The sequence below is a fragment of the Eleutherodactylus coqui genome, chromosome 6, assembly GCF_035609145.1.
Source record: "Eleutherodactylus coqui strain aEleCoq1 chromosome 6, aEleCoq1.hap1, whole genome shotgun sequence".
Taxonomy (NCBI): domain Eukaryota; kingdom Metazoa; phylum Chordata; class Amphibia; order Anura; family Eleutherodactylidae; genus Eleutherodactylus; species Eleutherodactylus coqui.
Window position 1 is genome coordinate 206,937,977 of NC_089842.1, and position 72,089 is coordinate 207,010,065.

At 47.4% G+C, this 72,089-nt stretch overlaps 1 protein-coding gene across 2 annotated transcripts; it reads left to right on the forward strand.

The window, feature by feature from the left end:
- The first annotated feature begins 12,066 nt into the window (after window positions 1–12,066).
- On the forward strand, window positions 12,067–56,171 carry LOC136633154 (receptor-interacting serine/threonine-protein kinase 4-like). Of its 2 annotated transcripts, none has more exons than XM_066608670.1 (10): window positions 12,067–12,392; window positions 20,609–20,927; window positions 33,025–33,161; window positions 34,362–34,504; window positions 37,132–37,290; window positions 39,513–39,622; window positions 50,373–50,427; window positions 50,520–50,587; window positions 51,951–51,981; window positions 53,932–56,171. In XM_066608670.1, exons 1-10 carry the CDS (start codon window positions 12,262–12,264, stop codon window positions 54,153–54,155), a joined length of 1,377 nt encoding a protein of 458 aa, XP_066464767.1. In that variant the 5' UTR covers window positions 12,067–12,261; the 3' UTR covers window positions 54,156–56,171. The 2 variants fall into 2 exon arrangements, with proteins under 2 accessions (XP_066464767.1, XP_066464768.1); XM_066608671.1 differs by lacking the exon at window positions 34,362–34,504 and adding an exon at window positions 34,956–35,005 and having other exon boundaries at window positions 12,069–12,392.
- The last annotated feature ends 15,918 nt before the right edge of the window (window positions 56,172–72,089 follow it).

Genomic DNA, 72,089 nt, shown 5'->3' on the forward strand with positions numbered 1-72,089 from the left:
CCCTTCCTGACGTAAACTCTTTATAGACAAACTAAGCAAATATCAGGAAAATCCTAGTATAATGCTGCCTCCACCATCTTCACTGCGGGTATAGTGTGCTTCTGTTAATGTGCAGTGTTGGCGTTGCACCAAACATCCCTTTTGAAATTACAGCCACAAAGTTCAACATTGGTCTCAGACCATAATACGTTTTCCCACAGACTTCTGGAAGACTTGATTTAGGTTTTGACAAAGCTTGGATGTTTTCTTTGTTAGAAAAGGCTTTCATCTTGCCCCCCTACCTCATAGCCCAAACATATGATGAACATAGGCGATGGTTGTCACATGCACTACACAACCAGTACATGCCAGAAACTCCTGCAGCTCCTTTAATGTTGCTGTTGGCCGCTTGGCAGCTTCCTGGACCAAGCTTTTTCTGGTCTTTTCATCAATTTTCGAGGGACGTTCAGTTCTTGGTAAAGTCATTGTTTAGTCATATTGAATTCATAATCGCCTTCACAGTGTTCCATGGTATATGTAATGCCTTGGAAATCTTCTGGTACCTTTTTCCTGACTGATACCTTTTATCAATCAGATCCCTTTGATGTGTTGTTAATAGAGATGAGCGAACGTACTCGTCCGAGCTTGATGCTCGGGCGAATATTAGCGTGTTCGGGATGCTCGTTACTCGTAACGAGCACCACGCGGTGTTCGGGTTACTTTCAGTTTCATCTCTGAGACGTTAGCGCGCTTTTCTGGCCAATTGAAAGACAGGGAAGGCATTACAACTTCCCCCTGTGACGTTCAAGCCCTATACCACCCCCCTGCTGTGAGTGGCTGGGGCGATCAGATGTCACCCGAGTATAAAAGTCGGCCCCTCCCGCGGCTCGCCTCAGATGCCGTGTGAGTTAGCTGAGGGAAAGTGCTGTTCTATTGGAGTTGCTGTAGGGAGAGTGTTTGTAGTGAGTGTAGGCTTCAAGAACCCCAACGGTCCTTCTTAGGGCCACATCTACGTGTGTGCAGGCTGCTGTTAGCAGTGGAGAAATTTTTTTTTCTTCTCAAAATCGGCAGTGCAGAGCATTGCACCCGGCATTAGGGACAGAAGTGGTGCTTAGGCAGGGAGAGTGTTAGGAGTGAGTGTAGCCTTCAAGAACCTCAACGGTCCTTTCTAGGGCCACATTTAACTGTGTGGAGTACTGTGCAGGCTGCTGTTAGCTGTGTTGCTTTTTTTTTTTCTTCTCAAAATCGGCGGTGCAGAGCATTGCACCCTGCATTGATACTACAGGCACAGAATTGTGTAGGCAGGGCCACAACACAGTTATTAGTCATTGAATAGGCACAGTGGGCCTTTCCTTTTAAACAAAAGGGAAAAAAGTATATTTGCCCTGCCTCTGTCAGTCCTAAGGGCTCTGTGTACGTGTGTGCTGCGTGGAGAACGTAAAAAAATCAGACGCAACCAGCTACGGTTGAGTGCAGGCTTGCGCCAATTTCTTTCCTGCCTGGGAAATACCTGCTCTGCCACAGTTAATAACTCTGCAACAGTAAAGTTCTGTGACACTTTTGCAGGGCCGCAACACAGTTATATTAGTCATTGAATAGGCACAGTAGGCCTTTCCTTTTAAACAAAAGGGAAAAAAGTATATTTGCCCTGCCTCTGTCAGTCCTAAGGGCTCTGGGTACGTGTGTGCTGCGTGGAGAACGTAAAAAAATCAGACGCAACCAGCTACGGTTGAGTGCAGCCTTGCGCCAATTTCTTTCCTGCCTGGGAAATACCTGCTCTGCCACAGTTAATAACTCTGCAACAGTAAAGTTCTGTGACACTTTTGCAGGGCCGCAACACAGTTATATTAGTCATTGAATAGGCACAGTGGGCCTTTCCTTTTAAACAAAAGGGAAAAAAGTATATTTGCCCTGCCTCTGTCAGTCCTAAGGGCTCTGGGTACGTGTGTGCTGCGTGGAGAACATAAAAAAATCAGACGCAACCAGCTATGGTTGAGTGCAGCCTTGCGCCAATTTCTTTCCTGCCTGGGAAATACCTGCTCTGCCACAGTTAATAACTCTGCAACAGTAAAGTTCTGTGACACTTTTGCAGGGCTGCAACACAGTTATTAAACTTATTATTCATTCACTAGAGGCAGTGGGCCTTTCCTTTTTAAAAAAAGTTAAAAAATTATATTTGGCCAGCAGGCTTGCGCCAATTTCTTTCCTGCCTGTGAAATCAAATCACTGGTAATACAGCATGCTGAGGGGTAGGGGTAGGCCTAGAGGACGTGGACGCGGCCGAGGACGCGGAGGGCCAAGTGAGGGTGTGGGCACAGGCCGAGCTCCTGATCCAGGTGTGTCGCAGCCGACTGCTGCGCGATTAGGAGAGAGGCACGTTTCTGGCGTCCCCACATTCATCGCCCAATTAATGGGTCCACGCGGGAGACCTTTATTAGAAAATGAGCAGTGTGAGCAGGTCCTGTCCTGGATGGCAGAAAGTGCTTCGAGCAACCTATCGTCCAGCCACAGTTCTGCGCCGTCCACTGCTGCAAATCCGAATCCTCTGTCTGCTGCTCCTCCTTCCTCCCAGCCTCCTCACTCTACTACAATGACACATGCTCAGGAGCGGGAAGACTCCCAGGAACTGTTCTCGGGCCCCTGCTCAGATTGGGCAGCAGTGGTTCCTCTCCCACCAGAGGAGTTTATCGTCACTGATGCACAACCATTGGAAAGTTCCCGGGGTCCGGGGGATGAGGCTGGGGACTTCCGGCAACTGTCTCAAGAACTTTCTGTGGGTGAGGAGGACGATGACGATGAGACACAGTTGTCTTGCAGTGAGGTAGTAGTAAGGGCAGTAAGTCCGAGGGAGGAGCGCACAGAGGATTCGGAGGAAGAGCAGCAGGACGATGAGGTGACTGACCCCACCTGGTGTGCAACGCCCACACAGGACAGGTCTTCAGAGGGGGAGGCACGGGCAGCAGCAGGGCAGGTTGGAAGAGGCAGTGCGGTGGCCAGGGGTAGAGGCAGGGCCAGACCGAATAATCCACCAACTGTTTCCCAAAGCGCCCCCTCGCGCCATGCCACCCTGCAGAGGCCGAGGTGCTCTAAGGTCTGGCAGTTTTTCACCGAGACGCCTGACGACCGACGAACAGTGGTGTGCAACCTTTGTCGCGCCAAGATCAGCCGGGGAGCCACCACCAACAGCCTCACCACCACCAGCATGCGCAGACATATGATGGCCAAGCACCCCACAAGGTGGGACGAAGGCCGTTCACCGCCTCCGGTTTGCACCGCTGCCTCTCCCCCTGTGCCCCAACCTGCCACTGAGATCCAACCCCCCTCTCAGGACACAGGCACTACCGTCTCATGGCCTGCACCCACACCCTCACCTCCGCTGTCCTCGGCCCCATCCACCAATGTCTCGCACCGCACAGTCCAGCCGTCGCTAGCGCAAGTGTTGGAGCGCAAGCGCAAGTACGCCGCCACGCACCCACACGCTCAATCGTTAACCGTCCACATAGCCAAATTGATCAGCCTTGAGATGCTGCCATATAGGGTTGTGGAAACGGAGGCTTTCAAAGCTATGATGGCGGCGGCGGCCCCGCGCTACTCAGTTCCCAGTCGCCACTACTTTTCCCGTTGTGCCGTCCCAGCCCTGCACGACCACGTCTCCCGCAACATTGTACGCGCCCTCACCAATGCGGTTACTGGCAAGGTCGACTTAACTACGGACACGTGGACAAGCACAGGCGGGCAGGGCCACTACATCTCCCTGACGGCACATTGGGTGAATTTAGTGGAGGCTGGGACAGAGTCAGAGCCTGGGACCGCTCACGTCCTACCCACCCCCAGAATTGCGGGCCCCAGCTCGGTGGTGGTATGTTCGGCGGTGTATGCTTCTTCCACTAAAGCACCCTCCTCCTCCTCCTCCTCCTCAACCTCTGTCTCGCAGTCTAGATGTGTCAGCAGCAGCAGGACGTCGCCAGCAGTCGGTGTCGCGCGGCGTGGCAGCACAGCGGTGGGCAAGCGTCAGCAGGCCGTGCTGAAACTACTCAGCTTAGGAGATAGGAGGCACATGGCCCATGAACTGCTGCAGGGTCTGACAGAGCAGACCGACCGTTGGCTTGCGCCGCTGAGCCTCCAACCGGGCATGGTCGTGTGTGACAACGGCCGTAACCTGGTGGCGGCTCTGCAGCTCGGCTGCCTCACGCACGTGCCACGCCTGGCCCACGTCTTTAATTTGGTGGTTCAGCGCTTTCTGAAAAGCTACCCACGCTTGTCAGACCTGCTCGTAAAGGTGCGCCGGCTCTGCGCACATTTCCGCAAGTCCCACACGGACGCTGCCACCCTGCGCACCCTGCAGCATCGGTTTAATCTGCCAGTGCACCGACTGCTGTGCGACGTGCCCACACGGTGGAACTCTACGCTCCACATGTTGGCTAGGCTCTATGAGCAGCGTAGAGCTATAGTGGAATACCAACTCCAACATGGGCGGCGCAGTGGGAGTCAGCCTCCTCAATTCTTTTCAGAAGAGTGGGCCTGGTTGGCAGACATCTGCCAGGTCCTTCGAAACTTTGAGCAGTCTACCCAGGTGGTGAGCGGCGATGCTGCAATCATTAACGTCACCATTCCTCTGCTATGCATCTTGAGAAGTTCCCTGCAAACCATAAAGGCAGCCGCTTTGCGCTCGGAAACAGAGCCGGGGGAAGACAGTATGTCGCTGGATAGTCAGAGCACCCTCCTGTCTATATCTCAGCGCGTTCAGGAGGAGGAGGAGGAGCATGAGGAGGATGAGGAGGAGGGGGAAGAGACAGCTTGGCCCACTGCTGACGGTACCCATGCTGCTTGCCTGTCATCATTTCAGCGTGTATGGCCTGAGGAGGAGGAGGAGGAGGAGGAGGAGGATCCTGAAAGTGATCTTCCTAGTGCGGACAGCCATGTGTTGCGTACAGGTACCCTGGCACACATGGCTGACTTCATGTTAGGATGCCTTTCTCGTGACCCTCGCGTTACACGCATTCTGGCCACTACGGATTACTGGGTGTACACACTGCTCGACCCACGCTATAAGGAGAACCTTCCCACTCTCATTCCCGAAGAGGAAAGGGGTTCAAGAGTGTTGCTATACCACAGGACCCTGGCGGACAAGCTGATGGTAAAATTCCCATCCGACAGCGCTAGTGGCAGAAGGAGCAGTTCCGAGGGCCAGGTAGCAGGGGAGGTGCGTAGATCGAGCAGCATGTACAGCCCAGGCAGTGCAACAGTCTTTAAGAGCCTGGACAGCTTTATGGCTCCCCAGCAAGACTGTGTCACCGCTCCCCAGTCACGGCTGAGTCGGCGGGAGCACTGTAAAAGGATGGTGAGGGAGTACGTAGCCGATCGCACGACCGTCCTCCGTGACGCCTCTGCCACCTACAACTACTGGGTGTCGAAGCTGGACACGTGGCCTGACCTAGCGCTGTATGCCCTGGAGGTGCTTGCTTGTCCTGCGGCTAGCGTCTTGTCGGAAAGGGTGTTTAGTGCGGCTGGGGGAATCATCACAGATAAGCGTACCCGCCTGTCAACCGACAGTGCCGACAGGCTAACACTCATCAAGATGAACAAAGCCTGGATTTCCCCAGACTTCTCTTCTCCACCAGCGGACAGCAGCGATACGTAAGCAATACGTAGGCTGCACCCACGGATGGAAGCTACGTTCTCTCTCACCATCCAAAACGGGGACATTTCTGCTTCATCAATCTGTGTCTAATATTCCTCCTCCTCCTCCTGCTCCTCCTCCTGAAACCTCACGTAATCACGCTGAACGGGCAATTTTTCTTAGGGCCACAAGGCTCACTCATCTAATTTTTCTAAACAATTTTTATATGTTTCAATGCTCTTAAAAGCGTTGAAACTTTAACTTGAACCAATTTTTAGTTAAACTGGGCTGCCTCCAGGCCTAGTTACCACTTAAGCCACATTAACCAAAGCGATTAATGGGTTTCACCTGCCATCTTGGTTGGGCATGGCCAATTTTTACTGAGGTACATTAGTACTGTTGGTACACCAATGTTTTGGGGCCCTCACCTACAGTGTAATCATAGCAATTTCTATGTTCTTCGCCTGCACTCATGGTACAGAAGTGTGTGTGGGGTTGGCCTACACTTTAGCTACATAAATGTAACTTGGGCCTTGGCTATACTGCAGCTACTGAAATGGAACTAAGACTGCGCTCCCACTATACTGCTGCTTCGGTATTGTTCCTGGGGCCTGTGTAGGCTGCTACAATGACTTAAATGGAACTAAGACTATGCTCCTCCTATACTGCTGCTTCGGAATTGTTCCTGGGGCCTGTGTAGGCTGCTACAATGACTTAAATGGAACTAAGACTATGCTCCTCCTATACTGCTGCTTCGGAATTGTTCCTGGGGCCTGTGTAGGCTGCTACAATGACTTAAATGGAACTAAGACTATGCTCCTCCTATACTGCTGCTTCGGAATTGTTCCTGGGGCCTGTGTAGGCTGCTACTATTACTGAAATGGAACTAAGACTGTGCTCCCCCTATAATGCTGCTAGTGATATGTTAGTGGGGCCTGTTGCTAATGCTACGGCTGAAATGTTACTAATTCTGGGCTCTGCCTATACCGCTGCTAATGGTATGTCTCTGGGGTGTGGAAACAGAGGCTTCCCAAAGACATGATGGCGGCGAGGCCATTTCCCACCAACGCTGTTACTGTTAAGGTGCATATAACCACGGACACGTGGAGAGGACACGTAGTGCCTCCAAAACATCCCCCGCCATCCCCCGCCACTTAATCCTGGCCACATTCCGAAAACCAACAAAATAAAACCGCGCTACTAGGTCCGCAGTCACCACCACATTACCACCAACGCGGTTACTGTTAAGGTACATATTACCAGTCTGACTGGGGCATGCAGTGTTGGCCGGAGCCCACCTGCATTAAGCACGACATTACTACCTCAGCTGTGTTGGGCAATGCAATGGGATATTTTTGTGTATCGCCGGTGGGTTCCAGGGAGCCACCCATGCTGTAGGTGCACACGGAGTTTAACCTACATGTGTCCACTTGTAAAGAACCCCAGTTTGACTGGGGCATGCAGTGTGGGCCGAAGCCCACCTGCATTAAGCACGACATTACTACCTCAGCTGTGTTGGGCAATGCAATGGGATATTTCTATGTACCGCCGGTGGCTTCCTGGCACCCACCTATGCTGTGGGTCCACAGGGAATTATAAATGCATCTGTTTCCACTTGTAAAGAACCCCAGTCTGACTGGGGCATGCAGTGTGGGCCGAAGCCCACCTGCATTAAGCACGACATTACTACCTCAGCTGTGTTGGGCAATGCAATGGGATATTTTTGTGTATCGCCGGTGGGTTCCAGGGAGCCACCCATGCTGTAGGTGCACACGGAGTTTAACCTACATGTGTCCACTTGTAAGGAACCCCAGTCTGACTGGGGCATGAAGTGTGGGCCGAAGCCCACCTGCATTAAGCACGACATTACTACCTCAGCTGTGTTGGGCAATGCAATGGGATATTTTTATGTACCGCCGGTGGGTTCCAGGGAGCCACCCATGCTGTCGGTCGACAGGGACTTAACAATAGGGAGTTGTACCTGCCTGTGTCTATGAATTAAAAAGCCCGGTCTGACTGGGGCATGCAGAGACACCTTGACAGAATGAATAGTGTGTGGCACATAGGTTCCCCATTGCTATGCCCACGTGTGCAGCTCCTGATGGCGGTGGCACAGGATTCTATTTCTCATTGCTTCTGTGCAGCATTGTGGGCTATCGCCCCGCCCCTTTTAAAGAGGGTCGCTGCCTAGCCGTGCCAACCTCTGCAGTGTGTGCCTGCGGTTCCTCCTCATGGCAGACGCACTTCTAAATAGACATGAGGGTGGTGTGGCATTAGGGCAGCTGAAGGCTGCGCAGGGACACTTTGGTGTGCACTGTGGGGGGGAGGGGGGGCGGTTGGGCAGCATGTAAGCCAGGAGAAGTGGCAGTGGAGTGTCATGCAGGCAGTGATTGTGCTTTGTTGGAGGTAGTGTGGTGCTTAGCTAAGGTATGCCATGCTAATGAGGGCTTTTCAGAAGTAAAAGTTTTTGGGAGGGGGGGGGGCCACTCTTGCCGCTATTGTGGCTTAATAGTGGGACCTGGGAAATTGAGATGCAGCCCAACATGTAGCCCCTCGCCTGCCCTATCCGTTGCTGTGTCGTTCCCATCACTTTCTTGAATTGCCAAGATTTTCACACAAGGAAACCTTAGCGAGCATCGGCGAAATACAAAAATGCTCGGGTCGCCCATTGACTTCAATGGGGTTCGTTACTCGAAACGAACCCTCGAGCATCGCGAAAAGTTCGTCCCGAGTAACGAGAACCCGAGCATTTTGGTGCTCGCTCATCTCTAGTTGTTAACTCTTTACGGCTTTTAATGAAAAATGCAACAAAAAAATGGCAGTAAAATCCTACTACGAGAACAGCTGGACTTTATATAGGGTATATCAGAATCTCTGTAAATAATGGCCGCCGTGATTGTTGAATTCTGAACACAACCACATCCCCAAGTATAAGAGGGTGTAAACACTTATGCAATCACATTATTTTAGTATTCTTATTTTTATTTTTCCACCCTAAATGTTTCAGTTTGTTTTTCAGAGGAATTGAAGAGATGACAGGTTACATTGAGGGTGGGTTCACACGCTTCTGTTTGCAACAACGCATTCCCTATGGGGTGTGCACATGTTCGTACATTGCAGCTGCATGCCTGCAAAGATAGGACATGCATGCACCATAGGGAATGCACGCATTGTCTTCAATGGAGCTGAGGCTGCTGCCGGCGGCTCCATTGAAAACAATGGTCTGTCGGCACCCCTGCATTATTTTTCAGGGAAGGGCTTTACATATAAGCTCTTCCCTGAAAAAGAAAAATTTTGGTGTAAAAAAAAAATGCAGGCATTCTCTTCAATGGAGCCGCTGCCGCCGAATGAATGACAGGTGAGAGCTGCTTGTGATTGGCTGAGCACCTCAGTTAATCACATTTAACTCAGCAGGCGAGGATTTTATATCCCCGCTGCTGATAGATCAGCACCACAGTGCAGGGGACAGCAGGAGAAGATGCAGCTGTGCCCCGGAAGGTGAAGGGAGGTGAGTAACTTTTTTTTTTCTTTTTTAAACCACTTTTTCTTGATTTTCAGGGAAGGGCTTATATTTAAAGCCCTTCCCTGAAATCAATTGCCGGCAGCAGAATCCTCTACCGCAGCTGACGTGTGACAGCTGTGGTAGAGAATTGAAGAATTCTTTTACCTAGTGGGGATGAAGGAAACATCTGTCGCATGTGACAGATGTGTTCTTCATCCCCGCTGGGGACAAGCAGCAGCGGACAGGTAAGAAATTCTTTTTTTACACTACTTTTAATTTGCTTTTCAGGGAAGGGCTTATGAAGCCCTTCCTTGAAAAGCCATTGACAGCTGCTGGGGCTCAGCGGTGACTTCTGCCACTGTCCCCGGCTCTGTAGCGCTGCTGAGCTATCAGCAGCCGGGGATTTAAAATCCCCGCCTGCTAGTAGCTCTGATTGTGATTGGCTGAAGCACTTCAGCCTATCACAATTAGAGCTACCAGCAGGCGGGGATTTTAAATCCCCGGCTGCTGATAGCTGAGAGCTACAGAGTCAGGGACAGTGGCAGAAGACGATGCTGAGCCCCGGCAGGTGAGTATTTTTTTTTAAAACTATTGTAAAAGGCTTTTCAGGGAAGGGCTTATGAAGCCCTTCCCAGCAAAGCTACTGATAGCTGCCGAGGCTCAGCGGCAACTTCTGCCGCTGTCCCTGGCTCTGTAGCGCTGCTGCGCTATCAGCAGCCGGGGATTTAAAATCCCTGCCTGCTGGTATCTCTGATTGTGATTGACTGAAGCACTTCAGCCCACGACAATCAGAGCTACCAGCAGGCGGGGATTTTAAATCCCCGGCTGCTGATAACTCAGAACTACAGAGCCGGGGACAGCGCCAGAAGTTGCTGCTGAATCCCGGCAGCTGAAGGGAGGTGAGTATTGATTTTTTTATTTTTTGCACTATTTTAAATGGCTTTTCAGGGAAGGGCTTATGAAGCACTTCCCTGAAAAGCCATTGACGGGATGCCAGCAGCAGGATTCTCCAGCGCTGCGGTTGAGAATTAAAGAATTCCTCTGCTGCATCTGCCACAGATGTGGCAGATGTAGCAGCAGGGAATTCTTTTAACTAGCGGGGATGAAGGAAACACCTGCCGCATGCGGCAGATGTGTTCCTCATGCCTGCGGGGGTCACAGCAGCGGCGGAGAGGTAAGTTTTTTAAAAAATTTTTTAGTTTGGCACTAAAATGTTTCTTTTTCAGGGAACGGCTTATATGTAAAGCCCTACCCTGAAAAAGAATGCAGGGGGCCGGCAGAGCATTGTTTTCAATGGAGCCGCCGGCAGCAGCCATGGCTCCATTGACAACAAGCACGCAGCTGTGTTCATGCGTGTTTTTGCTCTCACCTAGGTGCTGACGTATGTACGCATCTAAGTACACACAAAAACACGCTCGTGTGAACACACCCTGAAGATGGAAAGAGATATGAAATGATTAAGCTGTGTTAGATTTGTTAACATGACAAAACCTGGTACTTTAACCCCTTAGTGACCACCGTATAGTGTTTTTACGTCCTGCAGCTGCAGGACGTGTATGGAGGGAGGTAGCGCCGCTATCTCCCTCCATACAGCGCGGGCGTCCACTGTTTATTACAGCTGACACCCGCGGGCAATAGCCGCGTTCGGCCATTCGGCCGATCGTGGCTATTAACCCTTTAAATGCCGCTGTCAATTCTGACAGCGGCATTTAAATCCCCCGAACGCTGTTTGGGGGTCCCGCACGGCCCCCCTGCAGTGAGATCAGGGGATCCGTGCAGGTGTCATGGCAGCTGGGGGCCTAATTAATGGCTCCAGGGCTGCCTTAGCAGACTGCCTATCAAGCCATCCACACAGGGTGGCTTGATAGACTGCCTGTAAAAAGTAGTATGACGTAATGCTATAGCATTACGTCATACTGCAGGAGCGATCAAAGCATCGCATGTTAAAGTCCCCCAGGGGGACTTCAAAGTAAAGTAAAAAAAAAGATCAATAAAGTTTTTTAAATTGTAAAAAAAAAAAAAAGTTATAAAAGTTTAAATCACCCCCCTTTTGACATATCAAGTACTAAAAAATCTAAATCATAAAATAAAAATATGTATTTGGTATCGCCGCGCCTGTAAAAGTCCGATCTATCAAAGTAGTGCATTATTTTTCCTGCACGGTGAACGTCGTCCGAAAAAAAAAATAATGCCAGAAATACACTTTTTTAGTTACCCTGTCTTCCAGAAAAAAATGCAATAAAAAGCGATCAAAAAGTTGTATGTATTCCAAATTGATACTATCGGAAACTACAGGACATCCCGCAAAAATTGAGCCGTTGCACAACTACGTCGACAGAAAAATAAAAAAGTTATCGCGCGCACAAAATGACCGCAGAAAATAATTGAAAAAAATTAAATATCTTAAAAAAAAAATACAAGTACTACAGCAAAAAAAAAAAAACTATATAAGTTTGGTATCGTAGTAATCATACTGACCCTTAGAATAAAAATATCAGGTCGTTTTTGTTGCAGTTTGTACGCCGTAGAAACAGGACGCACTGAAAGATGGTGGAATGTCGGTTTTTTTTCCATTGCTCTCCGCTAAGAATTTTTAAAAAGTTTTTCAGTACATTATATGGTATAATAAATAGTGCCATTGAAAAATACAACTCGTCCCGCAAAAAACAAGCCCTCATTCAGCGACATCGATGGATAAATAAAGGAGCTTCGATTTTTTAAAAGGGAGTAGGAAAAAACAAAAATGGAAAAAAGCAAAAAAGCCCGGTCACTAAGGGGTTAATTAGGGTGTGTAGACTTTTATATCCACTGTAAAGATAATTTGCTCCTAGAAAACCCCCTTGTGCTCAGTAGACAACCAGATATGAGTGAATGGGAGGGATCATAGATCAGATAGAGGGAGTGGGAAATTTCCTTGAATAGAGCTGGGAATTTCCGTGGTCATCATCCACTCATACAAACAGCTCAGAGTTTGGGCGGCTGCAGCTTTTTTCACTGTGTTACACAATAGTGTTACACAATAATGTTACCGGAAACCCAGATAAGTTTAGCAATACAGTTATACTAAACTTTTCGAGCTGTGCACACAGGCCAGAACTTAGTTCCTTTGTGAGTGACTCTTCTTCCCAGTGCTTTGTATCACTGTCACTGTGCACACAACATGCTTCTACGTCCCGAGGAAGTGGAAAGGCTGCAGCTGGTGGGATATGGGGGATTTGGGTCGGTATACAAAGGATGGTGCAAGAAGCTGAGTATGGACATTGCAGTGAAGATGATTGATGCATCACATGGGTAGGTAATATTATTACTGTTGTGGTTATATTATATACCCTTAAAGGTGTTCTGTCATTAAAAACAAAAAAATATATACTTACCTATTGCTCCCCAGGCAGCCTGCATACATTTTCTTCTCCTCCCAAATCTTCTCCTGAATCCTCTTGTCACTTGGGTCACGTGACCTGCAGCTGCCAGATTTAGCTGGATCCAGTGATGTAGCGTATATTGCGCTACATTCTGCTTCCTGCAGGTCAATGTACGCTATGTCAATAGTGACGTAGCGTTTATTGCCTAGGCAAGAAGCGCGGAATGCATGGCAGCCTGTAATATCCCGCAGGAGCTAGACTGTGGCTTGAGTGCGCGTGAGAAACTGCGGTGCGAGAGCGCCCGCCCGAGACAGAGAGCTATGTACTTGCACGGGTTAGCCAGGGATCTGGCGTTTGCGCACTCGTGGCCAATAGAAATGTATCCCAGACATTGTTGTCAGGCAGAATATATTTCTATTAGCCAATAAAAAAACAAGCTTGTCCTGCTATCCGTGTTTTTTGTTTTTCTTGACGTCCATCCATCCCTTTGCAAAAAAAATCTTATTGCCTCTTAAATGTATGTATATAAATATATATGTAAATGTGTCTGCGTGTGTATGTATATATAGATGTATACCTGCGCATAAATATATATACTGTATATATATCTGCATATATATATATATATATATATATATATATATATATTTCACAAGTTCTCCTGCGAAAAACAAGCCCTTATATGGCTATAAATTTCAAGTGAGAGAATTAAAGGAGATGTCTCGAGGAAGCAGTTAATTTTTTTTTTTGCCCAGTCCCCCCCATTAAACACACATTACTAAGCCCCCCTGTAAATGACATTTCTAGCTGGTTCGTACTTACCGTTCCAGCAAGTTATAAAAGTTTCCTCAAGATGGCCGCCGGCTCTTTCCCAGTCGCTCGCTGCAGCCCGACGTGCGCGCTCCCGAGACGCCGCCAGCTGTGTCTCCATGGCAACCGGACGCATCGCAGCCGCCGACCAGACGCCCCGCAGCCGCCGACCAGACAGCAGGTAACCGGCGCTAGCCCCCGGCTCCCCAGCGCTAGCTCCCCCGGCGCAGCGACAGCCCCCCCCATCGCAGCGACAGCCCCCCCGGCCTAGCGCTAGCTCCCCCGGCGCAGCGACAGCCCCCCCGGCCTAGCGCTAGCTCCCCCGGCCTAGCGACAGCCCCCCCGGCCTAGCGCTAGCTCCCCCGGCCTAGCGACAGCCCCCCCGGCCTAGCGCTAGCTCCCCCGGCGCAGCGACAGCCCCCCCGGCCTAGCGACAGCCCCCCCCATCGCAGCGACAGCCCCCCCCGGCCTAGCGCTAGCTCCCCCGGCGCAGCGACAGCCCCCCCGGCCTAGCGACAGCCCCCCCCATCGCAGCGACAGCCCCCCCGGCCTAGCGCTAGCTCCCCCGGCCTAGCGACAGCCCCCCCGGCCTAGCGACAGCCCCCCCCATCGCAGCGACAGCCCCCCCGGCCTAGCGCTAGCTCCCCCGGCGCAGCGACAGCCCCCCCGGCCTAGCGACAGCCCCCCCCATCGCAGCGACAGCCCCCCCGGCCTAGCGCTAGCTCCCCCGGCGCAGCGGCAGCCCCCCCGGCGCAGCGGCAGCCCCCCCTCCCGGCGCAGCCCGGCGCAGCCCGGCGCAGCGGCAGCCCCCCCCCGACCCATCACTTACCTGGGAGGCTTCTCGGGGCTGCTGGGCTGGGCTGGTCTTCTCCGCTGGGCAGCTCCAGTTTCTGCACCTTCCTCTAACAGAGGATGGTGCAGAATGGCCGCTTCAGCGCGCTCCCGAGCAGTGACAGCTCGTCTGCGCATGCGCAGAAGAGCTGTAGCGGGGAGCACACTGAAGCGGCTCGTGCTGAATGGAGAAGACCGGACTGCGCAAGCGCGTCTAAAAAAGCAAGCTGCCAGCGAATTTAGACGGAACCATGGAGACGAGGACGCTAGCAACGGAGCAGGTAAGTGGAATAACTTCTGTATGGCTCATATTTAATGCACAATGTACATTACAAAGTGCATTAATATGGCCATACGGAAGTGTATAACCCCACTTGGTTTCGCGAGACCACCCCTTTAAATTACGTACGTAAAATTTGGACACTAATTCTTTTGCGCTTAGAATTGAATAATCGAGTTGGGACTAGAGATGAGCGAGTATACTCGGTAAAGGCAATTGCTCGAGCGAGCTTTGCCTTTATCGAGTACCTGCCCGCTCGAGATGAAATGTTCGGGTGCCGGTGGCAAGCAGGGAGCTGCGGGGGAGAGCGGAGTGGAACGGAGGGGAGATCTCTCCCTTCCTCTCTTCCCCCCGCTCCCTCCTGCTGACAGCCGCTACTCACCGCTGCCCCGCGCCGGCACCTGAACGTTTCATCTCGAGTGGGCAGGTACTCGATAAAGGCAATGCTCGCTCGAGCAATTGCCTTTACCGAGTATACTCGCTCATCTCTAGTTGGGACCCATTAACTTTTCCTATTTATGACATAATCAATGCTTTCGTCTTTATATATATAGAGTTGTGTCAGCTAGCAAACTCACCTCTGAATATACTTTGCATAACTTGGTTAAACAAACAGAGGTGAGGCTGTAGCAGGACAAGAATTCAGGAATGACTGCAGTATCAGGAACTTCCCAGGCTGTAATTCTCTTGTACATGTAAAGACGGAGCCTGGCCTGATAGGCGTATTGTAGAAGAAGAGGAAGTAGAAAAAATCATGTGAACATTGTGGAAAATAGCAAATAATGTACTCTTTATCATGAGAAACATTGGCCTCATGCCACTGGCCGTGGCAGACACCACTAGCGGAATATCGCAGCGGAGTCCGCCACGGCGCCCCCCAAAACCCCCCATACTCACTTCCCAGATCTGCAGCGATATTCCCGTCCCTCAAGCCGGCTCGGATGCGTAGTAAAGCGCATGATGTGCCAGCAGTGTGGGATGACATAGAGGTGCTACAGCAGAAGTCTAGCATGACGGCCGGCTTCCGTTGACTACAATGGAAGCCGGCTACACATATTCCCGTGACAATTAGAGTGTGCTGCAGTTTTTCATGCTGCGGAATTCTGTGGTGGAAGTCCACAGCGTGAACATTGAGCTATTAGGTTCCAAAGAACCTAATAGCTGCGGCATAACGGCTCAGATTTCCGCCGCCGTGGGCATTAGACAATAAAAAAAAAATTACCCCTTGATGAGCCACCTATTCTATGCTCTAATGACCTGAGTTTATTTTTGTCATTGTCGCATTCCAAGAGCCATGACTTTTTTTAAAAACCTCCATCGACAAAGCAGTATGGTGGCTTATTTTTAAATAGCATTGTTTTGGGGTACATGTAATGTTTGGTATAACTCTTAATTTGAGGGGAGATAAAAGGAAAAAAAAAACTAAAATTCCATCGTTGCTTTTTACCGCCGTTTATCGTGTGGTATAAACAAACATGAAAGCATTATTTTCTGGGTTAACTCAATTATAGTGTCTATCTATATATATAAAGACGAAAGCCCTCACTGACTCACTCACTCACTGACTCACTCACTGACTCACTGACTCGCCAAAAGTTCTCCAACTTCCCGATGTCATAGAAACATGAATTTTGGTGCAAGCATAGATTATCTCCAAAATGGGAAAAGTAATTGGGTCCCAACTCGATTATTCAATTCTAGCGCAAAAGATTTAGTGTCGAAATTTAACGTACATAATCTAAATCTCTCACTTCCCAATGTCATAGAAACTTAAAATTTGGCACAGGCATTGAATATGTCATAAATAGGAAAAGTAAATAGGTCCCAACTCGATTATTCAATTCTATGCGCAAAAGAATTAGCGTCGAAATTTTACGTACGGAATCTAATTCTCTTACTTCCCGGTGTCATAGAAACTCGAAATTTGGCAGGAGCATCGGTTATGTCATAAATAGGAAAAACCAATGGGTCCCAACTCGATTATTCAATTCTATGCGCAAAAGAATTAGCGTCCAAATTTTACGTACGGAATGCAATTTTCTCACTTTCCGGTGTCATAGAAACGTGAAACTTGGCACAAGCATTGATTAGGTCATAAATAGGAAAAGCTAATGGGTCCCAACTCGATTATTCAATTCTATGTGCAAAAGAATTAGCGTCCAAATTTTACGTACGGAATGTAATTTTCTCACTTTCCGGTGTGATAGAAACGTGAAATTTGACACGAGCATTGATTATGTCATAAATAGGAAAAGCTAATGGGTCCCACCTCGATTGTTCATTTCTATGCGCAAAGAATTAGCGTCCAAACTTTACGTTTGGAATGTGCGGCAGCAGCGCCGACCCCATTGAGAACATATACTAGACAAATCATTCTCCTCTGCCACAGCTGTAACAGCTGTGGCAGAGAAGAAGAATGTTTGCCCATTGAATTCAATGGAGCCGGCAATACAGCTGGCTCCATTGAAAGCAATGGGCTGCGGGCGATCTCAGGATGAATTTTCGGGAAGGGCTTAAAAATATAAGCCCTTCCCTGAACATCATCCAAAACTGTAAAAAGTTAAAAAATATATACTCACCTTGTCCCGGCAGACGGAGTTCAGCCGCGGCCGGCAGTTCTCCTGAACTGCTGTGAGTAGTATTCAGCAGCCGGGGATTTAAAATCCCTGCCTGCTGAATGAGCTGCCTCTGATTGGTCCGTGCGCTGAGCCAATCAGAGGCAGCACTCACTCACCCATTCATGAATTCATGAATTTTAAATCCCCGGCTGCTGAATCCTAATCACAGCAGTTCAGGAGAACTGCCGGCCGGCCGCGGTGAGTATATATTTTTTTTTACTTTTTACACAGTTTTGGATGATTTTCAGGGAAGAGCTTATATTTTTAAGCCCTTCCCGAAAATTCATCCTGAGATCGCCTGCAGCCCATTGCTTTCAATGGAGCCAGCTGTATTGCTGGCTCCATTGAATTCAATAGGCTGGACAGCGCTGCACTGCTCTGGCCCGTTTCTAATGAAACGCGGCTAGGAGCAGATTTTTCGGGCGATTTTACGGCCCCGGTCATGCGATTTGCGGACGCGCATCCGTCATGCGATCCGCAAATCGCGGGAAAAAACGCCCGTGTGACCGAGGCCTTACGGTTCATTTACATGGCTGTATTGTGACCGCGTATTACGCACACGTATTTCCAGTGTGTAACACGCGGTGAATAGGGGCAATAAAAGTCTCTGGACTTTCATTCTTCCATTCACACCTGCGTTTAAACTGCAAGTGGACAGTGCATATAAGACACAGGAGAAATAAATTGCAGCATGATTTATTTCTCAGCATATCATACGCAGCCCCGCTCTGCGCAGAGTGAGGAATTTTTTTTTAAAAAGCCACACAATCCTGAGCATGCACACTGCCAATCAAAACCCTACGCGATCTTTGCCTGCTTTATGCCTGTGTGAATGAGCCCTAAGGGTGTCTTCACACAAGGTTATGCACAAAAATACTCACTGCAGCACAGCCTATTTACACATGAATGAGGTTTGAAGAGATACATATCTATGTGTTGTGCATGTGTCTGCGCATAGTACTGTACTTTTTGCACACGCGAGGCCAGTTTACACACGTATGTGACACACGCTTTCCGAGGATATTTTTAATGGCTATTTAAATTCCAATTAGTTCCAGATGTGTCCTTTTCCCCTTGCAGATTTTTGATCCTCCCGTAGACTTCTATCGGACTTTTACTGTGTAAGGGTGCATTCAGATGATCGTATATCGGCTGGGTTTTCATGCCAAGCCGATATACGATGTCCTCGTCTGCGGGGGGGGGGGGGGGGGGGGATGGAAGAGCCAGGAGCAGGAACAGAGCTCCCGCCCCCTCTCTGCCTCCTCTCCATCCCCTCTGCACTATTTGCAATGAAAGGAGGCGGGACAGGGTGGGGCTAAGTTCTGAGAACTGGCCCCGCCCCGTCCCGCCTCTCCTCATTGAAAATAGTGCAGGTGGGTGGAGAGGGTGTGGTAGGTCAGAGCCCTGCTCCCGACACTTCCAGCCTCCTCCCCCTGCAGAGAGAGACACCGTATATCAGCTGGCGTGAATACCCGGCCGATATACGGTCGTCTGAATGCACCCTAAGGCTCAGAGCACTGCTCCCGGCTCTTCCAGCCTCCTCCCCCTGCAGAGAGACATGCCGTATATCGGCCGGTGTGAATACCCGGCCGATATACGGTCGTCTGAATGCACCCTTATGGCTGCCTTCAAAGGCTGATTGGAATTGTATAGTAAGGGCTTGCTTACATGAGCATATTTGCGTGCATAATACGCAGTGAATAGAACCCGTTGATTTCAATGGGTTCATTCACATGAGCGTATTTTTTTCACACGATGTGCAATCATGTGAAAAAATACACAACATGGCCTATTTTGGTGAGTATTACACACAGCAATAGGCCATTGAAGTGAATGGGTGTGCGCAATTACGCAGTGAGTACATAGGAAACCTGCGTATTTGCGCAGCATTTCAATGAGGCTGTCTGCATCCTTTTTTGTGTGCGGAAATACGCTGTGTATTTGCGCACATAAAAACATGGGCATAATTTTTGGCCGTTTAAATACGCAGTGTATTTGCACAACTGAAATGCACTTATGCCTGTATGAACTATCCACAATAGTGACCCCCACCCCACCCCTCATACTTGCTGCAGTAGTAATAATGACCACCATATTGACCCCAGTGATAATAGTGACCTCCATAGTGGCTGCAGTAGTAATAGTAATCCCCATAGTGGCCCCAGTAGTAATACAGACCCCTGTAGCGGCCAAGTAGTAACAGTTTCTCCTATAGCAGGGCCAGTAGTAACAGTGATCCCCATAGTGGCCCCAGTGGTAACAGTGCCCCCTATATTGGCCCCAGTAGTAATAGTGATCCCTATAGTATTCCCTTGGGGGTTTCTTGATTAGCATAATAGCATGCTTTTTATATTGGCCTCTGACTAGGCAGTATCCTTACAGCATTTACACCACACCTGCAGCTCTGGTCTAGCGGCAGTAGCTGATAGGTCTGTGACCGTTGACCTCTCACTTCGATGCAGATGTCAGCACTCAAAAGAGGTCAGCGGTCACAAACACTGCACTGTGCTGCTGAACCAGAGCTGCAGGTGGGATGAGTAGATAACCCCTTTAAGGTTTAATGCACGGCCGGCGGGTGACATAAAATTAGGTGGTGGGACAGATTTGGCCCACGGCCCTTGTGTTTGACACGTATAGTCTAAGGTTTTGCATACATACTCTTCTATTTATTGTAATTTGTAGGATAGATATTTCAGATAGAACCTGTTTGATGTTCCTTGATGTTAGATGTTGCTGACCACTTTCCAATGGCACTTGTCAGGTCTCACATGGAATAATGCGCACAGTTCTGGTCACCGGTGCTCAGGAAAGATGTTACAGTGCTGGAGGGGGTTCAAAGAAGGGCAACTAAGCTAATACATGGAATGACAGGACTGGAATACCCAGAGAGGCTATCCAAATTGGGATTATTTGCCCTTGAAAAAAGACGGCTAAGGGGTGATCAAATAACTATGTATAAATACATGAGGGGACAATACAAGGATCTGTCCCATGATCTGTTTATTCCCAGGACTGCGACAGTAACGAGAGGGCATCCGCTACGTCTAGAGGAAAGCAGGTTTCATCACCAACACCGAAAAGGGTTCTTTACTGTAAGAGCAGTTAGACTGTGGAATTCTCTGCCTGAGGATGTGGTGATGGCAAAATCCATAGAGGAGTTTAAAAGGGGACTTGATGTCTTTCTGGAGCAGAAGGATATTACAGGATATAAATCCTAGGTTAATTGTTAACCCGGGTATACAGGCAGGTAGGAACTATTAGGGGTTGATCCAGGGATTAGTCTGATTGCCATTAGGGAGTCGGGAAGGAATTTTTCCCCCAAAAGGGCTAATTGGCTCCTGCTCTCGGGGTTTTTTGCCTTCCTCTGGATCAACAACACAGGAGGATAACAGGCTGGACTAGATGGACATTGCCTTCATTCGGCCTTACATACTATGTTACTATGTAATGTAGTCTTCTACGTAAACACATATAACATGTTTCAATGCAGACCTTGTATCTTTGTCTTCATCTTGATAATGCTAGTCCACAAAAATAAACATGTTTACGGGCATATACTTTTTATTAATTTCCAAAATCTGCTATATATTTTTTTCTTAATTTTAGATCCGATATGAAAAGCCTTATGAGGGAAAAAGAGATGATGTCCAGAGCAAGTTACACCTACGTTCTTCGTCTACTTGGATTATACGAGACAGAAGATAGAGCAGTATATAAATATGGCCTGGTTATGGAGTACATGCCTTACGGTTCGGTTTGCACCCTTTTTCACTGTATTAAACACGTACCATGGGCATTAAGGTTCCAGATCCTTCACCAAGTGGCATTGGGTATGAATTATCTCCACCATATTCTTGAGCCACCTATTATTCACCGTGATCTGAAGCGCCAGAATATTTTAATAAGCAAATCCTTAGATGTTCAGGTTAGTAGAAGATTATACTTTTGTATGACGTATGCCTTTTAATCTGCATGAACGTGGGGTCATCTTCTGCATTTTTAGAGTACAACTTCATATTAGTCATTGATGTGACTCGAAATTTACTTCTAGTAAATTACTTTTACGAGTTTTTATACTAGTCTATGACAAAAGGAATCAAGATGCCATCTAAATGGCAAAATGGAAATTTGTCCTTCACAGGTTTAAGACTGCATAGATGCCTTGGCCTGATGACCACTAGGAACATACACCAATCAACCATAACACTAAAACCTCTGACAGGTGAAATAAATAACATTGATTGTGAAAATAGTACCTCTCAAGGGGTGGAATAATGTATATTTGGAAGCAAGGGAACAGTTATTTCTTAAAGGAAAAATGGGCAAGTGTAAAAATTGGAGTTACTCTGACGAGGGCCAAGTTGACAGATGAGTCAAAGCATTTCCAAAACAGGTTGTATGGTGTTTTTTTGGTATGTAGTGGTTAGTTTCTACCAAAAGTGATTAAAAAAAGGACAACTTGTACCAGCAATAGGGTCATGGGTACCCAAGTTTTTTTGATGCATGCAAGGGAGTGAAGGCTAGCCTGTGTGGTCCTATCCAAAAATAGAACTACTGCAGCAAAAAATGTGGAAGAACGGGTCAGAACTATTTTGGTGGAAAGAAGATAACCTACACAAGATTAGACAAGTAGTCTTGATGTTATGGCTCATCAGTGTATATCAGTCAGATTGGTCATATAGTTTATAATTTTGTGATTGGGTATTCCTCTCATGATATTGAATTTAAAACTAAATGATCATAGTATTGCACCAAGAATATCTTTAAAAAGCAACACATATTTTATAACATATTTTATAACTATCTTCAAAATGAGAGGATAATTCATGAGCATGTTGCTGAATGCAATGGGAAAAAAATACCACCAACCAGGTTGGGTATGTGGTTACTTTTTAACCTCAGGAACAAACTGAAGTGCAGCCTGTAAAACGAAAGAACTGGATGTGCTCTGAGATGGCTTTAACCCCTTAAGGACATGGCCTATTTTGGCATTGAGGACCAAGCGATTTTTGGTATTTTTCCATCTCCAATTTTCAAAAGCCATAACTTTTTTATTTTTCCGTCGACGCGGCCATATAAGGGCTTGTTTTTTGCATGGCGAGCTGTAGTTTTTATCGGTGCCACTTTTGGGTACATAGACTATATTGTAAAACTTTTATTTTTTTTATAACGGGGAGAGAAAACGCAACAATTCTGCCATAGATTTATTTTTTTATTTTTACAGTGTTAATCATGCAGCATAACTGATGAACTACATTTTTTCTGCGGGTCGGTACGGTTACAATGATACCAAAATTCTTATATTTTTTTACGTTTTTACACTTTTTTGCAATAAAATCCCTTTTTTTGGGAAATCTTTTTTTTTTCTCTATAGCTGCATTCAAAGTCCTGTAACGTTTTTATTTTTCTATGTACAGAGCTCTATAAGGGCTTATTTTTTGTGATACGAGCTGTAGTTTTTGTTGGTACCCTTTTGGAGAATGTACGGCTTTTTTGATCACTTTTATTGCATTTTTTGGGAGGCAAAATGCTAAAAATTAGCATTTTACCTCTGTTTTTTAGCTTTTTTTTTACGCTCTTTGCCGTACAAAATAAAAAGCATGTTCAGCTTTTTGTACACGTCGTTATTGACGCGTCAATACCCAATATGTGGGGTTTTAATTTTTTTAAACCTTTTTTTATGCTAATATTAGAAAAGGCATAAAAAAGGGGTTTTTTTTACACTTTTTTTTTACATTTTTCTTTTCTTTTTTTTTCACTATTTGAGTCCCTCTGAGGGACTTGCAGCACTATGCCTATGATCGCTGTCATAAGGCATGGCAGAGCTACTGCTCTGCCATGCCTTATCGCTTATACAGTGATCATAGGCATAGGCAATACAGGACGCCAGTGTCTGGCATCCTGTTGCCATGGTGACAGGCCGGGCTATCGCGATGACATCGCGAGAGCTGGCCGGAGACACAGAGGGAGCGCGCTCCCTCTGTGAACTCTTTCCCTGCCGCGATCTAAGTAGATCGCGGCAGGGAAGGGGTTAACAGCGGGGGGCGCATCTCCGATGCCCCCTTGCTGTTGCAGCGGAATGCCGGCTGTGACTGACAGCTGGCTCCTGCTGCGGGATAGGGCGAGGTCAGTCATGATCTCCCGCTATCCCGATGACGTACCGGTACGTCATTTTGCGCAAAGTACCAGCCTGTCATTACGTACCGGTACGTCATGGAGCAGGAAGGGGTTAAAGAGAGATGTGAGGGAATATATAACTGCAGTAACTTGAATGAATTCAAGTCTCAAGGTCCAGATGAATTACATCCTAGGATACTAAAGGAAGCAGCGGAGATAACTGCTGAACCACTCGCCATAATTTCTGAAGAACGGGAGAGATGTCCCAGAAGATTGGAAAAGGGCAAATGCTGTCCCTATTTTCAAAAAAGGGAAGAAGGTGAATCCAGGAAACTACAGGCCTGTGAGCCTGACTTCTATACCTGGAAAAATCCTTGAACAGATTATTAAACAGCATGTATGCAAGTACTTGGATAAAAATGGAGTAATTAAGCAGAACCAGCATGGGATTGTAACAAACAAGTCATGCAAGACCAATATCATTTCCTTCTATGATGGTATCATCGACTGGGTTGATCAGGAAAATGTGGTGGATATAGTATATCTTGACTTCAGTAAAGCATTTGACAAAGTATCTCATACCATACTTATTGAAAAAATGACCAAATATGGGATTGGCAAGGCAACTGCTTAGATGGATTCACAACTGGCTGAGTGATCGTACTCAAAGAGTGATCATACATGGCTGCAAATCCAAGTATAAGAATGTATCAAGTGGGGTATCACAAGGCTCTTTCCTAGGCCCAGTGTTGTTAAACTTTTTTATAAAAGATCTGGAGGAGGGAATTGATGGAAAACTGATCAAATTTGCAGAAGACACAAAGCTAGGAGGGATAGCTAATAGAGATGAGCGAGCACCAAAATGCTCGGGTGCTCGTTGCTCGAGTCGAACTTTCCGCAATGCTGGAGAGCTCGTTCGAGTAACGAGCCCCATTGAAGTTAATGGGCGACTCGAGCATTTTTGCATGGGACTGATGCTCCGCATAGGTCATGACTTGTGAAAATCTGGAAAACCTCAGAAAGTCATGGAAACACCACAGAAACGGATAGGGAAGGGCAGGGGCAGCATGCATGGTTGCATCTCAGGCTCCCAGGTCCCACTATTAAGCCAAAATGGGGACAAGAGTCTGGCGTCACCCCCCTAACAATTTTTACTTCGGACAAACCCTCATTAGCAAGGCACACCTTAGCTAAGCACCACACTGCCTGCCACGAAGGACAATCACTGCCTGCGGGTGACACCGCTGCCTCTTCTCCTGGGTTACATGCTGGCATTGCTGTCCAACCCCCCCGCACGATCCTGCGTCCACAGCGCACACAAAAGTGTCCCTGTGCAGCTTTTAGCTGCCCTCATGCCACACGCTCGCTTCATAGCCACACCACCCTCATGTCTATTTATAAGCGCGTACTGGATGAGGAGGAACCAGAGGCACACACTGCAGAGGGTTGGCAGGGCCAGGAAGCGACCCTCTTTGAAAGTGTGGGCGATAGCCCACAATGCTGTTGAGAATTGATGATAAATTGACGTTCGATCATCATTTCAATCCTGTACCACCTCCGTTGCAAAATTGTCAGGAGCTGCAAACGTGGGCATAAAGGGGACTCAGGTGCCAGCACTTCTACACATCTCCACAATGCAGCAATACTCTGTGTGGGAAGCACGTGAGCGGCCCCAGGGTCAGGCTCGGTCCCAGCCTCCATCTTGTGTGACCCAACGTGCCGCGAGTTGCATAGCAATGGGAAATCCATGTGTCCCCACACAATTCATTCTGTATAGGTGTTAGATAGCTCAACACCGCAATGGAAAGTCTTTGAGTTCCTTGGGCTTGTTTATGCTGTCGGTGCACAAAGATGGTATTACGCATAAAGAAATCACAGCGCCCAAAAATGGCAAAGTTTCACCCCGACAAGGACCTCGGCCCACATTTCTACCCTAGTCAGTCAGCGTATTTGTGTGAGACAGGTAAAACACCGCTATGGGATGTCTTTGTGCACTCACAGCATAGGCGAGCCCCAGGAACTTAAAGATGGTATTATGCATAAAGAAATCACGGCGCCCAACCATGGCAAAGTTTCACCACACCAAGGACCTCGGCCCACATTTCTACCCTAGTCAGTCAGTGTATTTGTGTCAGACAGGTAAAACACCGCTATTGGAAGTCTTTGTGCCCTCACAGCAAAGGCGAGCCAAAGGAACCCAAGGAAAGTATTAAGCCTGAAGCAATTACGGTGCCCAAACATGGCAGACTTTTACCCTGCTAAGGGCCTCGACCTACTTTTCTGCCCTAGTCAGTCAGTGTGTTTGTGTCAGACAGGTAAAACACCGCAATGGGAAGTCTTTGTGCACCCACAGCATAGGCGAGCCCCAGGAACTTAAAGATGGTATTATGCATAAAGAATTCACAGCGCCCAACCATGGCAAAGTTTCACCCCGCCAAGGACCTCGGCCCACATTTCTACCCTAGTCAGTCAGTGTATTTGTGTCAGACAGGTAAAACACAGCTATTGGAAGTCTTTGTGCCCTCACAGCAAAGGCGAGCCAAAGGAACCCAAGGAAAGTATTAATCATGAAGAAATTACAGTGCCAAAACATGGGCAACTTTCACCCTGCTAAGGGCCTCGGCCCACATTTCTGCCATAGTCAGTCACTGTATTATTTGTGCCAGATAGGTAAAACACAGCGATGGGAAGACTTAGTGCACCCATAGTATAGACAGACCTCTGTGACATTCCTGTAGCAAAGGTATAAACAGAACCCAGTAACATTTCTGTAGCAGAAGTATAGGCAGACCCCTGTAACATTTCTGTAGCAGAAGTATAGGCAGACCCCAGTAACATTTTAGTAGCACAAGTATAGGCAGACCCCTGTAACATTTTTGTAGTAAAAGTATAGGCAGACCCCAGTAAAATTTCTGTAGTAAAAGTATAGGCAGACCCCAGTAACATTTCTGTAGCACAAGTATAGGCAGACCCCTGTAACATTTCTGTAGTAAAAGTGAAGGCAGACCCCAGTAACATTTCTGTAGTATAAGTATAAGCAGACCCCTGTAAACTTCCTGTAGCAGAAGTATAGGCAGACCCTGTGAAATTCCTGTAGCAGAAGTATAGGCAGACCCCAGTAACATTTCTGTAGTAAAAGTATAGGCAGAGCCCTGTAACATTTCTGTAGTAAAAGTATAGGCGGACCCCAGTAATATTTCTGTAGCAGAAGTATAGGCAGACCCATGTAACATTTCTGTAGTAAAAGTATAGGCAGACCCCAGTAAAATTCCTGTAGCAGAAGTATAGGCAGACCCCAGTAACATTTCTGTAGTAAAAGTATAGGAAGACCCCTGTAAACTTCCTGTAGCAGAAGTATAGGCAGACCACTGTAACATTTCTGTAGCAGAAGTATAGGCAGACCCCTGTAACATTGGTGTACCATGAGTGTAGGCGAAGGCCGGAAAAATTAGTTAGATAACAGCATAGGCGAGGACCAGAAAAATTAGTGTACCAAGAGTACAAGTGTTCCCCTGAAAAATTTCTCAACCGAGAGGGCAGGTGAAACCCAGAAATATTTTTTAAAGATACAGCTCGCTGTTGCTTATTTTGCAACAGAGCCTGGAGGCAGCCCTGTGAAAAAAATTGATTTCTGTTCAAGTATCAATTCTTTTGAAACTTTGAAAAATTGTAAAAAAATTGTAAGCAGAGCCTTTTGGGCCGCAGAAAAATTGTCAGTTCAGTGTGATGACATGATGTTTCAGGAGGAGGAGTAGGAAGAGGAGGACTTATATCCGAGAGTGATTGACAAAACTAATTCCCCTCTTTTTTTTCTGGTGATAGAGAATGCTTATTTCTCCGATTGAAAGTGAAAAGAATCTTTAGGTACTGCTGCTCTCTGCCGGTGGAGAGGAGAAGTCTGGGGAAATCCAGGCTTTGTTCATCTTTATGAGTGTAAGCATGTCGGCAATGGCAGTTAACAGGTGGGTACGCTTATCTGTGATGATTCCCCCAGCTGCACTAAACACCCTCTCTGACAAGACGCTAGCGGCAGGGCAAGCCAGCACCTCCAGGGCGCACAGCGCAAGTTTGTGCCACGTGTCCAGCTTTGACACCCAATAGTTGTATGGAGCAGAGGCATCATGGAGGACGGTGGTACGATCGGCTACGTACTCCCTCAGCATCTTTTTACAGTGCTCCCTCCGACTCAGCCTTGACTGAGGAGTGGTGACACAGTCTTGCTGAGGAGCCATAAAGCTGGCAAAGGCCTTGGAGAGTGTTCCCCTGCCTGCGCTGGACATGCTGCCTGATCTCGGTGCCTCCCCTGCTACTTGGCCCTCGGAACTGCGCCTTCTGCCACTAGCGCTGTCAGATGGGAAGTTTAGCATAACTTTTTCCACCAGGGCCCTCGTACCCCTTTCCTCTTCTGGAATGAGAGTGGAAAGGTTCTCCTTATACCTTGGGTCGAGAAGGGTGTACACCCAGTAATCCGTGTTGGCTAGAATGCATCTAACACGAGGGTCACGAGAAAGGCAGCCTAACATGAAGTCAGCCATGTGTGCAGGGTACCAGAACGCAGGACATGGCTGTCCTCACTAGGAAGATGACTTTCAGGATCCTCCTCCTCCTCTTCCTCTACAGCCTATACACGCTGAACAGATGAGGCAAGCAGCATGGGTACCCTCTGCAGTGTGTCCGGCTGTCTCTCCCCCTCCTCCCCCTGCTCCTCCCAAGCCTCCTCCAAAACGCGCTGAGATATAGACATGAGGGTGGTCTGGCTATCAAGCGACATACTCTCAGCCCCCGTCTCCTGTTCCAACCGCAAAGCGCCGGCCTTTATGCTTTGCAGCGAACTTCTCAGCAGGCATAGCAGTGGGATGGTAACGCTAATGATTGCAGCATCGCCGCTCACCATCTGGGTAGACTCCCCAAAGTTTACGAGGACCTGGCAGATATCTGCCATCCAGGCCCACTCCTCGGTAAAGAATTGTGGAGGCTGACTACCACTACGCCGCCCATGTTGGAGTTGGTATTCCACTATTGCTCTACACAGCTCATACAGCCTGGCCAACATGTGTAGCGTAGAATTCCACCGTGTGGACACGTCGCACAGCAGTCGGTGCTCTGGCAGAGTAACTGATGTTGCAGGGTCCTCAGGGTGGCAGCGTCCGTGGTGGACTTGCGGAAATGTGCGCAGACGCGGTGCAGCTTGCCGAGCAGGTCAGACAAGTGAGGGGAGTTTTTCAGAAACCGCTGAACCACCAGATTGAAGACATGGGCCAGGCATGGCACGTGTGTGAGGCTGCCGAGCTGCAGAGCCGTCACCAGGTTACGACCATTGTCACACACTATCATGCCCGGTTGGAGGCTCAGCGGCGAAAGCCAGAGGTCGGTCTGCTCTGTCAGACCCTGCAACAGTTCGGGGGCCGTGTGCCTCTTGTCACCTAAGCTGATTAGTTTTAGCACGGCCTGCTGACGCTTGCCCACCGCTGTGCTGCCGCGCGATACCGACTGCTGGCAACGTGCTGCTCACACTTCTTAATTGAGAGGTAGATGTTGCGTAGGAGGAGGGGAAGGTTTAGAGAAGGTGGCATAAAATGCCGCAGATACCAGCACCGAGGTAGGGCTCGCTATTCAGGGTGTCGGTAGGACATGAGCGGTCCCAGGCTCTGACTCGGTCCCAGCCTCCACCAAATTCACCCAATGTGCCGTCAGGGAGATATAGTGGCCCTGCCCACAAGTACTTGTCCAAGTGTCCATGGTTAAGTGGACCTTCCCAGTAACCACGTTGGTGAGGGCACGATTTATGTTGCAGGAGACGTGCTGGTGTAGGGCTGGGACGGCACATCAGGAAAAATAGTGGCGACTGGGGCTAGTGCGGAACCGCAGCCACCATCATATTTTTGAAAGCCTCCATTTCCACAAGCCTGTATGGCAGCATCTCCAGGCTGATTAATTTGGCAATGTGCACTATTAAAGCTTGTGCATTCGGGTGTGTGGCAGCGTATTTGCACTTGTGTTAGCGACAGCTGAACGCTGTGCTGAGAGACATTGCTGGATGGGGTGGAGGTGAGGGTGTGGGTGCAGGCCGAGAGGCGCTCGTGCCTGTGTCCTGGGGGCAAGGGGGGAGATTGGATCTGTGTGGCAGGTTGGAGCACAGGGGAAGAGGCAGTGGTGTGACCCAGAGGCGGTGAACGGCCTTCGTCCCACCTAGTGGGGTGCTTGGCCATCATATGCCTGCGCATGCTGGTGGTGGTGAGGCTGGTAGTGGTGGCTCCCCGGCTGATCTTGGTGCGACACAGGTTGCACACCACTGTTTATCGGTTATCCGTGCTCTCACTGAAAAACATCCACACCTTTGAACACCTAGCCCTCTGCACGGAGGCTTGGCACGAGGCTGTGCTTTGGGAAACAGTAGGGGGATTCTTTGCTCTGGCCCTACCTCTACCCTTGGCCACTCTACTGCCTCTTTCAACCTGTCCTGCTGCTGCACTTGCCTCCCCCTCTGAAGCCCTGTCCTTAGTAGGCTTAGCAAACCAGATGGGGTCAGTCACCTCATCGTCTAGCTGCTCTTCCTCCGAATCCTCTGTGTGCTCCTCCCTCGGACTTACTGCCCTTACTACTACCTCACTGACAGACAACTGCGTCTCATCATCATCATCCTCCTCACCCACTGAAAGCTCTTGAGACAGTTGCCGGAAGTCCCCAGCCTCATCCCCCGGACCCCGGGAACTTTCCAAAGGTTGGGCATCGGTCACGACAAACTCCTCAGGTGAGAGAGGAATCTGTTTTTCCCACTCATGGCAGGGACCCGAGAACAGTTCCTGGGAGTCTGCCTGCTCATCAGAATATGTCATTTTCCTGGAGTGAGGAGGCTGGGAGGAAGAAGGAACAGCAGCCAGAGGATTCAGAGTTGCAGTCCCAAAGCCGGGAGTAGTGGACTACGTAGAAGACCGGGTGGTCGATACATTGCTAGATGCATTTTCTCACATCCACGACAGGACCTGCTCACACTTTTCTGTTTGTAATAAAGGTCTACCACGCGAACCCAAAAATTGTGATATGAAGCTGGGGACCCCAGAAACTTGCCTCTCTCCTAATCCTGCAGCAGCCGGCTGTGATTCACCTGGACCAGGAACTCGGCCTGTGCCCACACCCTCACTTGGACATCCGCGTCCATGTCCACGTCCACGTCCTCGACCTTTACCCCTACTCCTCATCATGGCGGATTAAGAATAGAGCAGGGCCCAAATAAATTACCCCACTGTACAGCACTGACAACTGGGCCTTAATTCACAGAGACTTGTAGATAGCGGAGACCACTGTCTAATTCACTGCAGACAGAGAACAGTATAAATGACGTAGTTCGCAGCAGGCTAGGAATAATTTGAGTGCACTTTCCTGGTGAGAGCGGTATTGTACGGCACTGCAGCCAGAAAAATGTCTAACTGAAAGGCTGCAAACAGGCCTAGCTGCGTAATACAAAAATGGAAGCACAACTACTTCCAGCAGGCCCCAAGTAAAATGCACATGGTAAGATGTAGCCCAACGAAGGAGCTTTTGGATTTTTGCACAGAGAATACGGACTGTATAGTGTATATAACTTTCCCTCTACAAGTGGCTGTGGCCCCAACACTCTGCATCTAATTCACTGCAGACAGAGAATGGTATAAATGAGTTAGTTCGCAGCAGGCTAGGTATTATTTGCGTGCAATTTCACGGTGAGTGCGGTATTGTACGGCACTGCAGCCAGAAAAAAGTCTAACTGAAAGGCTGCAAACAGGCCTAGCTGCGTAATACAAAAATGGAAGCACTACTACTCCTAGCAGGCCCCAAGTAAAATGCACACGGTCAGATGTAGCCCAACGAAGGAACTTTTGGATTTTTGCATAGAGGATACAGACTGTATAGTGTATATAACTTGCCCTCTAGAAGTGGCTGAGACCCAACGCTCTGTGTCTAATTCACTGCAGAAACAGAACGGTATAAACGGAGTAGTTCGTAGCAGGCTAGGAATTATTTGCGTGCACTTTCATGGTGAGAGCAGTATTGTACGGCACTGCAACCTAAAATTTTTTTTTACAAAAGGCTGCAAACAGGCCTAGCTGCGTAATACAAAAATGGAAGCACTACTACTCCCAGCAGGCACCAAGTGAAATACACACGGTCAGATGTAGCCCTAAGAAGGACCGTTGGGGTTCTTGAAGACAGGACCAACGCTAACACTTTCCCTATATCAGCAGCAGCACTTTCCCTATACTCTGTATAATATACTGCAGACTGAGAACGCTATAGCTGAAATGGCCTGCACAGCCCGAGATGAAAAAAAAAATTGTGCAAAACTGCTCCCAGCCAGCCACAACAGTAATGCACACGGTCAGATGTAGCTCTAAAAAGGACCGTTGGGGTTCTTGAAGACGCTAACACTTTCCCTATATCAGCAGCAGCACTTTCCCTATACTCTGCCAGTGTGTGTCTGAGGCAAGCCGCGGACGGGACCACTTTAAGTACTCGGCAGTCACTTGATCTCGCCAGCCACTCACTGCTGGGGGGTGGGATAGGGCTGGCACGTCACAGGAGGAAGTGGTAATGCCTTCCCTGCATGTCTATTGGCTAGAAAATGGCGCTAAACATGGGGGGATGGAAATGAAATTGACTCGAGTACCGCGTGGTGTTCGACTCGAGTAACAAGCATCTCGAGTACCCTAATGCTCGAACGAGCATCAAGCTCGGACGAGTGTGCTCACTCATCCCTAATAGCTAACACTAGGAAATAGAGGGAGTATTCAAAAAGATCTAGAAAAGCTTGCACAGTGGGTGGCGACTAACAGAATGGTATTTAACAAGGAGAAATGCAAAGTACTACATTTCGGCAAGAAAAATGAAAAAAAGCACATACAGAATTGAAGGAAGTGGGCTAAGCAGCAGCACATGTGAAAAAGACGTAGATATACTAATAGATCATAGACTGAACATGAGTCAACAATGTGATGCAGCAGCCAAAAAGGCAAACACAATTCTGGGATGTATTAAGAGAAGCATAGAGTCTAGATCACATGAGGTAATTATCCCCCTCTACTCTTCCTTAGTCAGACCTCATCTGGAATACTGTTTCCAGTTTTGGGCACCCCACTTTAAAAAAGACAGACAAACTGGAGCAACTTTAGAGAAAAATTACCAAGATGGATAGTGGTCTGCAAACTGTGTCCTATGAGGAACGGTTAAAGGATTTGGGAATGTTTAGCTTGCAAAAAAAGAAGGCTGAGAGGAGACTTAATAGCTGCCTACAAATATCTGAAGGGTTGTCACACTACAGAGGGATCAGCCCTATTCTCATTTGCACAAGGAAAGACTAGAAGCAATGGGATGAAACTGAAAGGCAGGAGACACAGATTAGGTATTAGAAAAAACTTTCTGACGGTGAGGGTGATCAATGAGTGGAACGGGAGGTGGTGAGTTCTCCTTAAATGGAAGTGTTCAAACAAAAGCTGGACAAATATCTGTCTGAGATGATTTAGTGAATCCGGCACTGAGCAGGGGGTTGAACCAGATGACCCCGAAGGTCCCTTTTAATTCTAACCATTCTATGATTCTAAAGGGATTTTCCACTGAAATACTATTGATGAGCCATCATCATCATGCGCCCGCACAGCTGATTGATTAGGCTCCAAGCAACACACCCCATCCGATCAACTATTGATGACCTATCCTGATGATAGGTCATCAATAGTATTTCAGTGGAAAACCCCTTTAAGTTGGCCAAACCAAAAATGTATTCTGTTCTTCAAGTCACCAGGAAGATGTCACTGCTTATATAAATCGTTAGGATTAACATATCAGTTGCCACCCCCTGTGGCGGGTAAAAATAGTTGCATTATTGTTGACTTCCATATTTCTCAGATGCTCTAAGCCCCTTCTTGTTCTAGCTAACAGATTTCGGCCTTGCCAAAAATGAAGTATCAGTTTCATCAAGTCCGTCCATGGCAGGCACTGTGTCCCACATGCCACCCGAAGCTTTAGAATCACTCACATACAAGCCTACAAAGGAGTTTGATGTTTACAGGTGAGGTTGGTGGTTATTGTTATCAATGTTCTGTGATCTGTCCCATATTCTTTATTTTGTACAGTGGGCTAATTTTGCTGGTGAGGCGGGTGAACTAAACTAAGTGCAAAGGGGCCTTTACACACTTCGATAATGCATATGATTTGGCAATTTATTGCTCACATTTTACACTAAGTTTGAAAATATTGTACAATGTGTATTTAAAGGGGTTGTCCCGCGGCAGCAAGTGGGTCTATACACTTCTGTATGGCCATAATAATGCACTTTGTAATGTACATTGTGCATTAATTATGAGCCATACAGAAGTTATAAAAAGTTTTATACTTACCTGCTCCGTTGCTGGCGTCCTCGTTCCCATGGAGCCGACTAATTTTCGCCCTCCGATGGCCAAATTAGCCGCGCTTGCGCAGTCCGGGTCTTCTGCAGTCTTCTATGGGGCCGCTCGTGTAGAATGCCGGCTCCGTGTAGCTCCGCCCCGTCACGTGCCGATTCCAGCCAATCAGGAGGCTGGAATCGGCAATGGACCGCACAGAAGCCCTGCGGTCCACGGAGACAGAGGATCCCGGCGGCCATCTTCAGCAGGTAAGTATGAAGACGCCGGACCGCCGGGATTCAGGTAAGCGCTGTGCGGGTTGTTTTTTTAACCCCTGCATCGGGGTTGTCTCGCGCCGAACGGGGGGGGGGGGTTAAAAAAAAAAAAAACCCGTTTCGGCGCGGGACAACCCCTTTAAATTTGGGGATTCCTCGATATTGCAATGAAATTGTAACCATAGTCACTTGATAAATGGGCTAGGCACCAAAGGCTAGTTGGGTGGGCTAACTGCCAGCCCATTAAGAGATTGTTTAGCTTACTCAAAGATATACAGTTGTGATTTTAACCATCAGTGGCATTATCAAAGCATATAAAGGCACTTTAAAGGCTATGGTCACCTTTGACATGGAAAAAAAATTAGTGCAATTTTTTTTTTTAACTGAAACTAAGTTTCAGGCTTCAATCTTCATTCCTTCATTCATTTTTAGAGTTCCTCATAGGCGGCTTACAGCCTGTTCTTAGTTTCAAAGTTTTCTCATGTGTTTGTATCCTTCCCAGTAATACAAGATGTATGTTGAGTTTGTGTGTCCAGGATGCTACTGTTTCCACTGCCTCTCATGTATCAGCACACTACACATTCATTCATGCACTGTTTTATCCTTCTATAGCCCATACAGCACAGCGGAAGACTGCGTGAAAAAGGTCCCCCACCCACCGACGCCCGCATCATATGACGCTGCCGGCGCGTCATGCGCTGTATTGCGCATGCGCGCCGTCACAGGATCCGGGATATTAGGCAGCGGATCAGGAGGTTTGTATGGGGTCTTCGGGGGGCGGGGGGGGGGCGCCATGACGGACTCCACTGTGGAATTCCGCTTGCGGAGCCCATCACAACCGTGGGCACTAGGCCTAAGATGCTTTTTTCCTTCTCTGTGCTCTGATCTGCCTTGTAACCAATTTCACCCCCCTGAAATAAGCAAGTGGGAGAGTAAAGAGCCAATACAACCAGAAGTTGCATCTGTTAGAAGACAGGAACAATTATTTATTGTTTATTATAATTTTATGATTAAAGGGTGTATGCCCCTTGGTACATTTGGTGCATATTTAACTGGCAATGTGGAAGTGAAACAATTTGCACCTAAAATTTGGTGCACACTACACTTTCTTGGGAAACAACATCCACGTTTCCCATCACTACTTATTCTTAGTTTTGCATTTACAGTCACTTCCTGTGTCTCTGACTCAAATTATTTATGTTGCAGTTATGCGATCTTGACCTGGTCTGTCTTGTCTGGCCACGAGCCCTATGAAAGTAGGTTTCAGACATTGTTATCACTTACTTTTTCCTTTTTTTTCTTCTATCAGTCTCCTGAGAAGTCAAAACTGACACGTGTGTAAAGGACTATTTGCACGGAGTGATGGTCGTTCAAAGATCGCTCAAATGACAGTTTGAGTGACAGCTTTGAGCGATCATTTTGCATAAACTATTAAGTAGCTACTCAGCTACTAATCCCCTTAATGATGTGGTCTCTTTTTTTCCCATTTTCGTCCCCCACCCCCCCCTTTAAAAAAAAAAAAATCGTAACTTTTTTATGTATCCATTGACGTCGCTGTATAAGGGCTTGTTTTTTGCGGGACGAGTTGTATTTTTAAATGGGGCCATTTACTGTACCATATAATGTACTGAAAAACTTAAAAAAATTCTAAGTGGAGTAAAATGAAAAAAAAAAACATTCCACCATTTTTCAGCGTGTCTTGTTTCTACGGCGCACAAACCACAACAAAAATGACATGGTATCTTTATTCTATGGGTCAGTGCGATTACAACGATACCAAACTTGTATAGTATTTTTTTTGTTTGTTTGTTTACTGTACGCATTTCTGGCGTTTTTTATTTTTATTTTTTTCAGACAGCGTTCACTGTGCGGGGAAAATAATGTGCTACTTTGATAGATTGGACTTTTACGGACACGGCGACATCAAAGATGTATTTTAATTTTAGGATTTAGATTTTTTAATTATAGATATGGCAAAAGGGGGGTGATTTTATAACTTTTTTATTAATTGTGTAAAAAGAAAAAAAACTTTATTGCTCTTATATTCACTTTTGTTTTAAGCCCCCCTACGGTACTACAACATGCGATGCTTTGATCGCTCCTGTAGTATGACGTACTGCTATAGCATTGCATCACACTGCGATTTGACAGGCAGTCTATCGAGCCACCCCACGGCTATGGCTTGATAGGCAGTCTGCTAAGGGAGCCGTGGGGCCTTTCAGAAGGCCCCTGGCTGCCATGACACCTGTACGGCTTCCCCGATCTCACCGCGTGGGGGGCTGTACGGCTCCCCCGAACATCGTTCGGGGCATTTAAAGGGGTAATAGCCGCGATTGGCCGCACGGCCTTTTGCAGCTATTGCCCGCGGTTGTCAGCTGTAATACACAGCTGACGCATGCGCTGTATGAAGAGTGGTCGCCCCGAGACCTCTCTTCATACATACACCAACGCTCCAGAACGTCCTTGGTCGTTAAGGGGTTAAGACCTCAGTTCCTTTGTTCTCCAATGGGAAATGATGCTATTGGCACTACCCATGTAGAACTGCTGATAAGACCGCACAATGATTTTTAGGTTGGCCTGAATTTAACGATCAGCTAGCAGTGCACAAAAAGTGCACGATGGCTGCACATTTAGACGCTTTTTTTTTTTTTAGCGATCATCACTCCATGTAAAGGGCCCTTAATTCTAGTAGAAGGCAATGCCTTTGATTTATTATCAGTATCAATTCCATTACTGATTTTAAAGTGATTGTCCAATGTAGACAATCCTTGTCCATATGCCCTATTAGAGCATATGGGTATCATAGAGGGGTGTCCACCCTCTATAAGTCAAAGCCGCTCTATATGAAACACTCCCATTTTGCAAGACTCAAGCCATTTTTGTATTGCATGGACAGTCATCCATTTAATTGACTACCATACAAGACTACATTCTCCCTGCAGTGGAAATATCTGGCTGGCCAGGTGTGGAGCCTGAGAGGATCAGCTGATCGCCTCCATGGCTTTATTTTGACTGATGAGACAACCCTTTTAATGAAGCGGAGGGGATAAGTAATGTCTATGTAGAGAGGTCATCTCTTCACTGAAACTAGTTGAATCTACCAAAACCTATTAGATGGGATGCGGAGTCGGAGTCATTCTGTTTTCGTTGCAGTCACACTTATAAATTTGCTTTCACAACTCCACTGCCTTGCTTATCAAAGTTCTTAAAATGAGGTTATAGGGTCACCAGTTCCAGAACCCCAAAAACGTAACTTCCATATGTGTAGGCTGTCTTGCTAAGAACATTGGGCCCAATTCTGTTTCCAACCTTAGGTAGTCTTGAAAGCTTCATAGAAGATATGTTTACTTTGTCATTAAAACGCTTATCCTTGATGTTTCAGATAAAGACAGAGATATGATTAAGATGCTTATTCCGCACAATAGTCGACCTGATATGAACTTGGTCAACCAGTGGACATTTCAGAAGATGGTTCTTGAAGCTATACAATTGATGCAGGAGTGCTGGGATGCTGATCCTGGTAAAAGACCAAGCTTTTCTGGTAAGGATTTATCACCTTAGTAGTTTGTCCTTCTGTAGGGGAGTGTTGACCTTATAGGGTTGTCTGTCATAAACACCTGCGGTTCAATACAGTGCACCGGAAGTTGTCATCAGTGGAGAGGGGAGGAACTACCATCGCTGGCTTCTAGAGATGACCAAGACCACATGTCTGAGCTTGATGCTCGATCGAGTATTAGGCTACTCGAGATGCTCGCTGCTCGAGTCGAGCACCACGCTGTGCTCGAGTAAATTTCAATTCCCCTCCCCGCATGTTTAGAACCATTTTTTAGGCACTAAACATGCAGCAAAGGCATTACCACTTCCGGCTGTGACGTGCCAACCCTCTGCACCTCTACAGCAGTGAGTGGCTGGCGGGATCAGGTGACTGGCAAGTACTTAAACTGGTGCCGCCTGCGCCTCGGCTCAGATGCATTCTGGCAGAGGTAAAGGAAAGAGCTGCTGCTGAGATAGGGAAAGTGATAGGGAGATGGGAGCGAGTCTGACCCTGGGCCCGCTCACGTGCTTCTCACACAGATGCAGCGGGCCCTATCTCGATCACGGTTTCTTGGGCTTATTATGCCACCTACTCTTTCGGCTTGAGGTCTGGGGATCAGCGCTGCTCGACATGTATTCGCTCTCGTATTACCACAGTTATCTGAGACACTGGTTTGGACCAATCAAAAGAAGCGTAACGTTCACAGCAGTACTAGCATCTGAGTCCGCTTTATGCCAATGTTTGTTGTGCCTAGTAGTGTACACTAGGCTTTCGCAAGCATCCCAGCTGTATAACAGGTCAACTCATTGTACACTACCTGTTTTTGGATGTCTGCTGATGTATAATGCCCTGAGTGGTAAACAGCCGAATTGGTTTAGGTGTGATAAACGCATGCATCCCTGGGGGTCTGCGCTGGTTGGCATGCATTATCTCTCGTGTTACAACTTACCACAGTTATCTGAGATACTTGTGAGATAAATTGTTAGTGGGGTGACAGCCAGGCTCTTGCCCCCAATTTGGCTTAATAGTGTGAACTGGGAGCCTCAGATGCACCCATGCATGCTGCCCCTGCTCTTCCCTATCCATTTCTGTGGTGTTTTCATGACTTTCTGATGTTTTCAGGTGATTCCCACAACCTCCCCTATGCGTAGCATGGGTCACCCTAAAAAATGCTCGAGTCTCCCATTGACCTCAATGGGGTTCGTTACTTGAAACGAGCTCTCGAGCATTACAAAAAGTTTAATTCAAGTAACGAGTACCCGAGTACCATTTTGGTACTCACTCATCTCTACTGGCTTCCCTCCCATGGAAATCAATGGGAGCATCGCAATACTACAAAACTTTCTGCTTCTCTACTTGGTCAGGACTAGATGTGATGTTGTGACCGAGAGAAGCAGGAACTGCCCCAGCAGTGTGTCTCTTTTATTTATTTCAATGGGAGTAAAACTTGCGCTGGCACTTCCTGCGATGATTGCTGATGACAACGTCCAGCCTGGTGCACCGAAGAGCAGGCTGGACGATCAGTGGTGGGCCTCTGCCCATCAACTAGTGATGAGCCATCCACAGTACTCATCAGTGCAAAAAAAGAGCAGTCAATCGCTTTAAAGGAATTTATTGGTAATTAGGCACAACTTCTTTCTGAATGCAACCTCTACAGCAATCAGCTTATGGCTGCAGGTCCCACTTTTGGCACCCTGGCAAATTGCTGATTTCAGCTAGACATTTCAACTGAAAATGTAGTATTGTATTTCAGCCATTTAGATGGATGACTCAAGTCCTAAAGAAAAGGAGCCACTCCTACTGTGTGGCCTTACACTCTGGCTCATAGAAGGGGTCCTGAGCAGAGAACACCCTTTTTTGAAGTCTATGTGCCCCATATTAGGGGTTAGACAATCTAAGTAAAAGTGACTGTATTAAATATGGCAGTTGTCATAGAAAAGGCTTATTTTCTTTTGTATTTTAAGATTCCTTGCACAAAAATTGAGTCCTACTGATTCTGGAAGAATTAATCTAGATAGATAGATAGATTCTGGATGGGGGCTTTCTTTAAAAGTCAATTTCACCCCAAATATACAGGGATGCCTCCCAGTGTCTTTTAAGGTCTCAGTTTTGCTCATTAGCTCAGCTTTGATAGGGCATCATACCTAACCATATATCTAGTAGATTGGACTACAATGTCTATGTCTTGACTAATGACTACAATCTTCTTGTTGCTGTCTATATTGCAGTCGTTATTAAACGGACCAATGACATGAATGCATCCTACGCTGGTGAGATTCACAATGACATTATGAAGGTTTTGGATCAACTCAAAAATCATAACTCCTTACATTCTCAGGTACAGCTCTACAAAAATGCCATAACCTTCATCATATTGTTAAGGACCGCTGCACGGTCACATAACCTTTCAGGTCTTGAGGTCCAAATTAGTCCGTACCTGGGTGCACCAGGGAAACCAAGAACTAGACACTGAGACAGTATCAGTTTCCTCAGATACGCAGAGATTAGCCACGGCAGGTAACAGGTGACTCTCCCTGTAAGGGGGTGCGCCGTACACTGAGCATTTATTAACTTGGTATAGTTCTTATACAGGAAAGGAATGGGTCATTAGTCACAGTGTTAATCTCATTGGGTTAGACAAACATTAAGAATCATGCATTGTTCAGCAATAGCATAGCGTGAGAATATATTAAATGTCCTTCAAAATATCTGTTTATCCTGCGTGTCTGGAGCTTCCCTTGTGATTCAAACGGCCGTAGTATCTTGTTAGCACAGTCAGTTCTTTTGTCCAAATCTACGAATGGAGGCGTGTGGGAGAGCTTCTTCTGATAACAACTACACATCAGACATCCAGACTTGTTATCTCGGAAGAATAGAAACAGATGTCATGAAACACTGTACCGTACCTTCTGCTCTAAACTTATTTCTACTTTGAATTATTGTTTTACTACGCACAAGCTTATTTACATCTTATAATGCTCCATTTTGTATCTAGCGGCCATTTTGAGACAGATTTTTTATTTATTATGGACCTGTATCTTCTCAATATGATAGATCTCAAACCACGTCTTATTCATATTTTGTATTGTCCCGGTGGATCTAGAATAAAGAAACTGTGAAAATAGTCTGGATTAACATTTCTTACCATTTTCTGCTACAGCTTTTATGCAGATCGGTGCATCTTCATGGTAACAGACTACAAATAAATCCTGTGTAGTGTGATCCTGCAGTCCTACTGCCTTCCAGCCATCTTCTATGGCCAAATGCACATGGGCGGATTTGCACTGCCAATCCGCGGCGAGAATCTGCCTGCGGATCACGCAGGAATTACTTCCTATAGGACTCTCAAGAAAAACGCAGCCACCTGTACACGAGCGGAAATCGATTGCGATTTTCCACTTGCGGATGACAAATCGTGGCATGCCATGATTTGCTGTGATCCACGAGCGGGAGGCTTCCTTTGAAGTCAATGGAAGCGTTTTTATCGCAAAGAATTCGCAATTGCACTGCGGATTTATTGTGATTTTGTAAATGGATACATCAGAATAGGGGAGGCGGGGAAGAGGCAGTGAAACCACAGTAAACTGGAAGAAGACAAGTCAGAGAGAATTTACAGTCATGCTAGACATGGGCAAATTGATTGTGCAAATGCAATATTTCCTGGCCATCTGGGACAGCAACTTAGATGACTATGCAGATAGACATAAAAAAGAGCGTTCATGGGAGCAGCTTGCAGCTTTTGTCTACGGCGAGGAGTGGGCATCTGCCACCGTTCCGCACAAATTGGAGCTCCATAAGTATTATCGTGCCTGGAAGCCCTGAAGATGTGTGCATCCGCAGTGCTTCCATAGGCCCTAATATCAACCAGTACAAATCAGTAGTCACTGTCAGCTACTGCCAACCGGACTACCGAACATTACTGTTTGTAGTTAAAATATTGGGACCCTGAGTGCGGCAGTTTCTTCACAAAGATGTGCTTACTATCCAGGGCCCTGACGAAGTAAGTGAACTGTGACTCTGCTTCAAAACCGGCAGCGATGTCCAACCATTGCTGTACAGAGGGAGGCGGCATGATGGACCCCTTCAGATGCACCCAAATGATGCTGCAGGTCCTCCTGACGACCCCACTGATGGTAGTATGCCCCCAAAGTCACTGAAACATCAGAGATGCAAACGAGTTCCCGGTGGCGAGGAAACTAGAATGACACCACAGAAAAAAGTATTTATTTAGACATTCATGCAGAACAAAGGGAAAAGCATGGTACAGAGAAGAGGATGAAGGAACATGCATATTAAAATATGTAGACATTAAAAAGAACACAGGAAACACCATGATTTGGGAATGCTCAGAAACTAATGACGAACAAAGAGAACAGCAGTGTAGGACAAATATGAACAGGGAACACCCTAAATACAAGGAAACACCATTTGATAGGAAAGAGAGAATACAGGAACACAAAGAAACAACATGAACAAAGTTAAAAGCATAGTAGGCAACAGAGAATCACGGAACATGCATACACAAATATTTACGATACTCCACAACCAGAAGGAAAACCCCTCAAGCAAACTGGGAACAAAACGGCAAAGACAACACTGGTAGAACCACAGGGTGACCAGCAAACGCTCCTCGGGTGAGATACTACGCCTCATGTTGGTATTGGCAAAGTTTAGTCCGGGCCACAACACCTCAAGCAGCTGGTCAATCGCTTCAACTGATGTGTGGCTGAAGGCAGGAACTTCTCCAGGTGAGCACACAGTTCAGGCTGTAGGAGTGACCTTTTGGAACATCGCTGTGAAACAATGGGGTGTACCTAGAACCTCCTCCTTTTCTTGGTTGTCTCTTCTTCTCCAAGGTCGTTAGTGTAGAATGTGAAAAAAAAGGTGCTGAAGATCAGCCATGCCAGCATCGTTTCTTCATCATCGAAAGGCATCTTTTGCTAAAAAGCTGATGCACACATAGGACGAAGAGACTTGACTGGACGTTTTTCTTTTTATAGGCGTTTTCCAAGGGATAGGCAGCTTTCTAAGGGCTGGGAGTGTGCCCGTGTTTTTTTTCCTGTGCATCCGTGAAAATCCACGCAGAAAAAAGACTATTCTGCGATACATCACAATCATTTTTAACATTTATCCGCAGGTCTTCCGTGGCAAAAATCTGCTTGCGAAATCCAACCCGTCCATGTGTATTTGGCCTACATTTTGCTAATTTACATTTACCAGGTTTGAAAAAAAGTAATGGGCAGATGGAAGAAAGTATAACTGCAGGATCAGACTACATAGGGTTTGATCCTGCAGTTCTGCTTCTATACAGAGATGTATAGGTCTATAAACACTGAATAGCCATTTTAAAAGAGATATCCTATTTCTGATTTCAAACCCTCAGCAGGGCATACCCAGCTTAAACCAGTTGCTAGACACCTATGGCGACCTCTCCAATCTAAAAGTTAATAAAAGCAAATCGGTCATACTAAACGTCTCTCTACCCCAGCACAGAGTAGCAGAAATAAAAGGCAACACCCCGTATACTTGGGCAGATCAGTATATTGACTACTTAGGTATAAAAATAACAAATGACCTCTCAAAATTATTTGAATTCAATTTTCTCCCTCTATTAACGGAGATAGCATCTTTACTATCCTCATATAATATCCCTATTATATCATGGTTTGGGAGAAAAAAATCTCATCAAAACCTACATATTACCCAAGATTCTTTACAAATTGCAAATGTTACCAATTCACATACCAAAATCCTTCTTCAAAAAATTAAATTCACTTTTCTCAAGTTTCTTTTGGAAATATAAAAGACCCAGACTTGCGTACTCTCTAATGATTAAAAGAAGACAGTGGGGAGGAGTGGGGCTTCCAGATACCTCTGAATATTATAATGCAATAAATTTAAATAGATGACTGGAACTAATGTTTCCAATAAATAATAGAGATGAGCGAGAACCAAAATGCTCGGGTGCTCGTTACTCGAGACGAATTTTTTGCGATGCTCGAGGGTTCGTTTCGAGTAACGAACCCCATTGAAGTCAATGGGCGACTCGAGCATTTTTGTATATCGCCAATGCTCGCTAAGGTTTTCATTTGTGAAAATCTGGGCAATTCAAGAAAGTGATGGGAACGACACAGAAACGGATAGGGCAGGCGAGGGGCTACATGTTGGGCTGCATCTCAAGTTCCCAGGTCCCACTATTAAGCCACAATAGCGGCAAGAGTGGGCCCCCCCCCTCCCAACAATTTTTACTTCTGAAAAGCCCTCATTAGCAATGCATACCTTAGCTAAGCACCACACTACCTCCAACAAAGCACAATCACTGCCTGCATGACACTCCGCTGCCACTTCTCCTGGGTTACATGCTGCCAATTCCCCCCCCCCCCACGACCCAGTGTCCACAGCGCACACCAAATTGTCCCTGCCCAGCCTTCAGCTGCCCTCATGCCACGCCACCCTCATGTCTATTTATAAGTGCGTCTGCCACAGGAAAAGCAGGCACACACTGCAGAGGGTTGGCACGGCTAGGCAGCGACCCTCTTTAAAAGGGGCGATAGCCCACAATGCAGTACAGAAGCAATGAGAAATCCAATCCTGTGCCACCTCCATCTGGAGCTGCACACGTGGGCATAGCAATGGGGAACCTATGTGCCACACACTATTCATCCTGTCAAGGTGTCTGCACGCCCCAGTCAGACCGCGTTTTTTTATAAATAGTCACAGGCAGGTACAACTCCGCAATGGGAATTCCGTGTGCACCCACAGCATGGGTGGCTCCCTGGAACCCACCGGCGGTACATAAAAATATCCCATTGCATTGCCCATCACAGCTGAGGTAGTATTGTCATGTTTAATGCAGGTGGGCTTCGGCCCACACTCCCAGTCAGACTGGGGTTCTTTAGAAGTGGAAACAGATGCATTTACAACTCCCTGTGGACCCACAGCATGGGTGGCTCCCTGGAACCCACCGACGGTACATAAAAATATCCCATTGCATTGCCCAACACAGCGGATGTAACGTCAGCTGTAATGCAGGTGGGCTAAAAATTCATTTGATTACACTGTAGGCGAGGGCCCACAAAAATTGCTGCATCAACAGTACTAATGTACATCAGAAAAATTGACCATGGCCAACCAAGAGGGCAGGTGAAACCCATTAATAGCTTTGGTTAATGTGGCTTAATTGGTAACTAGGCCAGGAGGCAGCCCAGTTAAAATAAAAATTGGTGGAGGTGAAAGTTTCAACGCTTTAATGAGCATTGAAACGTATAAAAATTGTTTAGAAAAATTATATGACTGAGCCTTGTGGGCCTAAGAAAAATTGCCCGTTCGGCGTGATTATGTGAGGTTTCAGGAGGAGGAGCAGGAGGAGGAGGAGGAATATTATACACAGATTGATGAAGCGAAAAGGTCCCCGTTTTTGATGGGGATACAGAACGATGCTTCCATCCGCGGGTGCAGCCTACCTATTGCTTAGGTATCGCTGCTGTCCGCTGGTGGAGAAGAGAAGTCTGGGGAAATCCAGGCTTTGTTCATCTTGATGAGTGTTAGCCTGTCGGCACTGTCGGTTGACAGGCGGGTACGCTTATCTGTGATGATTCCCCCAGCCGCACTAAACACCCTCTCTGACAAGACGCTAGCCGCAGGACAAGCAAGCACCTCCAGGGCATACAGCGCGAGTTCAGGCCATGTGTCCAGCTTCGACACCCAGTAGTTGTAGGGGGCAGAGGCGTCACGGAGGACGGTCATGCGATCGGCTACGTACTCCCTCACCATCCTTTTACAGTGCTCCCGCCGACTCAGCCGTGACTGGGGAGCGGTGACACAGTCTTGCTGGGGAGCCATAAAGCTGTCAAGGGCCTTAAAGAGTGTTGGCCTGCCTGTGCTGTACATGCTGCCTGATCTCCGCGCCTCCCCTGCTACCTGGCCCTCGGAACTGCGCCTTCGGCCACTAGCGCTGTCGTATGGGAATTTTACCCTCAGTTTGTCCGCCAGGGTCCTGTGGTATAGCAACACTCTCGAACCCCTTTCCTCTTCGGGTATGAGAGTGGAAAGGTTCTCCTTATACCGTGGGTCGAGCAATGTGTACACCCAGTAATCCGTAGTGGCCAGAATGCGTGTAACTCGAGGGTCACGAGAAAGGCATCCTAACATGAAGTCAGCCATGTGTGCCAGGGTACCTGTACGCAACACATGGCTGTCCTCACTAGGAAGATCACTTTCAGGATCCTCCTCCTCCTCCTCCTCCTTCTCCTCCTCAGGCCATACACGCTGAAAGGATGACAGGCCAGCAGCATATGTACCCTCACCAGTGGGCCAAGCTGTGTCTTCCCCCTCCTCCTCATCTTCCTCCTCCTCCTCCTCCTCCTCCTCACCGCGCTGAGATATAGACAGGAGGGTGCTCTGACTATCCAGCGACATACTGTCTTCCCCCGGCTCTGTTTCCGAGTGCAAAGCGTCTGCCTTTATGCTTTGCAGGGAACTTCTCAAGAGGCATAAAAGAGGAATGGTGACGCTAATGATTGCAGCATCGCCGCTCACCACCTGGGTAGACTCCTCAAAGTTTCGAAGGACCTGGCAGATGTCGGCCAACCAGGCCCACTCTTCTGAAAATAATTGAGGAGGCTGACTCCCACTGCGCCGCCCATGTTGGAGTTGGTATTCCACTATAGCTCTACGCTGCTCATAGAGCCTGGCCAACATGTGGAGCGTAGAGTTCCACCGTGTGGGCACGTCGCACAGCAGTCGGTGCACTGGCAGATTAAACCGATGTTGCAGGGTGCGCAGGGTGGCAGCGTCCGTGTGGGACTTGCGGAAATGTGCGCAGAGCCGGCGCACCTTTCCGAGCAGGTCTGACAAGCGTGGGTAGCTTTTCAGAAAGCGCTGAACCACCAAATTAAAGACGTGGGCCAGGCATGGCACGTGCGTGAGGCTGCCGAGCTGCAGAGCCGCCACCAGGTTACGGCCGTTGTCACACTCGACCATGCCCGGTTGGAGGCTCAGCGGCGCAAGCCGCTGCAGCAGTTCGTGGGCCGTGTGCCTCCTATCTCCTAAGCTGAGTAGTTTCAGCACGGCCTGCTGACGCTTGCCCACCGCTGTGCTGCCACGACGCGTGACACCGACTGCTGCCGACGTGCTGCTGCTGCTGACACATCTTGATTGCGAGACAGAGGTTGCGTTGGAGGAGGAGGAGGAGGAGGAGGAGGAGGGTGGTTTAGTGGAGGAAGCATACACCGCCGCAGATACCACCACCGAGCTGTGGCCCGCAATTCTGGGGGTGGGTAGGACGTGAGCGGTCCCAGGCTCTGACTCTGTCCCAGCCTCCACTAAATTCACCCAATGTGCCGTCAGGGAGATATAGTGGCCCTGCCCGCCTGTGCTTGTCCACGTGTCCGTTAAGTGGACCTTGGCAGTAACCGCGTTGGTGAGGGCGCGTACAATGTTGCGGGAGACGTGGTCGTGTAGGGCTGGGACGGCACATCGGGAAAAGTAGTGGCGACTGGGAACTGAGTAGCGCGGGGCCGCTGCCGCCATCATACTTTTGAAGGACTCCGTTTCCACAACCCTATACGGCAGCATCTCCAGGCTGATAAATTTGGCTACGTGCACGTTTAACGCTTGAGCGTGCGGGTGCGTGGCGGCGTACTTGCGCTTGCGCTCCAACACTTGCGCTAGCGACGGCTGGACGCTACGCTGACAGACATTGCTGGATGGGGCCGAGGACAGCGGAGGTGAGGGTGTGGGTGCAGGCCAGGAGACGGTAGTGCCTGTGTCCTCAGAGCGGGGTTGGATCTCAGTGGCAGGTTGGGGCACAGGGGGAGAGGCAGCGGTGCAAGCCGGAGGCGGTGAACGGCCTTCGTCCCACCTTGTGGGGTGCTTGGCCATCATATGGCTGCGCATGCTGGTGGTGGTGAGGCTGGTGGTGGTGGCTCCCCGGCTGATCTTGGCGCGACAAAGGTTGCACACCACTGTTCGTCGGTCGTCTGCACTCTCAGTGAAAAACTGCCAGACCTTTGAGCACCTCGGCCTCTGCAGGGTGGCATGGCGCGAGGGGGCGCTTTGGGAAACAGTTGGTGGATTATTCGGTCTGGCCCTGCCTCTACCCCTGGCCACCGCACTGCCTCTTCCAACCTGCCCTGCTGCTGCCCTTGCCTCCCGCTCTGAAGACCTGTCCTCAGTAGGCGTAGCAAACCAGGTGGGGTCAGTCACCTCATTGTCCTGCTGCTCTTCCTCAGAATCATCGGTGCGCTCCTCCCTCGGACTTAATGCCCTTACTACTACCTCACTGATAGACAACTGTGTCTCATCATCATCGGCCTCCTCACCCACTGAAAGGTCTTGAGACAGTTGCCGGAAGTCCCCAGCCTCATCCCCGGACCCCGGGAACTTTGCAATGGTTGGGCATCAGTCACGATAAACTCCTCTGGTGGGAGAGGAACCACTGCTGCCCAATCTGAGCAGGGGCCCGAGAACAGTTCCTGGGAGTCTGCCCGCTCCTCAGAATGTCTCATTTTCATGGAGTGAGGAGGCTGGGAGGAAGGAGGAGCAGCAGCCAGAGGATTCAGAGTTGCAGCAGTGGACGGCGCAGAACTCTGGGTGGACGATAGGTTGCTGGAAGCACTTTCTGCCATCCATGACAGGACCTGCTCACACTGCTCATTTTCTAATAAAGGTCTACCCTGTGGACCCATTAAATGTGCTATGAATGTGGGGACGCCAGAAATGTGCCTCTCTCCTAATCCCGCAGCAGTCGGCTGCGATACACCTGGATCAGGAGCTCGGCCTGTGCCCACACCCGGACTAGGGCCTCCGCTTCCTCGGCCGCGCCCACGTCCTCTAGGCCTACCCCTACCCTTCAGCATGCTGTACTACCAGGAATGCAGAAACACAACGCTGTAATTAAATGTGCCGCTTATTGGCCTGTGGTTGGAGGCTGAGTTCGCTTACGGAACGCCAGGAAATAATTTGGCGCAAGCCTGCTGTAACACTTAGCTGGCTGCGTATTTATTTGGAGAACTACTACCCCCAGCAGACACGGACCCAGAACACTGAGCAGAGTGACAGGCAGGCCAAATAGATTTTTTCCAAATATTTTTTTCAAAAGGACCACTGCGTATATTCAATCTATAATATATGTCTTCTGTCCCTGCCTACACAATTCTGTCCCTGGACTGTGTGACGGAACTGCAGTGTTGCACTGTTATTAACTGCAACAGACCGGTGATTTCAGAGCCAGGAAATAATTTGGCGCAAGCCTGCTGTAACACTTAGCTGGCTGCGTATTTATTTGGAGAAATACTACCCCCAGCAGACACGGACCCAGAACACTGAGCAGAGTGACAGGCAGGCCAAATAGATTTTTTCCAAATATTTTTTTCTAAAGGACCACTGCGTATATTCAATCTATAATATGTCTTCTGGCCCTGCCTACACAATTCTGTCCCTGATGTGTGTGTCACGGAACTGCAGTGTTGCACTGTTATTAACTGCAACAGACCGGTGATTTCAGAGCCAGGAAATAATTTGGCGCAAGCCTGCTGTAACACTTAGCTGGCTGCGTATTTATTTGGAGAAATACTACCCCCAGCAGACACGGACCCAGAACACTGAGCAGAGTGACAGGCAGGCCAAATAGATTTTTTCCAAATATTTTTTTCTAAAGGACCACTGCGTATATCCAATCTATAATATGTCTTCTGGCCCTGCCTACACAATTCTGTCCCTGATGTGTGTGTCACGGAACTGCAGTGTTGCACTGTTATTAACTGCAACAGACCGGTGATTTCAGAGCCAGGAAATAATTTGGCGCAAGCCTGCTGTAACACTTAGCTGGCTGCGTATTTATTTGGAGAACTACTACCCCCAGCAGACACAGACCCAGAACACTGAGCAGAGTGACAGGCAGGCCAAATAGATTTTTTTCAAATATTTTTTTCTAAAGGACCACTGCGTATATTCAATCTATAATATATGTCTTCTGGCCCTGCCTACACAATTCTATCCCTGGAGTATTACTGCAGGGCGCAATGCTCTGCACGGCCGATATACCAAAAAAAAAAAAAATGTGCAACACTGCAAAAAGCAGCCTCCACACTACTGCACACGGTTAGATGTGGCCCTAAGAAGGACCGTTGGGGTTCTTGAAGCCTACAATCACTCCTAACACTCTCCCTGCCTAACCACCACTTCTGTCCCTGTAGTATTACTGCAGGGCGCAATGCTCTGCACGGCCGATATACCAAAAAAAAAAAAAGTTCAACACTGCGAAAAGCAGCCTCCACACTACTGCACACGGTTAGATGTGGCCCTAAGAAGGACCGTTGGGGTTCTTGAAGCCTACACTAACTCCTAACACTCTCCCTACAGCAGCTCCAACACGATACCACTGTCCCTCAGCTATCTCACAACGCATCTGAGGCGAGCCGCGGGAGGGGCCGATTTTTATACTCGGGTGACACCTGATCTCCCCAGCCACTCACTGCAGGGGGGTGGTATAGGGCTTGAACGTCGCAGGGGGAAGTTGTAATGCCTTCCCTGTCTTTCAATTGGCCAGAAAAGCGCGCTAACGTCTCAGAGAGGAAAGTGAAAGTAACCCGAACATCGCGTGGTACTCGTTACGAGTAACGAGCATCTCGAACACGCTAGATCAGTAGGGCTCTGCCTCTTGGGAACCCTTCCGATCATCTGTTTACCAGACCAGTGTGCTCATGCACTGAGATGATTTCTGCAGGAAGCTGGCAGCTCCATTCTCGCCACACTGGCCATGCTTAGTATTAGAGGCAGAAGTTCCCATTGATGTGAACCTTGTCTGTAATACCAAGTTTGGCCATTGTAGTGAGAATGGAGCTATCTGCTTGCTGCAGAAATCAGCTCAGTGCATGAACACACTGCCCCAGTGAACAGCTAATCAGCAGTGGTCCTAGAAAGTGGATTCCCTACCAATCTACTATTGATTGCCTAATCTAACCGTAGGCCATCAGTAGTTTATAAATGGACAACCCCTTTAACCCTGTGTGTCATTATTTGTCAGAAAGACCTTTATGTTTGTCCAGTCCTATGCTTCTTTTAAGCTCTTTGGCGTGTCCCAACAGACTGCAGAAAATCGTGTTTATGGCACATCATCGGATCCTAAGTCTTCTGTCCCAGGTTTGTGATTATTGATGTATCACTCATTTATTAGTATCCCTTTATGTGTCTGAAATAACTTATATCTGATGTTTTCTACATGTCTTTTGTAGACAGCAGTACTTTTGATTTAAGCAACTTCAGAGATAAGCTACAGCAAGTCGAAAAGGAAGGAGCAGAAGTGAGTTTGATGGATTTGATATACGATGGAGACAAAGATGTACTCCATGTCAGACAATGGATACTGTGTGCTGAAATATGTGGTGAATAAGCTAGTAGAAGAGCTTGGAGAACAGCTATTTCTATATTAGTAGTTGTATTTGCAACTATTTTCTAATATGCTTTTGTTATCACAATGGCGTATTGATGGAATCTTCATAATCTTATCATTGAGTAGGAAAGTCAGAATGCTGCCCCCATTCAATGAGCGATCTTTACTCAGCACAGGAGCAATTATGAGTCGTTTCGCTGAAGCACCTGACAAGTGTCTAGTGTAACTTGGCCCTTAATGGAGTTACCACTTTATGATAACCTTTTGATAACCACTTAAGGATCTATGATGGATAAATCTGTCATGTGTCACCGAGGGATATAGAGCTGAGTCTACTTCATACCTGGCGGTTATCAGCTGGTTTTTACAGTTGACAACTTTCAGCAACAGTCGTGGTCAGAGCTACACCGATCATGGATATTTAACTGCTTAAATGTCTTGGTTAATGCTGGCTGCAGCATCTATGGACAGGGCCCTCGAGCACCCCAGTAATAAAAACATTTAAATTTTAGAAAAATTAAGCTCAATTCTGCAGCAATTTTTTTCTGCAGCATATGGACGAGATTTTTCAAATCTCATCCACTTTGCTACTACTGTAAATGCCACAGATTTTCTATTTGGACATACCCTAATGGACTAGAAACAAGGCAAGGTGGCTTGAGCTACAGTAGTCACTGGAAACATACACTGAACCGAAAACACTAACTAAGGGCCAATTTAAATAGCACATGGCCCAAAAATATAGCTATCTGTATATTCCACAGACAGTACACAGTCCCATTACAGCATGTGAGGCTATTCACATGGATTATTTTATATATATGGATTGTTAGTCTATGTGAAAAAAATTGCAGCATGTCCTAATAGTCCGAGAATAGGACATACAATGTGCAGTGTCCATGGAGATTGAACAGCATACAAACGGATGTCCATGTGCTGTCCAATGCAAGTTATGCCTGATTTCTCAGATGTAACTTGCATACGACTGTGTAAATCTGACCTAACAAGCACAGTATAGCCAGTCTATACAGGGATCCCCAGATTATTGCAAGATATTCAGATGGATGTGCCCCAAACCAAAAGGAGTTAACTAATTGTATGCTGGAGGATGTGGTAGGGCTGAGTTGAGTGTAGCCAGAAGTCAAGAGGAGTTTGTCCACGACCACCAGTCATGAAGCAGGCAGGAAGGGAGAGGGGATGACCAGTAGTGTCCTACTGGTGCTAATAAAGAAGTCTCAGCTAAGGCTAATTCAATGTTTGCTTTATTTTTCAGGCGCCTGATGACCATAAGCTTTCGACAGCAGGTTGTTACCAATGTTTATTATGTGCATATAAGCTAAACAAATCACATCTTATACCAAGATCTAACATGTAATACCAGGTTCCCTTCATGACATCACTGATTTAAATGGATTTTTCAGGAAAATACTATTGATGACCTCCTCTCAGTAAAGATCATCAAGAGTTGATCAGTTGGGGTCCATTACTGCTACTCCGACCCCTGTGTAGTGGCCGATGCTTGTAACTGCAGGTGCAGCTCCCATTGATTTTAATAAGAGCTGCGCCTGGAACTAGCAGCACTGGCTGGCTTCTGTCCGTACCCGTATGTGTTGTGGTGCTGACAGCGGGCTCCTGATCCGCTGCCCAGTCGGGGTCCAGAGACGGTGCTTTAAGAATCTCTTTAACTCTAGAGAATCATGTGATTTCAAGACTATAAGCCCTTTTGCATAGCTTGATTGTTGAGCTGTGCAAAGAGAGATTGCAATCCACAAATGAACGAGCAAGCGCTTTCCGGTCAGATGAACTGTGACTTTCGAGAAGCACAAAAATGGTCACTGATCGGTTGTATGTTTGCCCGTATAATTATGATAGTATGTCCTCAACAGTTGATTCTCGGCCTGCATAAAGGAAAATTAAACAAGTACCAAATCAAAATGCTTGTCGCTTGGGGCTTGTTTTATTGGGCCGTGAATTTGGCAGATGTAAACACCCTGAAGGCCCTTTCACATGGGCCGAATATTTCTGCATTCCGCAACTAAAAACACAGCTAAATCTGCTGCTACGGATTTCTACTCCCATTACCTACATGTATACATGCAGCTTTTGGAGTGGAATGTTCTGTGTTTTTAGCTGTGGAATCCAAAAGTATTCCGCTCATGTGAAAAGGCCCTCATGGGAAGCTTCATAGAAAGTATGTAGAACAGGTTAATTACCTACTTAGAGTATCCCAAAGAGTCAAATCAGATAGAAGGAAACCTCTCCAAAAAGACCACCTCTGAGAAGTCCATCTAGACAAGATTTTCAGCTCTCCTATATTCTGTGTATTGTCTTTCTGCACGGTTCTAACTGGCCCCTTTGTTCTTGGAGTAAGGTCCCACACAATTTCAATAACAGCTGTTTTCCCCTTACACGTGTAACAGAGGGCAGAAGGGGGCACCCTTTCAGGATGAGGAATGGGCTAAAGGGATGAGGTCCTTTTATCGAACTCTATGTTCGCGTTCAGCATTGTGGCCTGCAGGTTGGTGGGATGATCAGGCCACTAGTGCTGGGGAACCCTAGGGAGGCGCCCATTCTTGTTAATTCTGGCAATAGGTCCGGAAAAATTCCTGGCTACACACCATAGTACATAGGCTTTTTGGAACAGAGAAATTAGCGGATCCAGCCCTGTGGTACAATGTAACAGCTTTATAGGCAAACAAAGTGCGACAGAACTGATGGACTTGAAACTTCTGCTAATCCCCCTCAAATCCCTGTGGTTTCGAACTCTGGTTTACCGCTGCAGACCATGGCAGCAGACCTTGTAGCTTTCTGCAGTCTTCACTCAGAGGTAGAGCTTGCTTTAGCACATTCGTCTACTATCTTCTCCACTCACTGACTGTGCCACCGCAGGATGGTGCTGGCCATCCTCCTTTCTGGTTCTACTGAGCCAACTACAGTCACATAATCCTTAAAGAGATACATACTTAAAACACGTTAACAGAGAAAATAAAAAGAACTGGAGATATCGTACCTGTCTCAGGGAGGTGTTACTGTATTATGTTTTTAGAGCAAAGTGGATTAAAAAAGGAGCAGATGTCGGAGTAGTCATTTGATTAGCCTTAGGTAAATACGCCAAAGTAAATGTGATAACTGCTGTATAGTCTGATTCTAGGCCCAGCTGTTGTAGGAGGCCTGTCATGTGTGCTATTGTATGCTGGCTTGTGGATATGTCAGGTATGGTTCTCTCATGTCCTAATGTTTGGTCTTTGTTTCAGATTTTCTCATGAAAAACATAGCCACAGTGATCAAGCATTCCGGTGACTATAAAAAAGTAGTGAACCAACTAGATAACCAGGGTATCTTAACTGAAGATGAACTCCAGCAACTGAATGCCAGCCAGAATGTGAAGGACATGGGGAGCATAGCTGGAAAATTCCTACTCACAAAGTCCCAAGAGAAACCTGAAGCAATTTTAAAGTTTCTCAAGAAGCTCTTTTGAATGTGACTTAATTATGCAACAATTCTATTTGACTGTCGCAATTTCAAAAAAACAATTTAAAGAGCCATTACATCACTACAATACCTTGTACATGAAGCTCAACATATACCAATAAGTCTGGAGTATACCGTAAAACACAACACGAAGACAAGTAGAGTGGTTATCATAGAGCTTGGACTCGAAGTCAGGATACTTCCAGCCCCCTCAAAATACGTGAACGTTCCAGGACTCCCCTTTTCACAACCAACTTTCCCCATTTGATATCCTCATTCTCACTCCTTGTAGTAGTCTTTGGTGGGACAATCTTAAAGGGGTTTGTCTCATGATAAGCTTTACCTGCCATCTAGCCGAGGCTAGTCCGAAAGTGTGTAGCAGCGGTGGCTGTGCATGTGCACCACGATTCCATTCACTTCACTAGGACCGATTAAAGTGCATGTAAGTGAAGGTATGCATGCATGTACTTCACTGCAACACACTTCAGGGCAAGTCACAGCTGAACTTGCTGAATAACAGGTAAAACCTGTCATAACACAACTCCTTTAACTCCCTACCAGTCACATTAAAATTGGAAAAAGCCTCCTGACAATGTCACTTTTGTAGATTTTTAATCTATGTCTCATATAAATACTGTTTGTGCCAAACAGAAATGCCTAAATGCATTTTAAAGCCTTAGTGACATAACTAGTTTTAGACTTAAAGGGGTTGTCTCGAGGAAGCAGTGAATTTTTTTTTTTGCCCAGTCCCCCTAATTAAGCATACATTACTAAGCCCCCCTGTAAATGACTTTTCTAGCTGGTTTGTACTTACAGTTCCAGCGTTTCAGCAACTTATAAAAATTTTCCCAAGATGGCCGCCGGCTCTTTTCCCATCGCTTGCTGTAGTCCGACGTGCGCGCTCCCGAGACGCTACCAGCTGTGTCTCCCTGACAACCAGACGCCCCGCAGCCGCCGACCGGACCCCTGGATTGAACGCGGCCGACCACGGCACACAGTCACCCACCGCCAGGCAGCAGGTAACCGGCACAGCGACAGCCCCCCCATCACAGCGACACAGCCCTGAAGCGGCTCGTGCTGAAAGGAGAAGACTGGACTGCGCAAGCGCGTCTAAAAAAGCAAGCTGCGAATTTAGACGGAACCATGGAGACGAGGACGCTAGCAACGGAGCAGGTAAGTGAATAACTTCTGTATGGCTCATATTTAATGCACGATGTATATTACAAAGTGCATTAATATGGCCATACAGAAGTGTATAACCCCACTTGATTTCGCGAGACAACCCCTTTAAGGTTAGAGATGAGCCACATTCTCGGGTCCTCGTTATTTGAGCCGAGCTTTTCGTAAAATTTGAGAGCTCTACTCGAGTAACGAACCCCATTGACTACAATGGGAGACTTGAGCATTTTTGTATGTGGTCCGCTGGTTTTCGAGCTTTTTTTTTTCTCCCTCTCTCCCCCTCTCTCCCCCTTCCCACCCTCACTTCCCCCCTCTCTCCCACTCTCTCCCCCTCCCCTCTCCCTCCCTCTCCGCCCCCAACCCCTCTCTCTCACCCACTCCCCCACTCTCCCCCAGTCCCCCTCTCTCCCCTCCTCTCCCCCCCCCCTCTCCCCCATTCAGGGCACTGCGTTCGTGTTATTAGGCCCTCTATTGTTTACAAGTTTCCATGGAGATCGTTGGTCCCTCAGAGGTAACTTGAAAAATTTCAGGGCACGCAGCCCCACAAGCACACACACTCAATCCTACTTCAATTTGTACCAGCTTGGTAGAAAATATATATCTGGAGATGCTATACTTCGGTTCCTGCAGAAAGAATGTTTTCAAAAGCTGGTTAAATTGTCTGCTCGAAGGAGCATTTTGAAGGGATAACGATTATTGGGGCCAATGATGAAAAACCTCTTTTCATATACCTAATTTTAATTATGTTTCATATGTATTTTTTTATTTTCATTTGTAGCTTTAATATATTTTCATGATGTTATTAATAAAAAGTTATAATAAATTCAACAGTTTAAAATTTCAAAAGAAAACTATACATTTTTTGTTGATTATTAACCCTTGACCTGTTTTATTTTTATACAGTATTTTAAAAAGTCGATATATCGAAATATCGCTAGTTTTCCACTGATATTTTACAATAATTGATAGTTTGTTAATCGATAGTCGATACTATCGATTATCGATATTTTTGTGTCGACGTCCCAACCTTAAGGCAGGGCATGGGCCAAAGGTCATGTACTTCTTCTTAAATGTAGCCTACTAAATACAAACATTTATTTTTTGATGATGAAAATACAGCAGCTGCAGAGGATCAAGTAAGGAAGAAGGAAGTATCAGAAGGGTAGTAGAGTTCTCAGTATGGCAGTAGAGTTCTGCTTTTCAGAGAAATATGATCACTGATTTCAACACACATCACTATTGCTAATAACACTTCTAAGTACTTGGAAAACATGCTACCAGACAGGTCATTACACAATTTGTGCAACCTATTTCCCGCGCAGTGTGACTGTCTTTTTTTTTTTCTTCCAAATTTCCAGCTCTGTTTCATACAATGTAATGCGTATGGCCAGCCTTTGCATACACTGCTTGCACAAATGTGTAGGGCTCACACTGCACAATACACCAAGAAATACAGCAAGCATTTACTTCTCATATCTACATGCTTGTGTGTGAATAAAAGTCCATTAACTGAATTCCGGTGAAAAAACGCCCGCTGACATGAGCCCTGAGGCCTCCCTCACACAGGCGTTCGGCAGCGGTAATTACGGACAAAGATGTTCGGCAAAGCGTCGCAATTTCACTTTTGCCCGCAGCTTCCTGTGGCCGACAGCTGGGTTTAGCACAGCTCATCATTGATGAGGTGCACTAAACCAGTGGTCCCCAACCTATTTTGCACCAGGGCCCGGCTTCAAGCACGACCATTTTTCCATGGCCTGGCAGGGCAGTGTGGGGCTTTGGTTATATGGGGGCGGATTTAGTAGCTTCAACAGTAATGCGATTGCAACCGCGGTCGATATAAGGGACACTATTACTAATAGTATCCTCTATATCAGCCCCCAGTAGTATCAGTGACATCCCACAGCGGCCCCCAGTAGTAACAGTGACAGCCCGTAGCGGCCCCCAGTAGTAACAGTGACATCCCGCAGCGGCCCCCAGTAGAAACGGTGGTTGGGGACCCCTGCACTAAACGATGGAAAATGGAACAGGCTCTGCTCAAAAATTGTGAGGCTTGCCAGCGCTGTGATTGAGTGGCTGTCCGAAAGGCTCTATTGAAAACAATGGAAGCATAATACCGAAAGTGCTGCAATAAGCGCGGAAAAAAAGCACATATGTGAGGAAGACCCGACAGTGGTAAGCAACACTTTTCTTCCAGTGCAATTTGAGTGAAATGTACCATTTTTCTCTCACAAATTGTATTGCTATGGAGCCACAGAGAATAGTGATGGCCACTGAGGGGATGTATTTCCAGGTACACTGCGGTCATTGGGAACATTTCAGCGCTTTATCCTTAGCGTCGGTATATACACGCAGCTCGCGCCATCCGTCCGCCACACAGGGACTTTCCCGCCCTTTATGACGCAGCCACTGGCAGGAGACGCGGCATTGAACGCAGACTGCACTACATGCAGCCTCTGCCACCCAGGGACCTGTCTCAGCCCCCAGTAGTAACAGTGACAGCCTGTAGCGGCCCCCAGTAGTAACAGTGGGCATTGGGGGTTTGGGGCTTGTGCCCCGGGGGCGCAGCGACAAGCTGGGGATGGACATCGCCCTGAAGAAATCCCTGAGAGACAGCAAGTAAGTTCCAAGTTGGGTGGGCGGGGCCTGCAGATCACATGCCCTCCTGGTCGCTCTTTGCCTTCTCTGGGCACTTGTGGGGAGTTAATCACTGCCATTTTTTTATGCTGCAAATTGCACCTTTTTTTGTTTTTATCTATCATGTAATGTGCTGAAACTTGAAAAAAAATTGTAAGGGCAGTTTTCTACGGGACGACCAGTCTGGCGCAGATGTCCTCTGTCAGGTCCTCCCAGCAATAGTTGTTTCTGTGCTTTTACACAGCTGGGCGGGGATCGTTCCAACCTGCCTACCTCCAATCACAGTAATCCTGAGTGCGGCCTGTAAACTGCCAGCCGAGGGGAGGGGGTGATGGTTGCCACGGCTTTCAGGGTTGCTATGTCTTTAACTTTATTAAGCCCTGTCATGGAAAAGTGGAAAATAAAATCTACTGCAAAATACAATCTATACATAAAGTATTAAGAAGCAATGAAATGATTGGAAGTTCAAGTCCCTCAAGGGGATTACAAAAAATGGAAAATTTAAATAAAATATAATTTGTAAAAATTAAATTAAAACATTTAAAAAGTATTTTCCCCACAAAAATGTCAAAAAAAATTAAAAAAAATGTTTAATTAACAGCACCTTGTCTGAAAAAGCCAGACTATCTGAGCACCATATTTTTGATCTCACTCCATAGTGAACGCCATAAAATACAATGTATACTAAACCATAAAATACAATGCATACTGCCAAAACTGCGTTATTATGCACACCCTGCCTCCCGCAAAAAAATAAACACTCACACAGCGCCATTGACGCAAAAATAGAAAAGCTATGGGACTCTGAATCTGATGCCAAAAAGTATTTTTCTTTTTACTAAAACAGTTTGTAATTCATTAACATTAACCCTTTAACCCACAGGACATACAGTTACATCCTGCAGCTTCAGAGTATGTATGTAGAGAGATCGCGGGGTGATCTCGTTACATACAATACGGGTGTCAGCTGTTTACAGCCAACACCCTACCACAACAGCTCTAATAAGTCATGCGGCCCATTCGAGCTGTTAACCCTTTGAATTCCGCCATCAATTCTGACAGCGGCATTTGAATCCCCCAACTGATGTTCCTGGGCCGCCCCACCACTGTACTGGATACCTGTTTCTCCAGCAGGTTTCGGGGTATTCTGTAGCTTCCTCATTATGTAGTATGGCATGTGCACACCTTGCAATAACCAGTCAGACACAAGCTATAGGTCTCGGGTCTAAACTAGGTCTGGGCGTACATTGCTCAGACCCTCACTTTTATTGAAACACATAATACCTGCCCTTTATGGGCGTATAACATATTAAATCAATAACATATATAGGTTTTCATTCGTTGGGCCATATAGAATCGCCTGCCCTTCCCGACACCCCTCTCAGGTCCAGTGTACAAGTCTCCTCAACATGTGGTCAGGCAAAAAGCAGATTCTTTGTCTCAGAATTTGAGGGTGGGGGAGGGCTGGGGAAAAACCCAAAGTGGATGCAGTTCTTCAGTCTTACAGTATAGCAATGTGCTTTTAACCTTTAAGAGGCTGCAGAAGAGCTTTTTCATTAGGCTAACATTATAGCACACATCTTTCACCATACCATTGCCCAGCAATTACCCTAATGAAATTGTGTGGCCATTAACCTCTACAGAGTTAAATCACTACAGCTGCATAATAGATCTAGTTTATACAAATAAATAGACACCGGTCACTTTTCTTTTTCTTCTATACTGCGTATGGTCAACATGGAATGCCGTCCGACATGTGCAGTACAGATTTTTTTTTAACTACTGCTTTTCTGGCGTCCTCACCCAGCAATGTGATTGCGAAAGGGCTGCGGATCGGATGGTTTCCATTGATTTGAATGGAAGCCGTCCATGTGGATTCCACGAAAAAATGGAGCATGCAACGTTTGTTCTTCCGTTTGCGGAAACCATAACTGTTTTCCGCAAGCGTACATGTAAAATTAATTTCCCATAGAAAGCTATGGGTGCTATTTGCTGCAGATCCATGGTGTGGATGCCCGCCGCGAATCCCGCAGCAAATAGCCGTCCGTGGGCAGGAGCCCTTTATGTCGACAGAAAAATAAAACAGTTATTACTCTTGCAAGGCAAGGATGAGAAAAATGAAAATGAAAACCTAAAAAGGGTTAAATGAGTAAAACACACAGTATACTGAATCTTTTCCCATAAACTATATATCAATCTGCTCAGCGCCTCCTGCTCTATAACATGTTGCCTGTAGTTTGGACAGCCTGATCAACTTGACAAATTGCTTTAGGGTGGCTTCACATTTGCGAGGAAATCGCTTGATTTCCCAGCTCTGAGAAATCGTAAAATTTCAAAGCCATTGAATGACAGCTGAGCGCTGTCTCTGATTGGTCACAGTGCTCAGCCAATCAGAGGCAGCGTTTCAGGAGGCAGGGATTTTCAATCCTCGGCCAAAAGAGCTGCAGAAGAAGAGTGCCGGGACCTGGAAGAAGACGTACCAGAGATGACAGCGCTTCCCAGGTGATATATTCTTTTTATTTAATTTTTTTTTACAGTTATTGATTATTTTCGGGGTAGGGCTTAAATTTCAAGTCCTTCCCCAAAATCTTTGTCACGAAGAGTCCCCTGCCACTGCTGTCAGTGGCAGAGGATCGTGATCATGTTCCATTGTTTTTAATGGGACTGGCGCTGCTGCCCCCGGCCCCATTGAAGTCAATGGGGGAAGAACACTATCTCCTGTTGTGGCTGTTACAGCCATGGCAGGAGATTCCTTCAGCCCTGCTGGGATGGGAGGCTGTTTCCCTGCGGAAACACCTCGCATCCCGGGCTTCTAAAGGATTGCAAGAGCGATATCAGGGCGTTAATCACAACCCGATATCGCTCTTGCCAGTGTGTGGGAGCCCTAAAAAAAGGTGTTTTCCAGACAAATACTATTAATGGCCTATCCTCAGTATAGGTAATCAGTAGTTTGTCAGCTAGTGTCCAATGCTCTTGGCCCTGGCCGATCAACTGATCAGGTGCCTGCTTTCAGCATCGCAACACACAGGGGCATGGAGAGGAAGCAGTTCCAACTCCTCTGTAGTAGCCAGCACTTGTAACTGCAGGGGAGCTCTCATTAAAATCAATGACAGCTGTGTCTTCAATTATAAGCACTCCCGACTACGCAAGAGTCGGGGCTAATTTCTTCCACTCTGTACCCCTATGTGTTCTGGTGCTAACAGCAACTTTTATTAGTGATTTGAACTTGCAATAGTATGATCCCTTGTACAGTATACTGCAATACTTCTTTATTGCAATATATTGTACCTTTACCGTAAACTAGAGATAAGCGAGCACCAAAATGCTCGGGTGCTCATTGCTCGAGTCGAACTTTCCGCGATGCTCAAGGGCTCGTTTCGAGTAACGAACCCCATTGAAGTCAATAGGCGACTCGAGCATTTTTGTATATCACCCATGCTCCGCTAAGGTTTTCATTGGTGAAAATCTGCAAAACCCAAGAAAGTGATAGAAACGACATAGAAACGGATAGGGCAGGCGAGGGGCAACATGCGGGGCTGCATTTCAGGTTCCCAGGTTCCACTATTAAGCCACAATAGCGGCAAGAGTGGCCCCCCCCTAACAATTTTTACTTCAGACAAACCCTAATTAGCAAGGCACACCTTAGCTAAGCACCACACTACCTCCAACTAAGCACAAGCACTGCCTGCGGGACACACCGCTGCCTCTTCTCCTGGGTTACATGCTGCCCAACCCCCCCGCACGACCCAGCGTCCACAGCGCACACCAAAGTGTCCCTGCGCAGCCTTCAGCTGCCCTCATGCTACACGCTGGCTGCATAGCCACACCACCCTCATGTCTATTTATAAGTGCGTCTGCCATGAGGAGGAACCGGAGGCACACACTGCAGAGGGTTGGCAGGGACAGGCAGCGACCCTCTTTAAAAGGGGCGTTGCGATAGCCCACAATGCTGTACAGAAGCAATGAGAAATCCAATCCTGTGCCACCTCCATCAGGAGCTGCAAACGTGGGCATAGCAATGGGGAATCCATGTGCCCACACAGTATTCATTCTGTCAAGGTGTTGCATTGCTCAATCGACACTGCAAGGGGAAAGCCATCTGCACTCTGCCCCCTACTGAAGTCAGTCAGTGTCTTTGCGCCAGACAGGTCAAACACCGCGATGGGAACTAAGTGGGCACCAACAGCATAGGTGGGTCCTAGGAAACCTATGACATGAACAAAAAATAGATCTGAGCGGCCAAACATTGCAAACTTGCACCACGCCCACGACATAGGCCTCGGCCCACAGCTTCAGCAATCGTAGGCAGGAAGTGGACTTTCACTGCACCCAGGACATACGCCTCTGCACAAACCCTCAGCAATTGCAGGCCTACAGCGGACTCCAATGCTTAGCTGTGCACGTCTCATTAGCGCTGTATTGCTCCTGCAGTTTGTCCCAATGCAGTGCCACGGATAGAAGAGCTAACGTCAGATGAAATACAGGTGGGCTTTGGCCCACACTGCATACCCCAGTCAGACTGTTTTTTTTTAATAAATAGTCACAGGCAGGTACAACTCCGCAATGGGAATTCCGTGTGCACCCACAGCAGGGGTGGCTCCCTGGAAACCACCGGCGGTACATACATATATCCCATTGCAGTGCTCTGGACAGCAGAGCTAACGTCAGATTAAATACAGGTGCTCTTCGGCCCACACTGCATGCCCCAATCAGACTGGGGTTTTTATAAGTAGACACAGGCAGGTACAACTCCGTGTGGACCGACAGCATGGGTGGGTCCCAGGAAGCCTCCGGCGGTACATAAATAAATCCAATTGCATTGCCCTGCACATCTGAGCTAATGTCAGATAAAATACAGGTGGGCTTTGGCCCACACTGCATGCCCCAGTCAAACCGGAGTTTTTAATACATAGACACAGGCAGGTACAAATCCCCTTTATGAAGTCCCTGTGGACCCACAGCATGGGTGGCTCCCTGGAACCCACCGGCGGTACATAACTATATCCCATTGCTGTGGAGGAGGAGGAGGGGGATGTTTTTGAGGCAGTACGTGTCCTGTCCCCGTGTCCGTGGCTATATGCACCTTACCAGTAACCGCATTGGTGGGAAAGTGGTCGCGACTGTAGACCTATTAGCGCGGTTTTATTTAGTTGGTTTTCGGAATGTGGCCAGGATGCAATGTGGAGTGTGGATATAGTAGCGTGGTTTTATTTAGTTGGTTTTCGGAATGCGGCCAGGATTAAGTGGGCCGTGGCGGGGGGGGGGGGGGGACTTTCTTATTGTGTCGTTTAAGGTGAAATTCTTGGACTGCCGCCAGACAAACCACTGCGAAAGCATTTGCCAAGAATGTTTTCATTGTTGGAGGAGGAGGAGGGGGATGTTTTTGAGGCAGTACATGTCCTGTCCCTGTGTCTGTGGTTATATGCACCTTACCAGTAACCGTGTCGCTGAAAAATTGTCGTGCCTGGAGACCTTATAGCGCCGCCTTACCACCATCATGTCTTTGGCAAGCCTCCATTTCCACAACCCTGTAACATAGCAGTAGCAGCAGTATAGGCAGAGCTGACAATTAGTAACATTTCAGTGTTAAGAGTATGGACAGATCCCAGTAACATTTCATTGGCAGGAGTAGGGACAGACCCCACTAACATTTCATTTGCAGCAGTATAGACAGACCCCAGTAACATTTCAGTAGTATAAGCATAGACAGACCCCAGTAACATTTCAGTTACAGCAGTGTAGACAACCCCAATAACATTTCAGTAGTATCAGTTGCGACATGCCCCAGTAACATTTCAGTTCCAGCAGTGCAGACAGACCCCAGTAACATTTCAGTTCCAGCAGTGCAGACAGACCCCAGTAACATTTCAGTTCCAGCAGTGCGGACAGACCCCAGTAACATTTCAGTTCCAGCAGTGCAGACAGACCCCAGTAACATATCAGTAGTATCATTAGGGACAGGCCCCAGAAACATTTCAGTAGCAACAGTATAGACAGACCCCAGTAACATTTCATTTACAGCAGAATTGACAGACCCCAGTAACATTTCAGTTCCAGTAGTGCAGACAGACCCCAGTAACATTTCAGTAGTATCCGTTGCGACATGCCCCAGTAACATTTCAGTTCCAGTAGTGCAGACAGACCCCAGTAACATTTCAGTTCCAGCAGTGCAGACAGACCCCAGTAACATTTCAGTTCCAGCAGTGCGCACAGACCCCAGTAACATTTCAGTTCCAGCAGTGCAGACAGGCCCCAGTAACATTTCAGTAGCAACAGTATAGACAGACCACAGTAACATTTCATTTACAGCAGTATTAACAGACCCCAGTAACATTTCAGTTCCAGCAGTGCAGACAGACCCCAGTAACATTTCAGTAGTATCAGTTGCGACATGCCCCAGTAACATTTCAGTTCCAGCAGTGCGGACAGACCCCAGTAACATTTCAGTAGTAGTAACAGTATAGACACACCCCTTTAACATTTCCGTTGCAGCAGTGTAGGCTGACCCCAGTAACATTTCATTTGCAGCAGTATTGACAGAGTGCAGTAACTTTTCAGTTGTAGTAACAGTATAGACAGACCCCAGTAACATTTACGTTGAAGCAGTATGGGCAAAGCTGCAGATTAACATTTCCCTGCGAGCAGTGTAGGGAGAGCATAGTATTTCTAACATTTCAGTAGTAGCAGTATGGTCAGACCCCAGTAACATTTCAGTTCCAGCAGTGCAGACAGACCACAGTAACATTTCATTTACAGCAGTATTAACAGACCCCAGTAACATTTCAGTTCCAGCAGTGCAGACAGACCCCAGTAACATTTCTGTAGTATCAGTTGCGACATGCCCCAGTAACATTTCAGTTCCAGCAGTGCGGACAGACCCCAGTAACATTTCAGTAGTTGTAACAGTATAGACACACCCCTTTAACATTTCCGTTGCAGCAGTGTAGGCTGACCCCAGTAACATTTCATTTGCAGCAGTATTGACAGAGTGCAGTAACTTTTCAGTTGTAGTAACAGTATAGACAGACCCCAGTAACATTTACGTTGAAGCAGTATGGGCAAAGCTGCAGATTAACATTTCCCTGCCAGCAGTGTAGGGAGAGCATAGTATTTCTAACATTTCAGTAGTAGCAGTATGGTCAGACCCCAGTAACATTTACGTAGAAGCAGTATGGGCAAAGCAGCAGATAAACATTTCCGTTGCAGCAGTATAGGGAGAGCACAGTATTTTTAACATTTCAGTAGTAGCAGTACAGACAGGCCCCAGTAACATTTACGTAGAAGCAGTATGGGCAAAGCAGCAGATTCACATTTCCCTTGCAGTAGTGTAGGGAGAGCATAGTATTTGTAACATTTCAGTAGTAGCAGTATAGTCAGACCCCAGTAACATTTACGTAGAAGCAGTATGGTCAAAGCAGCAAATTCACATTTCCCTTGCAGCAGTATAGAGAGAGCATAGTATTTGTAACATTTTAGTAGTAGCAGTATAGTCAGACCCCAGTAACATTTACATAGAAGCAGTATGGGAAAAGCAGCAGATTCACATTTCCCTTGCAGCAGTGTAGGGAGAGCACAGCATTTGTAATATTTCAGTAGTAGCAGTATAGACAGGCCCCAATAACATTTACGTAGAAGCAGTATGGGCAAAGCAGCAGATAAACATTTCCCTGGCAGCAGTGTAGGGAGAGCATAGTATTTGTAACATTTCAGTAGTAGCAGTATAGACAGGCCCCAGTAACATTTACGTAGAAGCAGTATGGGCAGAGCCCACTATTAGTTACATTTCTGTTATAGCAGTATAGACATTCCCCAGTAACATTTCCGTTGAACCAGTATGGGCAGAGCCCAGTATTAGTAACATTACAGTAGTAGCAGTATACACCAACCAAGGTAACATTTCAGGAGCAGAAATATCGGCAGATCGAAGTTACATTTCTGTTGCAGAAGTATAGTCAGACCCCTCTAGCATTACTGTGGCAGAAGTATAGGTAGGCAGCATAGAGTTACATTTCTGTAGCAAAAGTGTAGGCTAACCCCAGACACAGTGGGCCAAGCTGTCTCTTCCTCCTCAGGCTCCTCCCCCTCCTCCTCCTCCTTCTCCTCAACGCGCTGAGATATAGACATGAGGGTGCTCTGACTATCCAGCGACATACTGTCTTCCCCCGCCTCCGTTTCCGATTGCAAAGCGTCAGCCTTTATGCTTTGCAGGGAACTTCTCAACAGGCATAGCAGGGGAATGGTGACGCTAATGATTGCAGCATCGCCGCTCACCATCAGGGTAGACTCCTCAAAGTTTCCAAGGACCTGGCAGATATCTGCGATCCAGGCCCACTTCTCTGTAAAGAATTGAGGAGGCTGACTCCCACTACGCCGCCCATGTTGGAGTTGGTATTCCACTATAGCTCTACGCTGCTCATACAGCCGGGACAACATGTGGAGCATAGAGTTCCACCGTGTGGGCACGTCGCAAAGCAGTCGGTGCACTGGCAGATTAAACCGATGTTGCAGGGACCGTCCGCAGGGTGGCAGCGTCCGTGTTGGACTTCCGGAAATGTGCGCTGACCCGGCGCACCTTGCCGAGGAGGTCTGACAAGTGTGGGTAGCCTTTCAGAAACCGCTGAACCACCAAATTAAAGACGTGGGCCAGGCATGGCACGTGCGTGAGGCTGCCGAGCTGCAGAGTCGCCACCAGGTTACGGCCATTGTCACACACGACCATGCCCGGTTGCAGGCTCAGTGGCAAAAGCCAGCGGTCAGTCTGCTCTGTCAGACCGTGCAACAGTTCGTGGGCCATGTGCCTCTTCTCTCCTAAGCTGAGCAGTTTCAGCACGGCCTGCTGACACTTGCCCACCGCTGTGCTGCCTCGCGACACCGACTGCTGGTGACGTGCTGCTGCTGACACGTCTTGATTGCGAGGTAGAGGTTGCATTGGAGGAGGAGGAGGAAGGTTTAGTGGAGGTGGCATACACCGCCGCAGATACCAGCACCGATCTGGGACCCGCAATTCTGGGGGTGGGTAGGACATGAGCGGTCCCAGGCTCTGACTCGGTCCCAGCCTCCACTACATTCACCCAATGTGCCGTCAGGGAGATATAGTGGCCCTGCCCGCCTGTGTTTGTCCACGTGTCCGTTGTTAAGTGGACCTTGGCAGTAACCGCGTTGGTGAGGGCGCGTACAATGTTGCGGGAGACGTGGTCGTGCAGGCCTGGGACGGCACATCGGAAAAAGTAGTGGCGACTGGGAACCGAGTAGCGCGGGGCCGCCGCCGCCATCATGCTTTTGAAAGCCTCCGTTTCCACAAGCCTATACGGCAGCATCTCTAGGCTGATTAATTTTGCAATGTGCACGTTTAACGCTTGAGCGTGCGAGTGCGTGGCGTCGTACTTGCGCTTGCGCTCAAACTGTGGCGCTAGCGACGTCTGGACGCTACGCTGAGAGACATTGCTGGATGGGGCCGAGGACAGCGGAGGTGAGGGTGTGGGTGCAGGCCAGGAGACGGTACTGCCTGTGTCCTCAGAGGGGGGTTGGATCTCAGTGGCAGGTTGGGGCACAGGGGGAGAGGCAGTGGTGCAAACCGGAGGCGGTGAACGGGCATCGTCCCACCTTGTGGGGTGCTTGGCCATCATATGCCTGCGCATGCTGGTGGTGGTGCCTCCCCAGCTGATCTTGGCACGACAAAGGTTGCACACCACTGTTCGTCGGTCGTCAGGCGTCTCTGTGAAAAACTGCCACACCGTAGAGCACCTTGACCTCTGCAGGGTGGCATGGCGCGAGGGGGCGCTTTGGGAACCAGTTGGTGGATTATTCGGTCTGGCCCTGCCTCTACCCCTGGCCACCGCACTGGCTCGGCCTGTGCCCACACCCTGACTTGGGCCTCCGCGTCCTCGCCCGCGTCCACGTCCTATAGGCCTACCCCTACCCCTCAGCATGGTGTATTACCAGTGATTTGATTTCCCAGCCAGGAAATAAATTGGCGCAAGCCTGCTGTTAAACTTAGCTGGCTGCGTATGATTTTTGTTTAAGTTCTCCACCCAGCACACACGTACCCAGAACGCTGAGGACTGTCAGAGGCAGGCCAAATAGAATTTTTTCCCTTTTTTTTAAAGGAAAGGCCCACAGCCTATATTCAATCAATAATAAATGTGTTGTGGCCCTGCAGTGTGTCACAGAACTGCAGTCTTGCACTGTTATTAACTGCAGCAGAGCAGTGATTTCCCAGCCAGGAAATAAATTGGCGCAAGCCTGCTGTTAAACTTAGCTGGCTGCATATGATTTTTGTTTAAGTTCTCCACCCAGCACACACGTACCCAGAACGCTGAGGACTGTCAGAGGCAGGCCAAATAGAATTTTTTCCCTTTTTTTTTAAAGGAAAGGCCCACTGCCTATATTCAATCAATAATAAATGTGTTGTGGCCCTGCAGTGTGTCACAGAACTGCAGTCTTGCACTGTTATTAACTGCAGCAGAGCGGTGATTTCCCAGCCAGGAAATAAATTGGCGCAAGCCTGCAGGCCAAATAGAATTTTTTCCCTTTTTTTTTAAAGGAAAGGCCCACTGCCTATATTTAATCAATAATAAATGTGTTGTGGCCCTGCAGTGTGTCACAGAACTGCAGTCTTGCACTGTTATTAACTGCAGCAGAGCGGTGATTTTCCAGCCAGGAAATAAATTGTCGCAAGCCTGCTGTTAAACTTAGCTGGCTGCGTATGATTTTTGTTTAAGTTCTCCACCCAGCACACACGTACCCAGAATGCTGAGGACTGTCAGAGGCAGGCCAAATAGAATTTTTTCCCTTTTTTTTAAAGGAAAGGCCCACTGCCTATATTCAATCAATAATAAATGTGTTGTGGCCCTGCAGTGTGTCACAGAACTGCAGTCTTGCACTGTTATTAACTGCAGCAGAGCGGTGATTTCCCAGCCAGGAAATAAATTGGCGCAAGCCTGCAGGCCAAATAGAATTTTTGCCCTTTTTTTTTTAAAGGAAAGGCCCACTGACTATATTCAATCAATAATAAATGTGTTGTGGCCCTGCAGTGTGTCACAGAACTGCAGTCTTGCACTGTTATTAACTGCAGCAGAGCGGTGATTTCCCAGCCAGGAAATAAATTGGCGCAAGCCTGCAGGCCAAATAGAATTTTTGCCCTTTTTTTTTAAAGGAAAGGCCCACTGCCTGTATTCAATCAATAATAAATGTGTTGTGGCCCTGCAGTGTGTCACAGAACTGCAGTCTTGCACTGTTATTAACTGCAGCAGAGCGGTGATTTCCCAGCCAGGAAATAAATTGGCGCAAGCCTGCTGTTAAACTTAGCTGGCTGCGTATGATTTTTGTTTAAGTTCTCCACCCAGCACACACGTACCCAGAACGCTGAGGACTGTCAGAGGCAGGCCAAATAGAATTTTTTCCCTTTTTTTTTAAAGGAAAGGCCCACTGCCTATATTCAATCAATAATAAATGTGTTGTGGCCCTGCAGTGTGTCACAGAACTGCAGTCTTGCACTGTTATTAACTGCAGCAGAGCAGTGATTTCCCAGCCAGGAAATAAATTGGCGCAAGCCTGCTGTTAAACTTAGCTGGCTGCATATGATTTTTGTTTAAGTTCTCCACCCAGCACACACGTACCCAGAACGCTGAGGACTGTCAGAGGCAGGCCAAATAGAATTTTTTCCCTTTTTTTTTAAAGGAAAGGCCCACTGCCTATATTCAATCAATAATAAATGTGTTGTGGCCCTGCAGTGTGTCACAGAACTGCAGTCTTGCACTGTTATTAACTGCAGCAGAGCGGTGATTTCCCAGCCAGGAAATAAATTGGCGCAAGCCTGCAGGCCAAATAGAATTTTTGCCCTTTTTTTTTAAAGGAAAGGCCCACTGCCTGTATTCAATCAATAATAAATGTGTTGTGGCCCTGCAGTGTGTCACAGAACTGCAGTCTTGCACTGTTATTAACTGCAGCAGAGCGGTGATTTCCCAGCCAGGAAATAAATTGGCGCAAGCCTGCTGTTAAACTTAGCTGGCTGCGTATGATTTTTGTTTAAGTTCTCCACCCAGCACACACGTACCCAGAACGCTGAGGACTGTCAGAGGCAGGCCAAATAGAATTTTTTCCCTTTTTTTTTAAAGGAAAGGCCCACTGCCTATATTCAATCAATAATAAATGTGTTGTGGCCCTGCAGTGTGTCACAGAACTGCAGTCTTGCACTGTTATTAACTGCAGCAGAGCAGTGATTTCCCAGCCAGGAAATAAATTGGCGCAAGCCTGCAGGCCAAATAGAATTTTTGCCCTTTTTTTTTAAAGGAAAGGCCCACTGACTATATTCAATCAATAATAAATGTGTTGTGGCCCTGCAGTGTGTCACAAAACTGCAGTCTTGCACTGTTATTAACTGCAGCAGAGTGGTGATTTCCCAGCCAGGAAATAAAATGGCGCAAGCCTGCAGGCCAAATAGAATTTTTTCCCTTTTTTTTTAAAGGAAAGGCCCACTGCCTATATTCAATCAATAATAAATGTGTTGTGGCCCTGCAGTGTGTCACAGAACTGCAGTCTTGCACTGTTATTAACTGCAGCAGAGCGGTGATTTCCCAGCCAGGAAATAAATTGGCGCAAGCCTGCTGTTAAACTTAGCTGGCTGCGTATGATTTTTTTTACGTTCTCCACCAAGCACACACGCACCCAGAACGCTGAGGACTGTCAGAGGCAGGCCAAATAGAACTTTTTGCCCTTTTTTTTTTTTAAAGGAAAGGCCCACTGACTATATTCAATCAATAAAATATGTCTTCTGGCCCTGCCTACACAATTCTGTCCCTGTAGTATTACTGCAGGGCGCAATGTTCTGCACGGCCGATTTGGAGAAAAAAAAATGTGCAACACTGCTAACAGCAGCCTCCACAGTACTGGACACGGTTAGATGTGGCCCTAAGAAGGACCGTTGGGGTTCTTGAAGCCTACACTAACTCCTAACACTCTCCCTGCCTAACCACCACTTCTGTCCCTGTAGTATTACTGCAGGGCGCAATGCTCTGCACGGCCGATATAGCAAAAAAAAAAAAAAGTGCACCACTGCAAAAGGCAGCCTACACAGTACTGCACACGGATAGATGTGGCCCTAAGAAGGACCGTTGGGGTTCTTGAAGCCTACACTAACTCCTAACACTCTCCCTACAGCAGCTCCAACACGGTACCACTGTTCCTGATCTCTGTCACAACGCATCTGAGGCGAGCCGTGGGAGGGGCCGATTTTATATGCATTCGTAACATAACAGGTTTTACCTCAAAGAGATTGAGTTCCAAGCCATGTTTATTCTGCTGTAGGGACTTTCTATAGACAGAGAAAGCTGCCATAAAAGAAACATCTGCTAAAAGTCTTGAAGGTTTCTTAGACCATAGACTCAGATGCTGAAGCAGTGTTAGGTCCCTAGTAGGTCTCTGCTCCCTGATCCATATAGATATAAACCCCTTGTTGATCTAGCCATAGAGAGTTATTTCTCCTTGGCGGGAAAATTCCTCCCAATTGAGAACTAGTTGAAGTGGTGAGTGGTCGGAGTTACCTCGAGGCAGATAAGAGATATCACACACCAAGGATAGAAATTCCAGGGACCCAAAACATAAGTGTATTCTAGAAAAGGAGCCGTGAGATACTGAGTGGCAGGAGTATGCAGTGTAATTTGAGTGTCATAAGTGTCACATCTCCTCTAGCAAATAGGAGGCCGATGTCAGTAGTTGGTTTCCCACTGAAGTTGTTTGATGGAGACGATCCCCTACCGAGTCCATAATTTGGTTAAAATCCCCCATAACTACTAGCGGGGCTGCATCTAGGAGCACCACTTTGGGCAGGATATCGTGCAGCACTTGAGTATCAGCTGGGGGAGGTATATAAACATTGACTATAGTTATATGTTGCCCATTAGAGGAACCATGCAGTATACAGAAGCAGCCATTAAGGTCAATATGCAGTCAGTCAAAAGTGAATAGTATGGATTTAGCCACCTCTAGCATAACTGGTCCTCGCTCCAGACTGCTGGGCTGAAGGGCTCTGGCCGGGCTCTTCCCAAGTGCCAGCACCCGGTAATTGAGCTCAGGGATGCTCACTTCGGACATTCCGCACAGGGCCGTTGGCGAATTCTGACACCGGCAA

Excerpts from the sequence above, each read along its gene's own strand:
- LOC136633154 (XM_066608670.1), top strand. The coding sequence starts at position 12,262 with ATGCTTCTACGTCCCGAGGAAGTGGAAAGGCTGCAGCTGGTGGGATAT. Across the intron at positions 50,428-50,519 it reads TCCTAAGTCTTCTGTCCCAG|ACAGCAGTACTTTTGATTTA; the intron begins GTTTGTGATTAT and ends TGTCTTTTGTAG. Across the intron at positions 51,982-53,931 it reads CCATAAGCTTTCGACAGCAG|ATTTTCTCATGAAAAACATA; the intron begins GTTGTTACCAAT and ends TCTTTGTTTCAG.